Genomic DNA, 72,089 nt, shown 5'->3' on the forward strand with positions numbered 1-72,089 from the left:
TCTGCACAGTTGCTCGTTTTATCCCATGCTCCAGCTCCAGCACTTTGCCCAGGTTGCTGCCTATTCCACTCAAGAGGGCAAAAGCACGTACAAAATTAACTTATGGAAAATGGGAAATGTGATGTTTCCAAAAGGATTTCTTTGCAATGGAGAGTCCCGGAGAGGGATGAAAAGGAGAATAGTGGTAGTATAAATATTACAAAGCATTTTGCCTGAATTCTTGCAAATAAGACAAGTCAAAATTAAATGGGTCCCTTTGAACTTCCTCCCTCTTGCCTGTATTGGATTGGCTTTTACTTCATCTTGCCAATGTCTTTGGGAGCTTCTCAATTGTTTTGGTTTAACTGTGCAAATCTTTGAGGTTCATTGCAAGGAGTACGTACCAAGAGCATTTTTCTGCGTCTGTCTTAAAGTCACTTTGATGACACTGATAGTTGGTGGAAAGGGAACAGATGGAAGACCCACATTCCTCCATCCCTTGGACAGTAGCTCAGTTCAGCCAGGAGAGCCAGCCTGTGGTCAGCCTTATGTGGCAAAACCAAGCACCTGGCATAGGGGCATAAGGAGCAGAGGCAGAGCAAGGCAGGTGGTGCCTTGCACAGTTTAGTTTCCCATTCTAACTCCTAGTTTCATTTGCTGGTAAATTTGTTAAAATTGAACTGTTCTAAGTGCATTCTCCAAGCAAGTTGCCACATCAGCTTGATGTCTTTTTCCCTTTTTTTTTTTCTTTTCTAAAATATTCAGAGAGCGAATCTATGAATAAAAATATCATGTTAGCCGTCATAAAAACTTCTTTGCAGTCATGCTGTTGGGAAGATATAGCCTCCTGGGTTTTGAGCCAAAGACTGAAGTCTGCAGATAGAAGGTCTGTATTTCAGATCTGTACTCTCCTCTGGAAAATCTGCCAGCATAAATCTAATACAATAATCTTTGAAAACCTGCAGTTTGTACATGTTTCTCACCAGATGCAGAGATCCAAGGCAAGCAGCAGCACCGAGAGTAGGGTGTGACAAGGACCATGGGCTGTGAAGTCCAAGGAGGTAGTAGACCAAAGATAGGTCTGGAATAAGAAGGGTCTTATGAGCTTTGCATTTCCTTGTTTCAGTTATTTACCTTGAATAATTCAAAAAGGCCAATCTGTATAAACAGATAGTCTTTCTTCAGTACTAATCACTTTTTGGGGATGTAGTAAACAATACTGGTTACCTAGCAAGACATTTTAAAGGGGTTAAATTTAACCAACAACAGCATTTTTGTGGCTGCAATAGTAAAAGTTTTGTCCATAATGAAGTTCATGAAATCGTGAGTTACTGACTTCAGTGGGATTTGGATAAGACCTGATGACGTTCTGCTTCCATTCTTACTGTTAATAATGATGCTTCGTTGTCAAGAGTGGGGACAGAAGGGAGCCATGAGGAAAGTGTTTACTTTTGAATGATTTGTCTTCAAATGGTTTCCACCCTACAGGGTACCAGGCCATAGAGCCTTAGAAAAATGGCTTAGCACTGCAATTAAATGGGTGCAACTTTTTCCCCTGTTCAATACTCATCAGTCTCATCAATCTAAAGAAAATAAATGCTCTAAAGAAAACTTATGCCGCTCCATGGATTGAGCAATGGATTAGTCAATGTGAGAGGGTTTAGCATCTCTCACAAACACTTCATTCTAGTAGCTGTTGATCATCTGCCTGGGAAAGGGTTGCAAGGCTCCCAGATGCATCTCCTGCACACATCTTGCTCTGCTCTAAACAGTGTAGGAAAGGGTCTCTAAGACGTGCATTTAGGCTGTGGACTTAATATGCAAGCAGAAGGAATGCCCAAATCTAAGGATAAAGTTTGGCATGAACTTTGTTAAAATATCGCTTTTTTTTTTTTTTTTTGTATGTGAGGTCCAAGCCCAGGGTACGGTTGCAATTGCTTAAGATCTCTAAGCAATTGCAAGGAATGCTTTTGTTGGTTTGGTTTTATTTCTTTAACGCATGCTTTGCGAATTGCCACAGCCTTCAGATTTTTAGGGAAAAAAAGTCATTAAGAGGTAACTGTTCCACACTTGTAGGATGGTTCACTGGCAGCATTTGCTCTAATTGATCCATTCAGGAGAGTTATGTTGGTAGTGTGAATATAATCGACCCACAGCAGATTATTATTTCTGTCACAGAGCTTCTCTGCAGATGTGATAGAAAGTAACTTTGGCAGGGGCTTACGGGCTTCGGAGAATCTCATCAGCCTTGAGCAGTACACATACTTGTTTGCTACTGAGATAAACAAGAAATACGACATTCATAAATACCAGACCCTTGGGCTCAGAACACCTAATGAATGTGCAATGTGTTTCTTATATTTAAGTAGATGCGAGGGAATGCTACATACTAACTGAAAATAGAGTACCATTGATGAAACATCCTCTGTAAAAATGTGCATTTATGTTTATCCTTAATTAATACTTTGCAACCACATCTGTTCATATTAACTTAGGCAAATTATTGACCCAACTACAAGCTAAGTGAACAATCCTAGGTCTCTGACAGCTTGCTAGCAGCATTTGCATTTTATACCTGTGTTATGACAGGTCTGGCAAATTGTATCTTACTAGCCTATTAATATTCAACAAAATATGAATAATGTCCTCGTTGGAAGAGATTTATTTATTTTTGTCATCTATCATATAGAAACGAAAACCAAAATTAAGTGAGATTTATCTCAGGTTACCATGAAAACACTGCACCTATAAAGAACAAACTATAACTGAAATGTCCGGAGGAGATTAATTAAAAAATATCCCTTAGTGTTGGACTTAATAGTTTAATCAAGTTCTTTCTGAAATCATGGCATGCATGTAATCCTGCATTTATGGTGGTGGCAGGGAAATACCTTCAGTGTTCCACTATTTTATAGAAGCTGTGATTTGGCAACAGCTCCCCAAATCCTGATTGTATTCTCTTCCTACCCACTATCAGTACCTTGCCAGGAGTTTTTTGTATTTAAATTAAAAATGAAAATACAGCATGTGCAAACTCTGAAGTAAGCCAGTATATAAATCATTTAAACTGCAATGTATACCACTCCAGAAAGTGGTTTAGAGTGCATTTCTGAAAAGAAAATTGTTTTAAAAAAATGACACCTTCTTATCCATAGATTTGTGGCTTCCTATGTTTATTTCAAGAGGATTGCCTGGTTTTGGTGACAAATGCACTTTATTACTGTTGTAGCCAAGACAACTGCACAGCAAAGAGGCAATGAACTGTGCATTCGGTTCTTTGCTCTGTTATTATCAGAGTCTCTTTCCTGCCTCCAAGAAGTTGTGCTTGTGCAAAGCCATTGAAAACATTGACATTGAAAAAAATGCTTCTGAGAGCAGTTAAGGCTGAAAAACTTTTGCCTTTGCTGCAAAATTAATTTAAGATTTCCAGCTCTTAGCGCAAGCCTTGCACACACAAAACAATCTATGAGATAGAATTAGATGGTGCTTTTAAGTCCACAGAGTAGACTGGTCTTTATAGGTCACATCAGCCAGAGTCCAAGTTCATGCAACTCATCAGATTTTGCAAGGCAATAAGGCAATAATTCTGTAGTTACATCTGAATCCTACAAGTCTGTCAATGTCTTGCTGAAATCATATCCCCCTTTCTGTTCCACCTGACCAGAGAGCAGAAAAGTCTTCCCTCAAAAGGACACATAGAAAGACACAGTTTACAGCCCCAACAAGAATTTGGCATTCCAGTTCTGGGATCAAGGGCGCTGTCTGTATCATCGGATGACTTCAGGATCAGTCCCTGGCTCCTTGATAATCCACACTGTAGTGCTCATTCAGGCTGAACACCAACACATCCTGGCTAGCCATCCTGGCAGGGTGATTGGCTCTGAGCAGTACTTGAGCTCTGATACGTTGTATGGATGTCCAAATGTTGACAAGGTTGGATCTATATTAAATGTGGTCACCTCCTTGGCTCCCCAGCAGGTTCTGCACCCTCCCATGTTCATCCGTGTTCTCTGTGCACTTTCCATCACAAATCCCTTCTTGCTCATTTCAGAAACACCACAGGCTGTGAGTACTGAAGTTATGGAAACTCATGTCTTCAGGGAGGTAGCATGGACACACCTGAAATTTTGCCACTGGCAAAACCTTTATGCACCATGCTTTGACATGGGATGTGATCTATGACATGTCCCAGGAGAAAAGGGCGAGGAAAGGCAGGAAAGGGAAAAAGGAAGAGAAGTAGGATGAATGAAAGCCACAAAATGTTAAACATGAATACTTGTATGGCTGGAAGGATGAGACTGGAAGCTTTTGTATTTGCCTGCATATGAGATAAATATGATAATCCACAGCCAGACATCCTGAGTAATCCCTCCTCAGTCCTTCAGAGCTCCAGGGGACTGACCAAACCCATCCTGGGCCATGTGTGTGACAGACGTTTTGTGATGAAGATGTTTTGCTATGAGAAATGAGCTTTCAGCAAGAGTGCAGGGTGTGATGAAGACCCTGGTTAGTGCCAGTCTTGTCCAGAGACAGCCCTGACCCCTCTTGATCTGTGAAGGCCAACCAGGCTGTGACCTTCAGGGCATCTTCATTTCAAAGCACCCTAGAAGAGCAGATGGGTACCTCCTTGGCTGGCACCCCAGCACACAAACAGCTCACTCAGCTATGTCCAGGATAAGCAGGGATGCAGCCACAGCATGGAAAGACTAGAAGGTATGTTGGGATGTCAGCCCTGGGGCACCATAACCTCCAGTATTATTTTTGGAGGGCTCAATTTCTCTTGGATTTTTTGATTTAACTCTCCAGCCAGACTGATAATTAAATGTATCTGGTCTCCAGAATATTGTACTGGCTCATGGGAGGACTGTTTTATCTCTGTTGAGTTTGAGACTTCTGCAGGAGGCTCTACTGAGGTGGAAAGCCTTCATTTAAGTCTGCAGAATGGTTTGTGGCCGCATCACCTACACATTGTATGTTTTCTGCTTTTCTTTTGTCTCCTTCAGGAGAGTGTGTTTAAGACTGGAGCAGCCCCATGTGAAAATGACTCAGTTCCTGAGTCCATTTCATTTGGAAACCACTGAGAAGCAATAAACACAGAATTCCACATCGGCATTAATGCAAAACCACTTTTTAGAGCAGACGTTGACGTTACCAGGCGCCAACTGATGGCTATTATGAGCCACTGACAAGTGTTATTTGTGAAGAAAATTCAGCATATTAACTGTGTGTAGGGAGTAAGAAACAGGGTTGCCTTGTTTTTATCAGATTATTTAGCATAAAAACATCATTTTTGCTTCTCAGATGTTGACTTATTCCTCTTGCTGCTTCTTTACTTGAACAGATTAAGTCAAATTTGTCTAGGGTGCAATTTTGACTCGAATTAAGATAAAAGCCACCTTTAATCAAGTACCTCATGCTCTGTAGCTTCCCAGCCATTCTTTATCTCTTTGCCTACACATTGCCTACTTCATTGTCATTTTAATTTTGTATCAGCCGTTGCCAAGATCGGTTGTTACTGTCCTCCCTAACCAGCAGTTACCTTAACAGAAACGATTTGGGATGGGCAGACTCTTTCAAAAGAAGAAAGCAAAGCTTTAGAAATATTTGTTAGTGTTTAAACTGGTCCCTAGAGCCTTTTTGGCTAGCACAGAGAGTTCTGTTTTTTAGACAAACTTGTTTTCCAGTGTGTTCTCTGTTTCCATGTGTGTTCAATGCCTTGGCTGATAAAGCGGCAGAAATCTGGAAATATTTCTCTATAGACAGACGTTTTCTCTCCTCGTAACCCTGGAGAGAAGGAGAGATTGCTCTGGGTGTCAGGGGGAAGCTCCCAGGAAAATACACATCGCTGGGGTTTGAGCTTTTGACTTTGCAGGGGACCTGAGCACTATGCTTCTCACAGGTAATCTTTCCTGCAAACAGAAATACCAGCAGGGTTTCCAAAGTAGGCTGTAGGACTTGGCACAAAAGCAATACCTCCAGTTTATTTGGGATGATTACTTTCTTTTTTTTTTTTTTTTTCTGAACAACACTAAAACTTTTGTTGGCATTTGCTTTCTGTATTCCCGCTACTGCACAAAGGCAATTGAAGTGGCAGCAGTAGGAGAACCAATGTTTGCAGAACTAGCACCATCTAAGCTACATCTTCGAAATGGAGTTGGTGACTTCAGGCTGCTCCTTATTTTAGAACATAGAGTGGGCTATGTTTCAGAGAGAAAGAATTTGATGTGACTCTCTGGAGAGACTTATTGTGTTTCTGCTTATGCAGTTGGTAAAAGAGGCCTCCAGAATCATTATCAACTTCAGAAAGTGCAGAGGAGTAGCTGAAAAGAATTGTTGTCGGTGGAGATCCCACTGCATCCCTGTTGGGTTGGCCGTCATTGTCAGTGGGATATGGTGGGAAAGAGTGTAGGTAACAACACAAGAAAACAGAAATTTATTGTCCTCAAACAGTTAATTAGATAAGTTGACCACACAGATTTGCTTTATAGTTTTTGAGATTTAGTTTCCTTCCTTTTCTCAAAATAAGTTTACAGATCAAGGCACAAAACAATCTCTCTGGGCTGTGATTTGGATTGCTATGGCTTGAGAGATATATTGCTGTGACCAGGACATGCACAAGACACTGGAACATGGTCCTTGTGTAGATACCTGTCAGTAGAAGCTGGTCTGTTCCTAGTAACACCCAAATATTTACAGTCCAGCCTTCAGAAGACCCATCAGAGGACCCATTCTTTCAGAGAAAGAATCACTCCAGGCACCGGGTAGTTCAAAAAAAAGAAAAAAAAGGAGCAGCTTTGAGCTATTAGATGTTGAAAGCAAATCTTACAAAATGGAACATTTCTGATTTTGATGTACAGCATTCAAACTCTATGAGCCCCGACATGTTACTTTAAGAGTCTGTTTTGTTCTTAACTGGTTTCCAGTGCATTTGGAACAGGCTCTGAAAGTGGGGGGAGCATCATATAGATAGAGAGCTACAAACAGTCTGAACTGGAGAGATACAGAAAAATCTATGCAGTTTGATTTTCAGTCTGTGGTCCCCTGGAGGGAGAATAAGGGCAGGGGGCTAAGAGGGTCTGTACTTACTTCTTAGGGATCCTCAAGGAGTAATTAGGAAAAAAAAATACTCAGGCTAACTTCACTATCCGGGCGTTCCTGCCTCTGTGGGAAATGTCTGAAGGTCTACAAATTGTAAAAAAAGAAGAGCTGAAAACTACTAAAATATTGCAACATTGGAACAGCTCAATGTTTCCAGAGTTTGCTATGAATTTGCCTCTTTCCAGAGGATGCTGAGTGAATAGTGTGTAACAAATAATTTATTTGGACCTGCTTGGTTGTTTTTTTTCCTCCTCTTCTTTTATTCTGTCTGTATATCGATGACAGTTTTCAACTGTGCCTCTGGGCTTGTTTGTAAAATGAGTGCCCTAATGCTCACCTATCACAGAGGGGTCCTGTGAGCATCAATGGGCGAACTCCACAGAGCCTGATGCTCCTGCCCAAGGCTGCAGGCTCTTTGAAAATTCAAGGAACTTTGGTGTTGAAGAGGCCAGGTGGGATTTGCTTCATAGAGCTGTGCAAACAGCCCCACTCTAGGTCTGAAAAGGCTTTTGAGAATGTTACACTGGGCTTTGTGAGTGTAGGTCCAGCTTGCACAGGTTTAAGGCTCTATGCAAATATTTAGACCAGGTTTAGTTGCTAGGCTTTGTTCATTCACTCTGCGAAGTCCTCTTGAAGGACTAAAGGTGTACACGGTGAATTATTAATTCATAATAAACGTACCTAATTTTAAGTATACTCTGCACATAAAGAGACCATAACAGCTGTAAAAAAAGCACAAAAAAAAAAAAAGACTGGTACTTTGAAGGATGGCTCATGCATGAGGACTCTATGTTATTATCAAGTCTTATAGAAAACATCCCGAGGCTTTCTTCTTTGTCTCATATAAACAGGACTTCTGGGCTAATAGTACTCTGCCAACCTATGGGGTAACGGTAATGGCCTGCAAATTACTTACATGACTTATCGATGCTTGCTTGAGTGTATGCTAATTTGAATAAGCAGAGCTCATCTTGATGGGAAACCCACGGCAGGAGGTTTACGTTTTAAATCCCAGTGGTGGGTTAAGGAGGACATTCCCAGAGGTCTTTGTTCTGGGAGAGTTCAGCACTGGATTGGGACCTTCTCCATTGTGTGCCTGAGTGTAACGGTGAAGAACACGCAGTCTCATAGCTAATGCTAGTTACCTTTTTAAGGCTTCCTTTTGGAAAAAAAACAACAGAGCAACAAATGTGTGATTCTCCACTTATAACTGATTTTGTGTAAAAGAAAATTCTATGGGATCAGTTCTCAAGAAACCACACCAAAAATTTCAGAGAAGCAGACGTTTTCTGAGTTTTTTAATAAAGTTTGGGTCTGACTAAGCTGGGTGTATCATGACAACAATCTCTCCAAGAGTATTTTTTATTCTAATCATAGACGAATCAAGAGATATAATTAAAAAGAAAAAAAAGCATGAAAGTTCACGGTATTCTTGTTTCTGCTTTTATTCCACCAGTTGGATACAGGTCTATGTGGCTTCTTGGCTCTAATCTGAGCTATCGACCATTACCAGGCAAAGACGGCACCCAGCTGATGGATTTATTAACGGAAACAACAGAGGTCTGCATTTGAGCTTGAATGTGTCAAGTTTAATTTCTCTTGACAATCAGTCAACTTTGCACTTAAACAATTTGAAGCAATATGCCCACAGTTCCCGACTGCTGGTGAGACAGCTCTAGTCAATATGTCTATCTCTTTGAGGAAAAATGTTGCAGTTTGTTCTCTGTGAAAGAAGTCCTCGTACTGTTTCCACTGACAAAAAAAAAAAAGTCCTGCATAAAGTAACATGATTTATCCGGGAGAGGTATGATGAGGGTGTTATTTTTAATGGTAACTCAGCTAAAATAAAATGTGCAATGACTCTAGGAGGTTATCATTTGAGAATCAGAATCTCATGAAGACAGAAAAAGGGCAGCATGAAAAATTGATCATAGGGATACCTTTCTCACACAGAAGACATTTTTCAAAGGGGAACACCTTTCACGCTTTCAAAGGGAGCCCTGCCACTTGAAAAGGCATTCATCACAGACTGGAAGCACGAGTGCTGTGAAACTTGCAGCCTAAAACTGAAAACTGCAGAAACACGTTCCCGGTTTTGTTGCAAACTTGAAATTTTGGATATATTCACTGAAAGCTCTGTGTAAATTTGTACTAATCTTTGAGTGAATCTGGGCAGATTCATGAGTGTCACTGAAGCCTAGGTAGTTGCAGTAAGAGAATGTTTTTGTTTTCCATATCTTGAAACATCCCTCCAGCATACGAATCTTCAGAGAAATCCTGGCCTTAGCCCTCATGTTTGGAAAGGGTCTATGTGAGGTGCGAGAACTACTTCCTTTTGTCTTTCATGGGATGCTAGGAAGTACCAAAGTAGCTTAATTATTGAATGAAAGCAATGCCCATTAGAATCAGAAGCAAAAGGCAATTAAGAACCTTAGCAAAACAGGCCACATACCTACATGTTATTTATATATTTAAAAGACTACTTTTAGTTTGATACAGCAAAAAAAGATAAGATAAAACATGGACTATACCTCTGCTCTCCCAACTCAAGCTGGCCAAGTCTTTTGGTTCAAGCTTGAATTTTTAATCTTTAAAATCCTGTTACATTTTCCCCTCTGAGCACACTAGCAGTTGTGCCAGTCTGGGCCATAAAACTTCACAGATTTTGTAGCACTGCTGCTTGATCTGCTGTTAGGTCTCCTGGAGATGCTCCCAGATGCAGGACGTAGCTGTGTGATATTTTGAAGGCTGTTATCAATAATGTTCTTGAGCTTGCTGTGAACACAGTTTGTTTCTCGCGCTTGTACACTCTTTCTCATTTCCCTGTGCATTTGGTTTGGACTGGTATAACAACATTTGCTGATTCTGGTGATTTGTTTGTGTCAGACTGAAGGTGCTGGAACTTGGGTGTATTTCATGAATATCTGAGACTCTTTTGCATCACAGATAGATCAACACTATCTCAGCAAAATGTCCAGGGATTCATATCTCTATGCAGAGGACAAGCACTTTCTTGAGCCAAGCTCACATTCTACCCGCTAATGGAATTAACGTTTTTGCTTTGCACACCACTGACAGCGTAACTGTTGCAGCACACGACAGTGACCTATAACTTGTCCATTCATCAAAACCTGAACTGAACAGTTGAACGGTGTTTTCTATGCCTGGATAAATGGCTTGACCCAAACACCACTGGAATCAGTGACAACATTGTGTTAACTTTGCTGGGATTTATGTTGAACCTGCAGAGGTTAAGGATTTTTGGAGGACAGGTATTTTTGTATGGGCTTTTGAAATCTATCCTTTTAGACAAATATCCTACATAGAATGTGTGCTGAAGGTTTGACAGTACAAATCATCGCAACTCATCAGGGTACATGGAGATTCATAAACATCTGTATGGTTTGCTCAGCAGAACTAGACATTTTATAGTCTCTAGACTCTTAAAGTCCCTTCTGGAGGTAGATTACGCTCTTGTAGTTCATGCATGACTTCACAGACCGGGGATCCATGTTCAGCCTACTCTGCTTATGGCCCACTGATGATTTTACTGTTAAAAGTCATAGGTCACTTGCTATCATGCAGAGAAGATATATTATCCAGAATGTATGCATTTTATAGAATAAGAAAAACAGGCCAATTGTTGGGCAGTTTCTAACACCCGTACTGGGTACTTAAACATCCTGTGAAGCTAATGGTATCCCATTTAGCCCATGTCAGTCTGCATCCTGCTGAGAATACAAATAGTTTGCAGTAATGCCTGTGCCTCATGCTCATTGCCGTGTCAGGAAGTGAATGCATATAGACTCTAATTTGTTGACAATGAACAACATGGTTTTGACATAAATTTCCTTTTGTATAGCACTCCAAAGTCAATGAATATTTACACAAGGCCAAATTCACTCCAAGGACAAGTGTTCTGTAGATCCTGTGTCTTGCCTGCAAGACTCATGTGCCAGGTACCCAAGGGTGTGTTCCATGGCAAGTAGACCTATATTTAGGAACTAATTATGGCCCCAAACAGAGGTTTGTCTGAGTAAATCTAGATATCTACAATGCAGACATATGGATGGGCTAGTCAATATGTCCATTGACTACACCATGACTAAATCAATTGAGATTTAGTCAGTATATATCACTGGGATCTATGGTGCAATTCATCTCAGGCTGAAGCAGACATCTAAAATAGATCATATGAGTCCCATCCCAGAAGTGCCAATTTCTTTCCATTGAGTATAAAGGGGGCCCAATGTGAAACAATCTGATGTAACCATTTTTCAGCTGTCCAAATTTAAGTGAGTTCAATTTCTTCTTGTACTGATCATGTGTGAACCCTGATGAAGCTCCTCAAATCATAGAGTTTCTGGTTGGAAGAAGGAGAGGTACCGTTTTAGTAACTTATGAACCCAAGTTTTGTCCAAGTGATAGGGTCAGCTCTGCCACCCACAGCGATAGTATCTGCTCAGTGACTCGCAGTGCCTGGCTGAGCTCAGGCCAACCACCCAAGTCTGACCGCTAAAACAGTTATTGAAGCTGCCCACTTAAACAAAAAACTATGGGTCAGGCGGTATTGTCCAGCTGAAAAATCAGAGTGAAAAAATTGATTGGCTAAACAGTGCGGGTGCCCTATCCTGTCTCTTCTTAACATTTGCAGTATTTAAAAACTATGCTTTTTTTCTCCTTAGACGTCAGTGCTTGGTTGCAACCCAGAGCAGAACAGCTCTGTAGATTGTGCTGTTGCGCTGATGTTTCCCCCAATATGTCTGAAGACAGAATTAACTGATATAAGCAATTATGAGACTACAAGATTCATAATCGACCTCCATTGGAGTGACTACATAAGATAAATGGATATAATGTCACTAAACTGCTCTCTGATTATCTTTTAAAATCACAAACACTCTTGCAGGTAACACTTGGGATGTTGTGTAGGAACATAAATACAAAATTCATTGATGGCATATTGATTTTATACAGTGATTCAAAGCATTTATCTTAGCTCTACTTATTACTTATCTTAACTCCAAGGATGGCAGCAGAATCATATTCTCACTAATGGAAAACATTTTTCAGGTTTCTCTGAAGAGAGGTACAAATTGTTTGCTAACAGTATTTTGCATAATCACCCCTTTAAATAATTACCAGCATCATCCTCCTGCTGATGTTCTATAATAAACCTAATGATTTTTGAAGACATTGTACAACCTTCTCTAACTGGCCCAGACGTGTCAAGGTTTTCTGGTCTAGCAGTCAGCCAGGTGAAGGAATCATACTTATATACTCTTCCTGTAGGGGAAATGGGAAATAAACTCCTCAATAAGGTTGAAAGTGTGCTTAAACAAACAGCAGTATAAAGTGCAAAGCGCGTTGTGATTTTATTTTGCCATTCCTTTCAAAATGAAAGAAAATTCAGGGAATATGTTACAGTGGAAAACTTACTGTGCTTTAATTATGGTAGCATTTAGCCCTAATGGAAGTCTGCAAGTTATCTCCTGTGACAAATTGAATGCTTACAGTAGACAAGGATGGTGGCATGCAAAAATGTTCATAGATGTGCGGATCTCTTTTGCTGATTCACATTTATGTGGACCAGGTGGGTTCCTTTGGTGTCCCGTAGGTCCACAGTGTTGGAAGAGTCAAACATTTGCCCTTGAAACAGTGAGACTGTCTCTCAGAAGGTCAGTGACAACAGTCTGGAAAGAGTCAGTCTTTCCAGAGGGTTGAGATTTGTTTCATGTTTCAATCGACCCAGAAGAAACCTCCCAGAAAAGGGAGGTTTCCACCATAACAACTTGAGAAGTTCCCAGCCCGTTGGGGATGGGTAGCTTGCTCCTGCTCCTGCTCTGGAGCACACCTCCTTCAGCTATGACTGCTAAGCTATGCGATGGATCAAACAACAGATCTGGGTAAAAAATATCCCCCTTCCTCCCCCACTTTTTTTTTTTTTTTTTTTTTTTTGTAATTTTTAGCCTGACTCAGAAGGTCCCATCAGTATTTGTGACACCACCACTAAGAAAGTGGTGTTTTAAAGCAGGGTAATAGAAGCCAGCACTGCAGTACCATCACTTGTGGCTTCAATAGCATCAAATCACGGCTTCAGTCTTGACACCTCATGATGGCAGCGGTCCATCCCTTTCTCGGTCTGCTTGCTTGGTGGTTCATTTTACTGGTACTTGCCCTTTAAATTAAACAAAGACAACATGTTTTAATTATCCTTCTCAGTTTAGTGGAAGTGAGGTCATTATTTAACTGCTTAATATTTTCTGTGTTAGCATCATTATTTTTTACACTAAATGTACCTATCTTCTGTTGTGCTTTCAAATCCCTGAGAAGATCACAGGTCCTCTGCAGGATGAAACGCTAAATATACTGGTGTTAAAACTCACAGATACAGATGAGCAAGGATTAACGCTTAATTTCAAGGGCTTCCAAATGTCAAAGACAACATGGGAGTTGTGCAAGGAAGTGATCTGAAAATTTCCACGAAGTTTGCCTGCCAACAAACACTGATTTTCACTTATTCCAGCATTTCACTTAAAATTCTTGTTCTTGGAAATTAACACGTAAAAAAGTTACGCATTACTTTAGTTTCTGGGGGGATTTGTTACACCACTGAATGCAATTATCATTCCCAACCTGTTGTGAAACAAAGCACTTAATGTTAAAAGCATCAGGGATGCTGGGTGTTCGGGCCTCCCTTTTAAAAGCACATCAGTCTTTACGCACTGGAGTTAATGCAGTCTGTTTTCCCCTAGGTTATATCTTGTGGTTGGCTGTCTAGTGTCTAATGAAGTGTGTGTCCATGTTGCATCTTTTAGTACTTTACAAGCCTTCGTTAGCAGCCAATTTTCATGAAACCTCTCTGAGACTTCTGCTCTTGTGTTGAATTTGGTTTTACTATAGCAGGACTGTCACACAGTCTCTGTCTCTCTTGCACACACAGAGATACCAAAACTAACTGCTTAAATTCCGTATCCTTAGAAGAAGTGTTTAAGAACTCTTAGCTGCAAATAGTTAAGTTAATTCTGAGTTTGCCTACTGGGCTTGCTTGTGTGCAAATCACTGTTGCAATGGTCGACTTCTGCATTCACTGGTTGTTGCACAAGTTCACGTCTCGACTTTCCAGTGATGTTTTTGCAGAAGAAAGTTGCCTTGGGATTATTTGTATCGAGAAAGTGTGAAGGCTATGAATGCTATCGAAAAGAATTTTCTGGTTTGGAGGGTTTTCTTTTGTTGAATGAATGCTAGGGGGTAACACTTTGTAGTTTGTAACTTAGCCTGGTGATTGCAGTGAAATTACAGCTCATGGCAGAAACAGATGATGGTTGTGTCTGCGATGCAGAGTCAGAACGTTTGAGTGAGGTTTTAATGAGGCAGAATATTGTTACCCAGCCCTAGATCCAATAGCTTGTCATCTAGATGTGAGCAGAATAATTACCAGTGCTAAGGATTAATTAGAAAGGTAACTTGCTTTTAAAAGGAACTGCTGTCTGAAGCTCAGCCTTTGGGCTATCAAACCTCTGAGTGGGATGCAGGGGAAGGCAATGAGATGGCAGTCATTGTGTGGCTTGGAGCGCTGGGATGGAGCAGAATGCTTTGTAATGTCACCCTCCATTTGCTAAAAAATCACATTGGACAGAAGTAAGAGGAATACCCACTTGTAAGCACTGCTTTGGGACCTATCACTCCCAACCTTTTTAACTATAGAAAATATGAAGGGCTCAATAATATCTGGCTCCACAGATGTGCCCAGACTAAATTGCAGGGACAAAGGCAGCAAACTGGATCCGAAATGAATCAGAGAGGAAAAGCATTTAGAGCAACAATGACTCCAGGAGCTTCAGAGGTGAAGAGGCTTTTGGGGAGATAGGGAGAAAAAGAAAATCCTTTGTCCCTTTCAGGGACAATGTCTTCACAATTTCTTTTGCCCTTTGGGCTTGTGAAGGAGCAGTTTGGCTGACTGGCAGAAGAGACAGAGCCTTAGAAGTTTGCTGCCTCCATGCACTTTAAGAGAAGGATTGACATCACTTTTTGCCCTCTCACCGAGGCACTTGTGAGAGACTCATAGCCAAATGCCTTGAGATGAAGTTAGGACCAAGTACGCTTTTTTTGAGACTGAGAATGCATCTTCCTTCATTTCTGGATAGGACTGACTGTAGGGAGGGGACCCTCATTCAGGGAGAGGGCAGGCTCCCTTCCCTACGGCACCTTGGGCAAGCAGCAAAGAGGTAATATTGGAGTATGCTCATGTTCTCACAAAGTGGCCGGTTACTGCATTTAGACCATTCAGTTTGTAAAGTATTTCCATGTACTCATGAAAGCAGCCAAGTGCTTGCGGTTTGAAGACTGGAGGATGTGTAACCATCTCTCCCCACTCCAGTATGGATGCAAGTAGGCGCAAAGCCAACTATTTGTCTTGCTGATCTTCAATGGATGGTTCAGTGTTGTAGGACAACTGCCCTCCTGCCTTCATTGCATCAAGGCCTCAGTGCTTTGAAGACGACATTACCCTGAGAGTGTCCCAGCTCAGGTTTTTGGCATGGTTTCCCTGACCTTGATCAACCAAGAATCCTGCTTCATTCATAGAGCACTAAAAAAGACCTGCTGCAGGCCTTTTCTTCCTGTTCTGATCATTCTTTCCCTTTGGAAATCTCATCAAATGACACATTTTTCCTCTGACTGCCAGTATGTCAGTGAAAAGCATAGAGGCTAAATTGAGGAGATGAAGGAGGGAAAGCTTTGGGGTGTTTAGGCACTTTTTTTCTAAAAGTTGTCAAATTTCTCAAGCCCACATTCACAATAGAAGTGGGGAAAGACCAAAAAAATGTAATAGCATTGTTATATACTATGCATTTTATGTATTGATATAATTTTACTTTATTAGCAGGTTAAGCGTATGGCTTTTTAGTAATTCCCTAGGACACAATTATCTTCTGAGCTCACCACAGTTATGTTATTTCCTTCTCTCTATATCTGGGAAGACTTTTGATGTAGCTCATTCAGAGAGGAAGGGGGTGGTGCAACCTGCGCTCTCTGCTCTGGGGGCTTTCCTGCACCCTTCCTCCTGGGGCCGAGGGGTCTCTTCTGCTGTCTGTCTGCTTACTACTTTTACAGCCCTTTTTCTACTCTTCCAGGGCACATACTGTGAATGAAATTGAGTGCTGGACCATCCTACTTGAGACTGCTCAATGTGTTTCGGTTCTGTTACTCCATCAAGTATTTTGCAGTTAAGGCTGAGGAGTAAAGCTGAAATCCTACTCCTTCTCTTTACTCTTGTTGCAATGCAAAGCACATTTTAAAGAACATTTTTGTGCTCTGCCTTAAGAATACAGCACTGACCAGAGGCAAATGGTCCCTGTAGCTCTATTAATGTTAAATGAGGCTTTTCATAAATCATGACTGAGTTTCCTGTGTTATATTATGCCAGAAATTATTATCTTAGTGCTCAGTGAAATTAAAGTAGCAAGCAAGGATTGATATTTAAGTTGCATATCTACCTAAAAATATATTACAAACTCTATTAAAAAGTTGAAGATAATTTAAACACATTAATTTATATTAATGCCATTAAGCAGAAATACAGTATATTTTTAATGCTGAAAAATATTTATCTGGCAGCTTAGTTAAATATTTAGAACAAACAGAAACAGTTGAGGTCTAATTTTCAAATGCTACTAGGTCATATTTGGAGAAGGGTAAATATACCTGCATCTGTCTGATTTTCCAAACAAAAAAGGTTGCTAGCTACAGGGGATCGCTAGAAGATTTATATGACTCTTTTTGTCTTTTGTCTACCTAAAACAAACAAAATTTGTGCTGCAGCTATAATGATGGAAGTAATAAGGGAAGCCGTAATCAAGCAGAATTTAACACTCTGAAATCATCTAGAAATGAATTACTTCAAATGAATGTTTGAACTGTGTAATAATTCTGTGGGGAGATTGGAAAATGAGGACTCATCACATGCTGCAGCTAGACAAAGGGAGAGCTAAGGGTTATGCTTTTCCATGAGTTCAGCCCTCGCTGATGAAAATGATCCTCCCACTAGTTGCTGTGACTTGCATGCCTCGTTCTGCAAGGCTCAATCCCTATTTAAATCTTTCCACTTGAGACCTCACCGTGTTCACACCACTTACTTTGGGGATGATCATCTGCACAGGGTTTTCCTCTTACTTCAAACGTTGGGTTTACAAGAATTGGTGCAACTGTCCTACGCGGTCTAGCACTTGTCCTCCCTGTGCCCACCCTCTGTGTAGACCCCAGTTGCTCTGCAAAGTGAAGGCAGCACGCAGGTTAGTGCTGGGAGTATTCACAGTTTTTATTTGCCTGACCCAGTTGAAAATGTCTCCTAGGGGCAAGGATGGGTGGTATCTGTGTGTCTGAATGATCCATAACCATTTGATTGAAGGGGAGAAAGCAGTGCCTTGATTCTCTTTAGCACTTTACAGTCACTTGCACACTCGTCGGTCAGTATGGGTGTACTTCACATCCATTCAGAGTGCTGAAAATCACAGCAGGAGGTACTGGAGAATCCCAGCTTGGGGCGCTTTAGTGTCTTCAGACTGCAAATAGGGCAGGAGGGTGTCACTGTCTTGGCCAAACCTCCTTGGGTCACTCTGGTTTGTGCCAGTCTGGTGCAAGACAAGCCTTAGCACTTAGGTGTGAGATGAATAGAGATGTTCTGCAAAACTTGGGTCTCTCTGTCCCCCCTGCCATAACTCCCACTGTAGGAATTCATTTTACCAAAGGAGAGCAATGCAACCTCAGAAGGAAGTGGCAGTCAAAAAAGTGAAGCCAATACTGTGGGGCTGGTGATGTCCTCAGCTAGTTCAACTGACGCATGGTTGAAGCTTATCTATTCTCCTTTCTTTGTGTTGCCCTTTTCTGAGAGCACTGAAGAGCCTTCCCTGATGGAAAATTCCTCAGGAAAACATGACTCATTTTGGCTGCCCTTTCTTCATGGTAACTACAAACATGGCTAAGGGAAAGACGGAAATCGGCAATATCCAATTCCTTCCACGTCCACATGGATCCACAAGACACAACCTGCAGCAGCAGTAAGGCTGCTCTTATTTATGGCCAATCCTGAGGGGACATCTGTTGTCTTCTGAGACATCTTTGCTCATCTAAGCCATCCACACGAGGCTGGCAAGTATTTTGTAAGGCATAAGAAGGGCCTCATTGTTCCGGACGGCAGCCTCTGCATATGAGCAAGTTCTAATAAAGCATATGATAATATTTTTTCAGGAGTGCTGGCCCCAAAAGGGAGGATCATCCTTATGCCGGAGTCTGCAGACTGTGACAATGCACCTGCTCCCGCGGCAGCATCCCTGGCCGTGCAGTGATGGTGCATTTCTCTGTTTCAAAGCAGTAGATTACTGTTTGAAAAAGTTCAGTGGCCTTACAAAGACACGTTTCAACTGGGTGAAATCTCTTTGGCCCTCTGTTATTTTTGTACTCGCCAGCTTTCCCTGAGGGTGAGCTTTTCCTTCCCTCCTTCAGAGGCTTAACAAAAGTCATTAAAATTGCCACAAAGCTGTCTGGTGTGAACAATTCCTGTGTGTGAAAGAAACCAGACAAGAGGATGTTGGAAGAAATGTTTAGTTTTGAAAAACTCTTTCCATTCTGCTGATCTCCTTGTCCTCTTCAATCATGTGAATTAGAAGCAAGCATTTAACTAGTAAGACATTTGTGTAAAATTACTTTTTTCTTGCCCTTGTTTTATATTACATGAATCTATCAATTTTCCCTGCATAAACAAACAAGATTAATAATTTCTTGGTGTTTGAGAATATATCTGCCTGTTATCATCAGGCCCACTCAAATGATTAAAAGGAATAATAAGAACAGTATTTCATGTTGAATAAAATGCCTTTTATTTGGGCATTAACGCACTGTGGTCCTTACTTACAAACACCCTAAGCAACTAGATTCTCATGAGGTAAATTAGCCTTTGAGGGCTAATCAGAAACCCAACAAAAGCACATTTGAAAGGGCTCATATTTCAGGAGCTGGATGAAGAATGGATGTTAAGAGGTAGCTTTGAAGGCAAACTGCTCAGAGCGGAAAATTGTTTGTTGTCACCAGAAGTGAGTGTGAATCCATTTTCCTGTCTTGTGAAAAATGTTGAAGCTTCAAGGAGTTCTTTGTGCCAAACCCATATGCATTGGAGACCTATCAAAATGTTTGTGTCTACTTATTTATTTTTCCTTATTAACAGAGGACACTTGGGAGAGTCTATAGCTTAGTAGTTGAGCTCCCCTCCTGCACGTCCTGCGGATGCTCTGGTTGTGAGTAGGGAAGGAGCTCTTTCAAGCTCCTCTCCATGTCTGATACCACTCTGAGTAAACAACCTTGCATGAGCAGGTATTGGAATACAGTGGTTTGTGTCTTCTTTCTCTACTCAGCTACTGACTGGGGACTTTGGTTTCTCAGCCTCTCCAACAAAAATGAGGGTCTTGGGCACAATAAAAATACAAAAAAAAAGAGAGCAAAGACGCTTGATTCATCATTTGTTATCAAGGAATATCTTGCTGAGCATTTTCCAATCAATTAGCTCTGCTTTTATCTGTGTTCAGCTCAGCACCTAACTTTTCTGCTCTGTGCCAGAAGGGATGGCACTGCTGTGATACAGAGGATAAAAGTATTGCTTTGCTTCTTTTGACACAGTGAGGAGAGAATCAGCACTTTGTAAGCTTGGGATGAGTCTTGAGCGCTCACTTGGTGACTCAAGAGAGCAACAGCACAGGGAGGCAGAGGACAGACCCTTCAAGTCTTCTGGAGGCAGACCCAGTGAGCTTAGCCTGTATCAGCACCCATCCTGTTCATGTGAAATACTCAGCTATACAAAAAAGGGTCACAAGGCAAAAGGATAACCAGCTTGTCCGCATCAGGAGGAAAGGGAGATGAGGTAGAGTCCCCCCTCCCCTGCCCACCCCATCCCCCACCCCACCCACAAGCTCCACAGCTTGTGTGTTTGTGTGTCTATTCAGAAGGCAAACCCTCTTGGCGGCAAAGCCAGATCAGCTATGAGAGAAGCTAAAAGCAAGTTGATACACAGCTAAGCACTGAAATACCCTAAAGAGGATGACAGTGACCATGAGGGAAGTATACCATTAAACGGGCAAATTTCTACTGTTGCGAGAGCATTCAGCAGGGGTCCACCTTGTTTGGGACCATCACCCCAGCCAGGCAGGCACAGGAACATGGTGGTGTTTTTCTTTTTCCACTTCTCTTCCTCCTTCCACTCCACCCTCCAAGTTCAGCACTTTAATGCTTCTGGAAGCCTGAACTGAAGAAATTACCAGTGGGTGCTGCTGACCTGATAGAAACCAGCAGTGTTCCAGTGGTACTCTATATCCCACTCTCATACATTCAGACCTCAAAACGTCTTTGTCCTCCATCATATTCCTACTGGACTTGGTCTAAGTCACAAAGCTTGTCTCTCTCTCTTTCTCTTTATTTTTTAATTATTTTGTCTCTGTCTTTTGGCCTATGAATATGGGAAAGATTTTATGCTGGGTTCATCCTCAGTACAACCTTCATCAATAAATACTACAGAAATCAAAAATTTACCAAAGAAAACTTATTCTGTCAGCACAAACATTCACTCAAGTCAGACCTGCTTGGACGGGTGGATGAGGGGAGCGTTATTTGACTGACTTCAGAAGGGTTGCTCCGGCAAGTGTCACGGCTGCTTGAATTTAAAATGTCAGAGACTTGCTCCAGTTATAGCTCCTGCTGGGCACCAAAGCCTGTTGAAAAACCCTAAAAGACAGCTGGAAAGGGAATATTGTAGCAAATGTCAGCGTGTTTTAATTGACTGGTCTGACCAAGGAAATCCACAAAATACCGAGAGGCCAAGTCTTTGCCCTCAGATAGTTGGCTTCAGGAGAACTTGCAGGTGCCTTCAAAGTGTACGTCCTGCATCCCTGTTGTCTAAGAGGATAAGAGTCTAATGCAGCTGGTGAAGTTCAGCTTTGAGTTTGAGAGGTGTAGATCTGTGTTCAGCTCCACAGGTCAGGGGTTCAAACCTTGCTAACGACTCTTAAAGAAGCAAATCTCACACATCTATGGCAGAAATCAGCCCCAGAAGTTTAATGCTGGTGAGTTCTCAGCAATCCATTGAAAAGCAATACTATGAAGAAGGGAAACTTTCTGCCTTTGAAAATTCAGTCTCCACACCCTGCTGTATCTGAAAACGTGCTTTAGCAGTGGTGAAAATGTCACGTTATCACCAGCACTGAGCTCATTTGACCCAATTCAGCAGTGGGTAGAGATTCTCAGTGTTCAGTGCATTTGAGGACTTTGGCTGAGCTAAACTTAAGCCAACCCATCAGGTAGAGCTGCTCCTATATTCCTTAATCATCTATCTCTTCACACTTGTTCATGACTTTCTCCCAAGGAAAGTAGAGAGTGCGGTGAGGTGTCCTACTCTGCAGAGAGAAGGCAGGAGAGCTAATACATGCCTCAGATATGAAGGTGTGCTATTGGGGAGCTAAGGCCACAGGCACTGGCAGGATGGCACAGGTTAAAACATCTTGACTCCCCTTCAATCAAAGAACGATGAAAGCTTCTGAAAAAAAAATAAAAATCCCTCAGATATCAACTTCTGAGCTGATGCTACAATGCTTTTTACATATAACTAAATAAAAATAAGGTCAGTGTGCAGTGATTACTTATTTCTCTCATTTCTCTCATGCTGAGTTTTTGCTCACTTCCACGTATGGGTAAAAAACATGCATTTGAGCTTTATTTCTAGTAATAGTTTTGTGAAGAACTTTCTAACATTTTACAGGGCACGAATGGCTGCTAGAGGGTGGGCTAAGAAATAGCAGCGTTGATGCACCTTCCCCGCATCTGGGGCATGTGCAGCACGTTGTGGTGTTCATTGGCAAAGACAGACAATATGGGAGAGGGCAGCAGCAGCCAAGGAAAGCTGGTATCAGGCAGAAGGGGCTTAAGTAATTTAGAGAGAAGATACAAATACCTATTCCTTTCGGAAATGAGAAAAAACTACTCCACTGCAAATCCTCTGGCATGATGCAGAAAGAAGTAAGGGATATGCCTTGTGGTACAGCCCTTTAAAGAGTGAAAAAGTTGCTCTTGCTCCCCTGAGGTTTACTGCAAATAAAGTTCCAGTTTTGGCTTGTGAAGAAGCCAGCTCTGCTGCTCCTTTGCAGCCCTGCTCCCACGTGTGTACACACACCGCGCACAGAGAGGAAAGCTCACCCTCCCGAGTGGTGCATCTGCTCGTGACAACACTCGGGGCAGGAAGAGAGTTGCTCCATTTTCAAGTGGGGGTGGAGGCTTAAAACAGAAACATAACCTGAGGGGGTTGGTAAATTTTTTGTGTTGTGAGAAGCATCAGGAACCAAAAAGAAATGAAAGAAAAATCCACTTCTGTCCCCAGAGATCCAGCAGTTTAAACAGACAAGTGAACAAAAGGTGGGAGAGGAAAGGGATGCCTGGAGAGGTGAAGCAGTGACCCAAGGTCACAGAGCCCAGGCAGGGCTAGCAGAGGAGCCAAAGCTTTCCTAGTTGCAGCCTATCCTTTGTCTATTTTGTGGATGATCTTGACTTAAGTCGTCTTTTTCAAAGCCAAGTTAGCAACTATAATCGCACTCCAGTCATCTTTATTGCATTCTTATAGTTTACTCAGACAGCCTCATAGGCACCGCACTTTATGGACCCCCAAAAATGGCAGGTATCTGCTGTGAGGAGCTCAGCTTAGACCGCGCTTAGCACTGTAAAGTAATGGCAGACAATAAACTAAAGAAGACAGGTGGGAGGGCTGTAACATTGAATGTGCTGATATATCAAAGAAAAGGTAATGAAATCCTACACGGCCAGATCATCCTTCATCTGTAAAACAGGACAGTTCACAGCAAGGGAGGATTACATTTAAATGCAGCTCTTCCTTACTAACAGTTTTTGGCCATCTTCCCTTCTCTCTTGCCTCTGCTGTGATGACCACTAGACTTCCCCTTTGATCTCAAGCTTAGTGGGTGAACAAGAAGGAGGTTTTTATAAGCTTTAAGGATAAAGCAAATATAGGTCAAAACCTAACTGTTTACATGGCATCAACTTTCAAAAAAAACGGTGAGGCTGGACCTGGAAGTAAAAGTGTTCTGGCCAATGAGAATGCACGTATGGAAAAAAAACATTGCTAAATGTGAAGGAATAGTGAACACAAAGAAATTAATGTGCTCTGCTTGAGGAGACTGGAGAATCGCTGTCCTGCAATAACAAAAGCCAGGAGTGTGAAATTGCATTCGTAGTAGCAATTCTATAAATTTATGCTACAACTGTTGGAGAATACAGTGCTGTCATTGAGAAATGAGGCAGGGAAAAGGGTAGAGGCAACTAAACAGCACTAGCATGATTGTAATTGCACCAAATGTTTTGGAATCAGTGTGAAGGCAAGGAGCAACTAAAGTCATGGACATGAGCAGAAAGTGGACTGCAAAACAACACAGGTTTATCAAAGGGAGAGCATGCCGTGCTGCCTGATACCTTCCTTTGATAAAGAGATTATATCCATGGAATTTCCCTTGTATAAAAAAAAATCAAAAAAAACATTTGAGATACTGCCACATGAAAAACTGCCAGTAAAATCAGAAAACATAAGAACCAAGAACATGAGTGCAAGAACTGTTCAGTGAACAAGGAAATTACTGAAAAGGCTGCTTTAATAGTTGCTCAGAGAAGTTACTGGAAATTTTTCTCAAGAATCCTTGCAAGATCACGCAATAGACAAAAAAGGAGAAATGGTACAGAAAGAGAAATACCTTCCTTCACAACATGGCTATGAAAAGGCAAATACCATGATAGGCTGCACTGGGAGAAGCACAGCCGGTAGAGGTAGGTAAGTAGTGACACTACTGTGTAAGGCACTGGTCAGGCATCAGGAATTGTAACATTTTTCTATATAAAATGTAAATGTAAAATTCTGGCCACCTACATTCAAGTGAGATTAATCACAAACTGACAGGATCAGGAAAGTAGAGTGTATAGGAGCAAGAGAGGGTCTTTTATGAAAAGAGACTAGAAGAGTACAACTCTTACAGCCTAGCAAAAGAAGCATGAGCAAATGTATGACTACTGTCAGCAAATACGCGAGGATCAACAAATACACAGGATGGATGGATGCTCAGCACCAAAGAAGACAAGATTAATGCAGGTGAAAGAACAGACATGCACAGACTAGGTAGGGATAATCTTGAGCTAGAAACTTCTAACCATCAGAGGAGTGAGGCTCTGGAACAGTCTGTGGATGGGGTCAGGGTATAAGACTAAACTATTTTGAAGATGGCACACAATTTAGCTGCCTGCAACAGCAGGGGCTAGATGCAATGATCTGGGGGATTCCTTCTCGCCCTGAACTTCTCTACATTAAGGAGGAATGGGCAACGTCATGGGTGCACGTAGGGAGCTAATCTCCACATGAAGTGTTGTTCACTGCCCTCTGTTGAGGTTTTTTGTGGCTGTTTTGACAGTGTTTGGACACTGGCTGACTGAGTCTTGGATGTGATACCTTTTGGTGTAATCTGCACACCTTTCTCCGGCAGCACTGAAAGCATGTCATCCAGCAGGGAGTACACCCCCGAGCATCCTGCTCTTCAAGGATATGCCCAAAACATGTCATTGAGGCATAAAGGCAGGTGTGCAGCTGTAAGAGATGCTCTGTTTTATGCATCTGTTGTGGGGAAGAGGTGGCGTGCAAAGTAGAGAAAGTAAATTGTGGGTCAAGCGCTGCATTTATGATTACTAAGAGACTTCACACTCCATCAATTCTAAGACAGCCTCTGGCCTTTAATCCAACAGCCGAGGCTTACAAACAACTTGCTGCCATAACTCACTAAATCTTCATGACTCTCTGGGTCAGAAATGCAGCCCTGGTGATTAGAATTCAATAGATCTCCACCTCTTTACACCAGGACTGTGTCTGGTCACATAGTCATCCTGGTGTCTTTTGGCTTAGACTATGTATTAATTTGGATACAGTATTTATCTTTGTAGTTCAACAGAGTAAAGGTATCAGTTATCTGAATAATGTAACATGAAAGGGCAATACAATTTCATTTAGAGATCTACAGGGATAATTTAGCGTTCCAAATAGCCTCTTGACAAATACCTGCAAATTAAAGGTTACTTTCTTCCTCAATTTAATAACAGAGCTCTCCTGGATGCATCTGTCTTAGTAAAAAAAAAAAGAAACAAAAAAAAAAATTCAAAATCTAATTTAGCAGGTCCCCACATAGTAGTGGAGTATATATAAGCAAATAATATCTGTATTATTTCAGCCTTTAGCAAACCTATAAATATCACTTACAGAAGTAGACACTGAGACTGCTCCTCCTGTGAGCTGGAATCAGTGGGCTACCATTCAAATCCTCCCCAGCAGCTGGGCTTCAGATTTCCCTCTCCACAAAGAGCTTCTAAAGATGGTCAAAGCCAGGTTCATGATTTTGAATTATATTAGTTGTATACAGCGTCTCAGAGCATATTTACAGACATGTTTCAAGATTTTCCTGGCTAAAAAGATTATCATCTGATGGAAATAGGACTGTCCCTTTTGTGACATGTAGAGAAGAGCTGCCAGATCTGTCTGAACCCCATCCAGAAGCAGGAGCTTGGCTTTTGCTACTCCTGCCCATTTCATTATTCAATGCCCAGTTCTCAGCTAGGCTACGGCAAAGACATGTTCCCCAGAGCTCTCCCTCTCAATTTGCTGCACAAGTATCTGGGGACACAGTGTGACTTCCTGAACTTGGCAATGGATCCAAACACTGTGAAAGATCCAAACACTTTGAAGGATCCAAACACTTTGAAGGCCACCACCATATCTGAACTTTTAATGGCCAGGGTTGCATGCTCAGCTGGGCAAAAACATCCTGAAGCCCAGACTAGCTGGATGAAACGTAGACTCCTGACAAGCACTGTGTAAAGACTCTAGTGCTACCTTTGTCTTTAATTGGGATCTTTGGATGGTGGCATAGTTGGAAAAAGAACCACAGAGCTTTTATTTTGTAGGGCTATGACATTAACGGTACAGAGACCGAATAGGCCGAGCCTTATTTCCAATGATTCTTTTAAATGGCACTGTCAATAGTGGCACAACCTACCTCTGGAAGGATGTGACTGTGTCTTGGTGCTTATCTGGAGACAGCACTTAGAGAGCAATAGCACTTGAGAAACAGAAGACTGCAGCTGTAGGAGATGAACAGTCATTTCTTATCATGCCATTGAACAATTATAAATTTTGTCCTTGTTTTGACCTGCTGACCTGAGAGTTTGTACAAACAACAGTCATTTGTACGAAAGCCTTGGGAGACTTAGAGAGGGCTTTTGAAACATGTATCTGAACTTATTTCAGTTAAAATGTAAAAATGTAAAGTTTAAAGAAAAAAGACAGAGTGCCTTTACCATTGACAGTCATTACCCTAGAAAGGTAAGATAAAGTCTGAAATTAAGAGTTCTGTTATTGACATCTAGGCTTCTACACAATAAATTTTTGCCAGCATAGTTATTGCTGGTCAATGTGATGAGGCTGATTTCATATTGAACCCGGTGTCCAGGCAAAAGGCCCTAGTTAACCTGCAGCTACGCTGCCATTCTGGTGATACAGTTTATTTCAAGATGACTGAACTGTTGGAGGATATGAACTGAGACCCAGACTCTTAAAGGATGCCACTCAACTTTTCCTCACCATCTTACTGACAACGATATCAATTTTTCCCCTTTCTGTGTTCAAGCAAAAAATCTTCAGTAGCAGCAACACAGAGCTCAGACAACGTGCATCTCCTGGTCAGTTACCAGGGCTTAGCATTGTCGCCCTTCCCAACATCCCGTATGTCTGAAAATTACTTGCTTCAGTGGCCTTCTTTAGTGTGCTGAGTGGAGGTATTTGATTTGTGCTGGTCTTTTGCATCCTTTTTGGCCCAGCTGCTGGGGACTGTAAGCAAAGCAAAGACAACAAATAATTATTTTGTATCTTGAGCTTAGAGCACCTTTATAGTAACCCAACCCACTGCTAGAGTCTGAATAGAAGGTCACAGAGATCTCCATCTCAACTAGGAGATGCTTGTTCCTTTCATCAGATAGGCAATGTTTTTAAAAATAAATTCCTAAATTAATAACGTGCTAATTTATTACCATAACACATCTCTCTGCATTCAGGAAAATGAAGATGGAAACATAGAGCTGCCTCCTTCCTGTGGCATTTCCTTTCCTCCCTGGGATGTAAACTCCTCTGGGTCACTATCAAACAACATTTCTGCAGTCTTTTGGATCTCTGCTCAAAGCTGGGTTTCAGACCAGATCCTAGGAAACACCGAATATTTTACATTCCTGTTGAAAAGGACACATACAATGACAGTCTTAACACCTACTCAGGTCAGGTACTCCTTTGATTCTGCTACAGAAGAGGGAAGCCGCGAGCTGCACTTCCCACAGAGTTATTCAGTGTTTATCTCCAAAGGGGTATGACATTTGAAGCTTAGTAACAAGCACCTATCCTCCTAAGCAGACAAAGCTGAATGCAAATTTCATGGCAATGCAAATGCAGAATTTCCATTTCATGCTTGGAAGAAGGGGATGGCTGTGTATGACCTGATCCAATTTCAGAGTCTTCCTGAACTGATAGATCTGATCTGGTCCAAACCAGCTGCTGCTGCCCTTGAGTGCTTGCAGCCCTTGCTGTCTTCTTGCTGTTTCTGTATTTCTTTCCTGAAATCCGATCCTCTGCCCTTCCCTGTCCCCCAGCACTGACTCTATTTCAGCCCTTTGTGAAATTCCTCCTTCCCTCCCGTGGGGGTCTATTTAGGACCCCACATTACTAGTCTGAATTCCGTTTTTTGTCCATGCCAGCCCACTCCAGCTTCTCCAGATTCTCATGTCTCCTATCTACAGCATTAACATCTTCACTGCCCTTCCTACATCAAAGCATTAAAATCACTTCCCATAGTGGGCAGTCCTGCTGGCTGGTAGTGATTACTTGGATAGCAGGTTGTAGGAAAGATAACAGCCTTTTAAGCTGATTGATAATTTTTTTTTTTTGTGGTGCCACTTCACGGTGTTGAGCACAAAACTCTGTGTGTGGCGCCAAGCAAGAACTTGGGAGCCACTGGCACCTTCATGCCCTCATGCAGCTGTTATGTGCCCCCACCAGGGCTGATCTCTGCAGGGGTAGGGGAACATGGTACTTTTGACTCTTTGGGTTTTTTTTCCACAGATAAAATCTTGCCTTCCCTTTCCCTTTCCCTTTCCCTTTCCCTTTCCCTTTCCCTTTCCCTTTCCCTTTAGCCAGCAGGTATTCACACACAGTATCTCTTGGCTGGAGCAGCTCCCCGATGGCATGGGGAGTGTGCCAAGGGCACATAGGAAGTCTGCGGGAGAGCAGGACATCAACCCTCCACCAAAATGTCAATTCATCATTGTCAGAGACTGAAAAAAATGACATTTTTTTTTTCATTCTTTTAACTCAAAGCACAGGCAAAACGCCAGGCCCCATGACAACTGCTGAGGGGAATGGAAGAAACTCTTTGCTGACTTCGCACAAGTGTTGATGTCCTTGCAGCAGAGATAAGGCTCCAGGCTTTAACACAGGGATACAAGTGACTCCCTTGAATCTGCAACTGCAAAGGCTTGGAGCTCCTTTGTCCTCTAAGAGGGACAGGGCGATGCTGCCCTTCATAGAGCTGCTATATGGAGCAGTGAAGAGTTTAACGTCAATGATGTGCCCCAAAATTAGGGACCAAAGCTTGCCCAGCCCCTGCTTACAAATCATGAAACAAAACATGGCCACTCTGATCTGTTTGTCCACATTTTCAGGAAAAGTGGTGGTGCAGAAACCTCCTCCAAGGCTTCACCCTGTTCTCCAAGCTGTGGGCTGGTGATAAGGGACAGCAGCGAAAGGATCTCTCCTGCCCAGCGTAGCTCATGCAGAGCAGCGTGAAACCCTCCCCACCTGACCCACAGCACACTCTTCCAAAGCTCTTCTTTCACTTCAGCCAGGGAAATGCCACAGCCTTTGATCACATTTCTCCTGCGAGCAGCCATGCATACAGCCTGGGTCCTCTCGCTGCAGTGCATTTATTCCCACTAAGTGTGCGATGCGTGCAGGAGGTATGTCTGGCTAACTATTCCTCTCTTAATAAATTATTGATAAAGATTTTCCTTGACAGATTGCAAAGCCAGGGAGCCTGGGGCAATTCTGCTCCTCCCCTAAAATGTTCTAACACTTGTATTTATCTGAAGAACATATGCATGTTTTTCCTGATGACTGTGCAGCTTTTTGAATTGTTGTCTACTTCAGGAGCACAAGTGTTTGGCTTCCTGAAGACAGGAAAACCACTTTTCCCCCTCTGTACTCAACTTTTCATTTTGCTTTTGGGTTTAATAGGGAAATACTCTACTGGAGATGTGACCGGACTGCTTACGGACAAATCATGAAGTATTAACTCTAGGCTGACAGCTGGCTGTGGTATAAATGCTCAATAAAGAAGTGAGTTAACACACCAACGCTATTTTACAGTTGTAGCTGACTTGTGCTCACATCACTCTGTGATCTTGTTGGCAAGGGATGAAGGCAGTACTGTCTCCAATAGGCTCCTTAAGGAAAGCCCTGTTGGACAATGAGAATGAGCTGAAAGCAATGGGATGACTGCAAAATTTTTAAACTCCTTGGTTCTGGTGCTGTTTTCCTCCTATTTATATGCGTTGATCCTGTATGTGCTCAGTTGTCCCCTCTGCAGGACTGTATACAACATTCTAGCAAACCACAGAAACGATCCATTGGCTGTGGCAAAAGTCTGGGAGTCAGGATTATCAGGTTTTATTCAGGAAACCATCCCCACACCGCTGTATGATACAGGAAACTCATTTAGCACTTTCTTGACTCAGCTAATCCATTTAAAACAGCAAACAGTGCCCAACGCTTTTTAAGTTTTAAAAGCATTATGTATAATTAACAGATGTGCACAGAATATGTGGTGATTCCCAAAGGAGAGGCCAATGCCAGAAAGACCGACATGGTTAGTGGTTTTGTTACTCCTGGTTCCCACGGGGACCACAGAGTTTTTCACTGGGGTGGAGCAGTATTTCACGGGTTGTGTTTCTGTACAGCTGCGCATCCGCACAGACGAAGAGCTTGGGATCGTTGGGGTTTTTCTAAATGCAGAAGGGTCTCAGGACAGTAGGAACACATAGTTTTAGTAGACTTTTCCCAAATACAGGCTCAAATTGACCGCCTGGGAGCTAGCATGGCAATGTGGGCTTCTTGGCAGAGTGCCTGCCCCAAGTCATCCTTGTATATCTTAGACCATTAAAAACATGAGGCAGAGCCATATCTCTGCTGGAAATAGAGTTTCCCAGGAACACTCTGACTACAGTTAGTTGCCTTGGAGGTCTGTTAGCAGCCAAAACCTGACTTATCTCTAGAAGCAGACAGAGTAGCCTTCAAACAGCATTTTTAGAATATATTTTACTGTTAGTAATGCCATACACAGCACGTACCGTCCCAGCTGCAATCAGGGTTGAGCTGGGTTCAGGGGACTCTTCGAGTGCTTGAGTCAGACAGGCAGGGTCGGGGCAGGCAGCTCTGCTGGAGCCATGCCCGAGCACAGGGCATGTCGTGTTTGCAGGGCTCTATTGGTTACTGGAAGCCCATGTGCAGTTTTTAGGAAGAAGGGTAACCATAAAATTTCACATTCTTTCCAGTTTTCCCCAAATCATCTTTCTAAAATTCTGCATCCCTTTACTGTGCCAAAAATATTCTTAAATATTCCCTTTTAAGTCAGCAAAATCTCCTGCCATTTCCATATTTAACTTCAGTGTTATTTTTATCTGCTCTGTTTTGCGCTTCTAGAGACAGGTAGAATTTTTTTGTTCCCTTTGAAAGCTGCAGATGCTGCACAGTCGGTCTGGTTTTGTGCTGGCTCTAACCACTGGTTTCATGGAGAAAACTCCTTCAAATTCCCCAAGGAAGGGGGTGTACAAGGAGGAGGAATGGTAAAAAGCAGGTAGAGGCTGGAAGATGGTTGACACTTGTCAGCTCTGTTTCTGTGAGTGGTTACATATGTTCTCATTTGAAGCATTCAGAGCTGTGGATGACAGTCCTTTGCACCTCTAGGGTTTTCTTTTTTAAATCTGACGTAACTTTTATCTCCATAAGTCATCAGATATCATATCCCAATGGCCATTGTTTCCTTGCATCCAAGAAAAATACAAGCTAGTTTTCCTTCAGTACCCCTGTCCCACTGGGCCAATCCTTCTTTCAGAATATGAAGTATCATAAAATTTATGTAAGACTGTTGTTTTCCCTGTATTTTTCACTATTACCAATATAAGCTTTCAAGTAAAATCCACATATACTAAAAAACCTTTTTTCTACTTCTTCCAGACCTGGTGGTCTGTCTCAATTCTTGATCTGCGGATAAAACTTAAAGGTATGATCTATTAACCCCATTTTGTTTTTACATATCTCCTTTGCTGCCTGAGACCTGCATTTTAAACTTTAATCCAGAGTCAACTGGTAGGAAAAGCATTTACTGCTGGCTAGAATGGATATTTCTAATCCATCTCCATCAAAGGCGGGCTCATTTCACCCTCCTTAATCCTAAATTACAATCATTTTCTGCACACCTGGGAAAGGCGGTTTATATTGAAAATAAACTGGAGTGCCCCAGGGCAACATCTGTGGTGGCAATTACCTTCCCAGGTGATCCCTCCATTCAGCTTCTAAAGGTTACAGTTTTCAGTGCCAGGGTCTTCTGAGGTCTTCAGTGTGGATTATGAGTTTTCAGGGGTCTTGTATTCTCGGTGGGATCTATTTATATAACTTTTTTGGTTTTTTATTACCAGTGAATGCTTTTTGAGTGACCATTGCAAAGGACACTGACAGAATTGGGACCTCAGATGCCCCCTGAACTGTTAAAGGTATTGCAAAGCACTGTCTCTAACTGTCTCTAACTATGAATACCGTTCCTGGGTCATGATCTATAGAACAAGGGGTTTATCTCTGCAGCTAATATTGTAAAATAATCTGAATGAAATCCCTCTGTCTGAGCATCTCAAGATAAGATCTCTTCTCGTTTATTTGGCAGGGTTTGCAGAAAAGTTTCTCCAACTTCTGGACCCCAGGAAGTTCATACAGCCCCAACTGCACCTCACTGATTTGTACCCCTGGTGAAAGATTTGCAAAGGCATCAGGGATGTGCCAACCAGCTGTGTCAAGGACTTCTGGAGCCCCACAAGCCATAACTGGGGGACCACTCGGTCTGAGCCTCATGGGCATGTGCTGAACAAACTGCATACAAGCAAACACTGAATGACAGTCTTGGTCCCCAAGAATTTGCAACCTGAAACACAGGTACTTCATTCCAGGGACATTTTCAAAACTGGAAGAGTGATTTCGCTGTCAGTTTTGTGCCTCAATATCTTAAATTATGGCATGTCAAACAGTGGGATAGAATATAGTACAGAAAAAACAAGGGCCAGCAGTGACAGCACTGTGAGAAGATGCCAGCTGTGGCCTGGCAGCCTTAAAGCTGCTCAGGCTACAGTCCAGCTGACCTATCTTGCATTTCCACAGGACATACTAACTCAGATGCTAACACACCTACACCACTTCTAGTTCTGGTACTACCTTGACCATCAGTGGCTCAGGGCCTGTGGGGCCACTTGGTGGGCGGCATTTTAGGAAGTTTTGAGAATGAAGTTCTTGGAGCTCATGCTCCTGTCTGGTAGATATGGGGTGTTATTTTACAAGGATGACACAAAGGATTTCTAGAAACTTCTTAATTCAAACAAAACCAATGCAACTGTGTGTTTTATTTCTACACTCAGCTCTGGAATAACCAGCTGCCCTGCATCAAAAAATTTCAGTTTGTGTGACATAGATAAAGATGTCACAGGGAAAGAGATTTGTCCTAAAAAGCCATAATATGAAAAGAAATTTTCTTACATAATGTATACACTAGAAGAGCATAAACAAGGCATCAGGCTTCATCAGGCTTTCTCATTTTCAAAGGGATCCTGCTCTGGATTCTGTCATACTGCAAAGCTGTGTCTAATACCTGCATAAAAAAAACACCAAAGGTTCTATTCTAACCACCCCTAATAAATCATGCAGTTTTGATGGTGTAACAGTACACCAGAACCTCTTGTTACCAGAGTTATGACATTCATAGAATCATAAAATGGTTTGGGTTGTTTGGGTTGAAAGGAGCCTTTGAAGATCATCTATTCCAACCCCACTGCCATGGGCAGGGATATCTTTCACTACATCAGCTTCCTTAAAGCCTCATCCAATCTGTCTTTAAAGTCTTCCGATCATGGGGCAATTACAGCTTCTCTGGGCGACCTGTTCTAGTGTCTCCCCACCGTCATCGTATGACAATACAGGAGTTTGTCTGCCTACAACTCTCAAGAATACAACTGGGTGCGGACATCTATCATATAGACTTGAGCTTATCCATCCAGTCTACTCCCACCACTGCTTCCTGTGCCTGCAACCTCGCGGAGGCAGTGCAGCCTAGAGCTTAAGGAGGGCTTGGCTGGGAACCTTCCCAGGGACCATATACCTTTCAAAGGTATCTGGATGACTATGTTATTCCTGAAGGGCGACCAAGGCAGTTGGTAAGTTTGGACATGAATAAGGGAGAAAGGAGTGCCTGGTTCTGCTCTGGGTCATCAAGTCCACCTTTCACCATTAGTGACATTGTAAATCCTGTTCATAATCTGGCCAAAGTCTGTCTTGAAATCATCTAGATTGCCTCTCCTCCATTACTTTTTACTAGTGGGACATTTAAAATCCTCACTCTTCTAATGGAAACTGCCATACAACTGTCAGCCCAAATGAGCAGACAGCTAAGTCCCTGTTCCAGAACGTCTTTTAATAGTCCCCCCTCTATGGTTTATACTCAGCCCTTCATCTCACATTATACAGAATCATCATCTCTCTTCCCTTGTTAAGCCAAGCAAGTTAAACATAAGATAAATGGCTTTAGGCTGAGAGGAGATCAGACATTGTCTCAGAATTGCACAGCAAATCTCAAGCGCCTCTTCCAAACCTTGCTTGTTGTTCTAGATCATGGGGGACTGGAGCTGGGCAGTGAAGTATTAAAGACAGGGATTTGCTGATTCCTGTGGAAAAATACCTGTCCCGCTGTACCATCTCATCTGAAAAGTCCCTGGCTCACAGTGACTATTTTCATGCTGAATTCCATCCTCCCCCAGCCATGCTATTTTCCAGTCATGTGGGACTATTCCATATCCAACAAGCTTTTCATAGTTCCTGCTATTGTGGCTCGATTTTATGTGTTGGTTTTTCCAACATTCTGTGTTGGATATTTTTCAGTCCCTTGAGTTGACTGAGATCTCTGGACTTGGCTTTTACCTGGGATATGATTGTACTCTTCTACATGTGCTCCATTCTCCTGATCGCCTGGGTTTTACAGGCAATCCTGCATCTTCCTCCTTATTAAAACAAGAAACACAATGCTCATTTCATGTTTTGTCTAGGGCTTTATTCGCCATTCCATAATGGCTGCCTCTTTTCTTCTTCTTTCTGTTAATAGCTAGACACCTTTCACTACCTCTCGTTCACTTCTTTTGCTAGAAATAACTCAGTTTGACTCTTGGCATTTCTCATCCTGTTGACAGCATTAACAGATTGAATATTTTGCTAATGCTTTTGAGATGATGGTCCCAATTTGCCTTCCTTATTCAAGCTGGATTATAGGAGTCATTTGCTAAAGGCGAATAAACAAGAACCCTTTACTTGTAAACAGAACTTAATTGGTAATGGAATAATTTCGACGTAACATCACAGTGCCCTTCTCGCGTGGGATCAACCATCACTTTCATGCTCATTGATCCCATTTAATTTCCATGGCATGCAGACTGCAGCTCCCATCAGACCTCCGGAGCCCATCATGGAAAGGTCACTATATATTTGACACACGCATTTAATTTCACATCCCTCACAAGGGACTGTCCCTTGAGTCCCCGTTTCCCTGTCTCCCACCTTAAGTGATGTGCAAGCTCTGCTGGACAGGCTCAACTCGTTCATTTGATGTGTGGACAGCATCCAGCCCAGAAGTGCACCTCCCCACAGGGCTCTTAGTCCTTTGCACCATGGCCCTAGTGAGGAAAAAATGGTGGTGCTTTGCTCCAGTTTAATCAAGCCTCTCAATTTTGTGAGCATTAAAACCACCTAAAGTATTTTCATGTAAGTCTAGCTGACAGCTTTTTTTGGTGAATAATGAAAAGAAGTAGGGTGAAATTAAATACCGCTAAAATGTTTTGTCAGTTTTCCCCCTATGTTCCAACTCTGCTTTGCACTGACAGACAAATAAGATGCATATGAAAATAAATCACCAATGAATAACGCATTTCTTCAGGAGAGCATGTAAAGTCAGGAAGATTGTCTTTCCCATTTATGAGTTTAAAGCATGAATAATTTAGGAACATACTGGCACACTAAATATTTATTTGTGGTACTGCTCTGAGCAGAAAAGATTAAAAAAGGTGCAGAAAACAAACTTTACTTTGACCATAAATCTATAAATAGGAGATTTACGAATTGACTTGAGTGTTTTAGGAACATGCACCTCAGTTGCAATAGGATTTATGCTGCTAAATCCCTGAGTTTCTTCTGGAAACATCCTCTAACATCCTGTGTGGTTCCTAGACAGTTACATTGGTTTGTCTTGATGTGCCTTCTACTTCTGGCACTTTTTGAACACAGTATGTGCTAATACTCTGGAATCGGCACTTGAAAAGCAGACACATCAGCTGCATTGGTTTTAATTATAAATACACTTCATGCAATTAAAAATTAAATCCCCCATCCTTGACTAGCTTTTTTGAAATTAGACTAACAATCTGAGCTCTTGTTTTGCTCCGTGCAAAGCAAATCATGATCAGACCTCTGTGGAATCAGGCTCTGGAGGAAAGATGGGGGCGGAAAAAGCGGATAGTGGAGTCTATTTGTTGTAAATAGAGAGGAAGGAACGTGGCGACGTGCTTGCCACCGTGCTGTTTCCAAAGATGAAAAGCAAAGAACAGCCAAGACCCCTCAGGCAACTTAGAACCTATGTTTTCTCTCTCTGTTCTCAGATGTCACTGTTTGAAATGGTACTTAGCTCCTCAATCTCCGAGTTGCTTTTCTGTATCAGTTTACAGCAGCGGATGAAGGGACGGGACAGAGCGGACAACATGTTCAGACACAGACCCGCTTTCAAGTACTTGGCTTTTTGGTTCATACACCATGATTTTAAGATAGAGTCGACTGTATGTAATTTTAGCTAGAGACCAATAGCACAGGTAAAACTGTAAAGAGAGATCATATTTTAAATACAGAAGCGCAAGATGCCAGAGCTATGACTGAGCATCCGAGTGTTTGCTTTCTGAGTCATATTAGGAGCATCTTTTCAAGAAGCTTTCCCCGTATTGTTCATTTTGCAGCTGCCTTTTTTTAACAAGCCGATCATATTGTTTTCCTCTGCAAAGTGGTTAAGATGAATGCATTTTCAAGCTAGTGAGTGAGCTGCCTGCGTCCTGCAACACCGCATTTAAAACCAGTTTCTGCCAAATCTCCCAGGCAGGAAAAGTACTCGTGGGCCTAAAAGGCTGCTTGTAGCACAGTCTGAGAAACACAGGCTTCAAAACCAGCCTAAATTCCTGGGAGAGGTGCAAAAAGTTTAAACTGTCAATGACATGGCTTTCTGAAAGGAGAGTCCTAGTTAAAAGTTAGGGCATGCATATAGAAACTGTTGGATGGCATTCTCTGTCCTGTGTTATGGCAGGTGGTTGGAGTCAGACTAGGTAATAACAATGGTCCTTTGTGGCTGTATAAGCCATAAGTGGCATGAGGATAACAACGCATATTCATGTTAAATCCATAAAACCTGTTTGAAACCATCACTAGGATTACAAGATCAGGCACAGAGAGGCTAGGGAAAGCCAGAATTAAGGGAAGACTGCTAATTTATGGACAGCCACTATGATTGCCTTTTAATTTCATAATTAATTATGCACATTGTTCTGTGATGTGAGGGTCCAGGAAGAAAAGGAGCTCTCTTCCAACCTCTCCTGATGGCAAGCCAGAGTGAGAAGATCTGTGTCGTGGGCTGCTGGGAACACCTGCCTTTGGGTTTGGGAAGCTTGGGAGCAGGGACCTGGGCACAGGGCTCCCCTCTCACGCTGCCCAGAGCAGTGGGGTGTGAGTTTGAAACCCCGCACCATTGGGGGGGGATTGGACTTCCTGAATGAGTACTCCAGCTGGCATGACTCTGAGCTTCACCCTCGCAGACACCTTATGGTGACATTCAACCCCACAATGCCACACTCCATCAGTGGACTAGACCTCAACCCTCAGGTCCCAGCTGGAAAACTGAGGCAAGAACTTTTTCCTGCTGCACAGGAATGTTGCGAGGGCAGAGAAGTCCATTACAGACAGATTGCAACGTGCTCAGATAACAACAGTTAAATAAGTGGAAAATGTCTCACACAAGCCTGTCAGCTCCTCCACTGATCTTCTCCAGAGCAGAAGCTGGTAATTATAGCCCTGTACATTAAATTAGATGGTGAGTTTGTCCAACAAAGTGTAAGTTAATTAATTTTTACTTGTTCTCTATAAGATTTGGACTGAACTCATTTGTGTTCAAAGGACTATGCCTTAACCCATTGCCTTAAGTGTTTTCTAGTCTCACTGTCTTGGTTTAGCTACAACTCAAATCACATTACTCTGAAGTTTGTACCATTCAGTGGCCAAATGTGTAAAAGCTGATATTTTTTTCCCCCCACGTTTCCTGATGCTAGGTGACCGCATATCTGAAATTAGAATCACGGCCTTTGTTTACTATTCTGAGTATAAATTTTTCCTGCTTGAATTCCCTTTTTATTCTTGATGTGGTTCCAGGCTCTTTAATTATTTGACACAATGAGTATTTTCATCTTCACTTCATAACTCTGTATATTTTAATTTCTTCTCCCCTTCTAAAAAAACCCGTCATCATTCGTTGTGTCATTTGGAATAAGCAGTCTTCTGTGAGCTTGAAAGCGTGTTCATCTTTCATCTGTAGGTGATGAGCAACTGCCATGAGCTAATCAGTGGCACACGCTCATGCCAGCAGTATTCACAGTGGGACTGTTTTCCATGCTCTCCCTCTGAAGCTTCTTTACTTCTTGCCCAGTCAGCTCTCCAGTTTGATGAGCTAAAGACACTTTCCTTGGCATATCACTGCATTAGCTGGGTGTTGTTTATGGATTTTCTCGACAAAGGATACCGCGGTACATATCGGTATGGGAAGGTGGTCACGGTCCATGTACTTTCACACACACCAGTGCTGTGGGCAGCCAGGCTTGTGGTAGCTTCTGAAGGGGTGGGATTATGCAGGGTGGCAAATACCATTGTGGGGAAGAAGTGTTGTCCACCTCCATCATGAGCTGCACATTGGCCTCCCTGGCACTCTCCTTCCATTTCCAGCTGTGACCTTTCTCTGTCCCCTTCACATGGCAGCAAGAGCCTGGCCCGAGCCTGGCATCTCTGTGAGGGTGGGGTAGCAAATCCATCCCAGGAGTGCCAAGAATCCATGTTCCCCCTCTGCCAGCTCAACCTCTCGCTGTCTTCTGCCATAGGGCAGAATGATTCACAGAATCATTTAGGTTGGAAAAGACCCTTAAGATCATCGAGTCCAACTATAATAGACGTTGCTGCAACGTCCAGTCCCAAGCTGCTGGTGTTTTTACTTATGTATCTGTGTTTTCCAAGCCCCACACCTCACATAACAGCTCAGAAATGACGCTTTTGAGAGATGGTCTTCATGACAGCTCATTGTTGGCCCAAAAATTTTGGTTTCTGTTGAGTGTTCCCTTTCTGTTGGGTGTTTCCTTATACTTTCATACCTCTGAAAGCTGTATACTTTGAATATTTTTCTCCAGTTCTTTGCATGTTCTGGAACCTGGACTGGTTGGCTATTTTGTTGAACTCTGGATCTGGGTCTAGAATACGTGCTCAGCGACAAAGAAAGATGCATCTAAAACCTGGGGTACGTATTACCTAAGTATACATTTATAAGTCAGGTTCTACAATACATTGCTGGTGTATACGCTGCTGTATCCGCTGCACTGGTGAAAAATAATTTCCTTTGAGAAGGACTTACCTTTCTTCATTTTGGATGTATTGATCTTTCTTAAGGGCAACCTGGATTTTGCGGAATATCTGACTGCAGATGTATAGAAAATTAATATATGCTGTCCAATAAAGAATATTCATCAGTGAATTTAAACAACAGGAAATCAACTCCTGAGCCACAGTTTGCAATTACTTAAATGAATATATAGAGTTACTCCTGCCTGTATATGTCAAATGTATTTTTGCCTTGGTTTACACTGTCAAAAACTGTATTGCCAATGGTTTATCTACATCAGAGTGATAACTCTTTTCTGGTGGAGGAAGAGAAGCTTTTTATGGCTTTCTGGGAATAAAAGATGACGAGAATGCTCCAAACTTTTTAGCGAAAGATGAGCCAATGACAAAGATGTAAGAGAAACCCACAGCCCACAAGTACCTTTCATCAAATACTGCCCAATCAATACAATGCTAAACAAAATCTAGACTGCTGGGGTAAAAATAACACGTTCAAGATCACTTTGGAAATTGAACTAAAAATAAAGATTAGATTTTGCCCTGCATTTAGATTGTTTAATCCTTCTTCTTTTTGTATTTTTTTTAATTGCAGGGTGGTTTGTTTAGATGGGGTCCTCTGTGGGACAGACATGTTCAAAAAAACAGTGTTAGTAGCAGGGGACCACAGAGGAAAGAAGAGAAAATGCTTTTCATGCAATCTGCTTGTATCTTTGCAGAGGCAGTTCCCAGCCCTACAGCCCTCCCCAGCATACCTGCAGCAGAGCCTTGCTCAGGGCAACAGGATTGTACTTTTGGAAGGAGACGGAGGCTTGAGCTTTGCAGATGGGACATCTGTTTGGTTTTGTGGAAGTTATAAACTTTTTGGCAGTGCTCAAAAAGCTAAAATACGCCTGGTAGTTTAGTCACCAGCTAAAATAGTTGCTGGGGGAGGTTGGTGGGAGCAACAGGATGGATGAAATTGGCTCAGTAGCCCCTCTGTCATGGACATGGGGGTTATCTTCTGCTGGATTAGCTCATCAGAATGAATTAGAGCAGCAAAAGTGCACTGTCTCTGGCACTTTGCAGTCACCTCCACTTGGTTGTATCCCAAGCCTTGGGATGGCTTGGCAGTGGCTGTTGATGAAAATGGTTTTACAACGTGTATCTTTGAAAAGCGTAACAGAGAGCTGTCCGAGCAGGGAAGATCTGATCTGCAGAAAAGATGCAATTTTCAAATTTCTGTTTTCAAATAAGTTAGAAAGGATGCACCTTACACTACACATATATATGGTGGGGTCTCACCTGGAATACTGCGTCCAGCTCTGGAACCCTCAGCACAAGAACACACGGACCTGTTGGAGCTGGTCCAGCAGGGGACTACTAAGTGGATCAGAGGGCTGGAACATCTCTCCTATAAAGAAAGGCTGAAAGAGTTGGGGTTGTTCAGCCTGAAAAAAAGAAGGCTCCAGGGTGACCTTATTGAAGCCTTTCAATACTTAAGGAGGGATTATAAGAAAGACGGAGAGAGGCTTTTTACAAGGGCCTGTAGCGTTAGGACAAGGAGTAGTGTTTTTAAACTGAAAGAGAGTAGATTCAGATTAGATGAAAGGAAGAAATTGTTTACCATGAGAGGGATGAGATGTTAGAACACATTGCCAGAGAAGTTCTGAATGCTCCATCATTGGAAATGTTCAAGACCAGGATGGATAGGAGTTTGAGGAACCTGATCTAGTGAAAGATGTCCCTGCCCGTGGCAGGGGGGTTGGAATCAGATGATCTTTAAAGGTCCCTTCCCACCCAAACCATTCTTTGATTCTATGATTCTATATATGGAATAACTTAATAACAAAAAGCTGACAAATAATAGGGAAAATAAGGGGGGAGCTGCTCTGAGCATGCATATGAGGCAAGCATTCTGCTGTATTGAGGCTCCCACCTCACTGTGGAAATTCAGAGAAAAAAAAAATGAATTTCTGTCCACGATGTTACCATTAGAAGTAGATTTTAACAGTAAAGCACAGCAAACTACTTAAAGAACGATCTATCGCAGGGTGAGCTGGGAGAGGAGAGAGATATTTGATCTGCCTTTGAGTAGTAGAAGTCAGACTTTTCCATGATTTTATGATACGACTTTCTCCATTAAAAAATTGATACAGAACTAGAAAAGTAGTGACCTTAGTGGGATAACCAAAAATTTTTTAACATCAAAGGAGATTTTACAGAAACATGAAAGTCAATCTGCTGCTGTTATAGGCATCTGTGTCGTACAACAAAATTTGTATTGTAAACATAAGGATTTTATATTTTGGCATAATTGCATTCCTTCTTACTATTGACTAGCCTCAAGGCATTTTTTTATTAATTTTTGCTTACTTTGCTTTAAAAAAATGCAAAATGTGAAGTTTTTATACCTCTTAGACATAATTTTTATTGCTTGTTACATGTTCATGGGAAACAGGAGCTGTATATAAAAAGGAATATTAAAAGTATCTGTTCCAACATAGGACCATATTCAGCCCTACTGTAAACTCACAGCATTTTGGAGAATTTGTTACACTTACAGCAAGGTTAAATTCAGTCCACATTGCCAATTTACTTGCCCAAATCTGGAGTGGTCTGCTAAAACTTTCCAGTATATGCAAATACACTAGGGAATTAAGTAGATGTAGAGATAATCTGCCAGAGAGCACACATACTAATACAATGTTTCAGCTACTAAAACATCTTCTACCTGGTACAGTCTGTACTCTATTCTTTTTCATTTGACGAACTTGCTGATATAAGAACGTGATGTTTTAAACTTGGTCTTAAATATTCTTTTAAACATATTCTTATGTAGTTCTTACTGGTGTCTATTCGTTTATTAGAGTCTCTTAGTGCATTACTATGCATACACACTTCTGTATTAGCTAAATCTGATTCTCTTTCACTCCTGTAAATATAGAGATCCTGTTAGTTGCAATGGATTGGCATACTTTAAAGAGAGTAGAATTTGATTCTTTGTACGTGTCTCACTAGCTTTCTGTGGGTAAATGCTAAAGAAAGTTAGCTCTTCTCCAAAAGATTCATCTCCTTCCTACCCACATCCACTAATTGACTCTTCTCTATAAATTGTTGTAGAGTTTAAGGTAGTTTTACTACCTACTGAGGTTTCTGATTCACTGTTTTATTTGAAGTGGCACTTTCTATTTCAAGACACTCTGATTCAAGCACTTCTGAGCTTGTTGTATGAAAAAGGTTATTTTGATCATCATTGCCTTCATGGAAGTCACAATGCCAAGATGCTGCTGCACAGGTTGGGTTTGTGCTGCTGCTCTCGTTGCCTGGGTCATGTTCAAACACTGTGATTTGACAAATGTCTCAGCAGTTCATGGCTTCCAAATGGTCTCATGTTCCCTGTAGTTTCTGGAAAAAAAGACGTCTTTGTTTATATGTGGAGATAGAGACAGGACCTCAGTGGCTTCTGGCTTCCATTAGAATGGAGATGAAGGTACTTGTCTGGAAATACAATGTGTGGGCAGCGGAAGATAATGGGTGAGTTGGAGGGAGAAATGAAATCTCTCTGGTGAAAAGTAAATTGCTAAGCAGAGAATAGACCCTCAAGAACATGGAAAGACAGGTGAAGAGGTTTATATCTGATGGAGTACTGAAGAGAAAGTGATTGAAAAGTGGACACAGTTAAGAGAAACAAAGTGGTGGGGAAAAGTATATTGTCACAATTGTGTGGGGAATATTATTAGAGAAGAATTACATTTGCCAAGACCAGAGCAAAGGGTGTTAGAAGGACCATATGAGGAGAGGCAGATATCTGTCTCTCCCCTCTAATCAGCTCCTTGGTTCTATTTGCTTATTTTTTTGGTAATGTTACAACTAAATGCTTCTTGCAGCTAAACTCCTCCTTCTCTGGTGATAAATTAGAATAGAATGGTTGTGACGTGATTATGAAGTGTGACATTACTGAGGAGAACAAAGAAGAGGTGAATTGTTATTAGGAATGGCGTTAGGGTGGTGAGTGAGGTTTCTCAGCAGTAGTGATGTTAAAGGCACTGTGTGAATTGCATGCTGCAGTCTTAGTGTGTCTGCAGAGTGAAAGGAAGACGTATGACTTACAATCTCCTGCAAGGAAATTGAGCGGTAAGGTCTGTCCTAAACTCCCAGGAGGAACCACTGAGAGAAGTCATTTGATTTCTCTAAGTCATAGCATTGGAAAGGACCTCTAAAGGTCGGCCAGTACATCCACTGCCCAAGGCAGGACGAACTTTATCTGTGTTGTTCCTGTCAAACTCGTTCTTGAAGATGTCCAGTGCTAAAGATTCATATGCTCCTCAGACAGCCCATTCTCATGCACCCTGACCTGCTTATAAAATGTCCAGAATTTTTTTTTTCATAGTTTACACTCCATTGGTTATTAGTAAAACATTTTGGCCTCCTCTTTTGAGAGTCATTTCATGGACTCCACATGCACATGGCAGCACAACATAGCTGCCATAGTGAGATCGCAGCTTGTCAGGACCACAAGGCAGATCCCTAATTCCTGCTGTAATACATTGCTACAGATGGTCTGCTGGGTTAGTGGCCAGGGCTTAGCAGATGTACTTATGGCACAGAATCATGGTGGAGTCCAACATCTGTGTCTTGCATCATGCTGTAGCACACACTGTTATACTGGGAGTTCAGTGACAACATCTGCCCCCTAGCTCTGATATAAAGACCTGAGATTCAGAAGACTTTTTTTTTTTCCTGAGAAAGACAAAGATGGAGGCTCCTGCACCTGCTTTTTTAATGCAGAAAATAGTGAATCAAATGTGGTTTTGCTTGGGCTGCTGTTGGGTTCCCAGAACCTTCTGCACTCCTTAAATAGTCACAGAGCTGGTAATCTGGAAGATAACTCTGCAGTTTGAGTCATCTAAAGGTTGTTTCAAACTTTTGTTGTGCATCCTTGTGAGATTAGAGCTGATTCAGTCCTCATGCTTCTTTCTTTTTCATTATATGAGCACTACTGTAACATTGCTGAAATCTTTCATCATCTTGTTATTTATGCAGAAACAACACATTGAATTCAATAGATTCAATAGATCCAGATGCCCCCAAATGGCATTCCCAGCATAGAAAGAAGTTGGAGAATTAAACCCTTCAGATTTGTGCAGGTATAGGGAGAAATTACATGTCTGCTTCAGGAAAAAGGGAAAGCAAAATCAGTTTTCATGTAGGATGTGAGCTCCTTCTGTCAAGAACTCTGATTAACTGCTTCGCTCTAAAGCACCTCATGCAGTGTAGCACTGTTTTAGGTGTTGTGTAGCACTGTTTTAGGTGTTTTCTCCTGACTATCATATTAATAATATCTACTAAGAATAATAAAACTGTCTTTGTATCCTTCCACTTTAATCCAGGGCGGGCACACTAAAGACAGAGTACCAGCACCATACACATATTTAATAGACAACTACTGTTTCTAACCATTGAAAGGTCGCTCCAAAGCATGAAGAACTTAGCATACATTTCAAACACAACTTTGAAACAAACACAAAACATTTCAAACAAAGCAAACACAAGGCAAGTCCCCACATACTTGCCTTGAAAAACTGAGATCAGTGAAAATGCTGAAATAGCAAGAACTCCAGGATTGCGCTATGGGTGAATTTTGTGTCAAGAAATGTTATAGGGACCCAGGGTAACAGGCTAAGACATTTGTGCATGTGCTGTTACCATTGAGGCTTTCTTCTCTTTCTTGCACCCTCAATACACGTTGTTACCAACACTCAAGAGTTTGTGTCTGCTCTTCCTCTGTCTTCCCATGGTTACTTGGGCAAGTCGTAGCCTTTCTTTCTTCCTACCACAACTATCTTTAAAGTAGGCAACAACTCTTCATGGGTGAAAGAAATGTACCTTAGTAGGTGAAACATTTAGTGGGGAGATCTAGTTGTCTTTCTTGACTACGACCTATTTGGTGTCCACGCAGAAGTGCCGTCACCTTCCCATGCCTCATTTTCCCCGAGAATAAACAGACATATTAACACTCACCTTTCTTTTTGCAAATCGCTTTGTTGCCTGACAAGAAAGATGTACACAACAGCTCGTCGCTGTTGTTATAAGATTTCGTATGTAATTTAGGGAGGAGGAAATAAATGTACACCGCCAAAAACCCCCAAACCCTGTCTTTAGGAGCTGGATTGTTGTGAACTGGAGGATGTGCAGCAATTTGAATTTGGTCCCCGTACGCTCCTGGATGGAGCTGTGCGTCTTGTGCTGTCCTCCAGGCAGTCGACTTCTGTCTGCTGTCTGCAGCTGGGACCGAGTTCCTCTTTCGAATGGCTGCTGAGCACTACCAGGGTATTTCAGAAGTGTATTAAGACAGTTCATCCTGGAAAATGTGATTTCACAGTTAGTAAAACATTAGACATGGTGATAAAAAGGCTTAATATGTGGTGTTTGTTTTTCTGGCAACAGTGACTTTTTTTTTTTTTATTGCACTTCTGAAGCTGAGCAAAATGAAGTCTCTACAGGATTTTCTGAGTGATTTGTTTTTGATTTTCATCTGGAAGATTACTATTTCCTCATAGACCATAAAAAAAAAAGACCCACAAAACAACAGTTTCTCTGGGTTTTTGACAATAACGTGCGCAAGCCCTGGACACACCAGCCTCGGAGCTTGTCCCAGGAAAACAGGCTCTTCAAACAAAAAGGGGTGCTTTGCTCTTTGTATTGGCCTGTAAAACTGGCAAATAAAGAATGTAGTTTAATATCTGGTTTAAGGCAACATAAGTCTGCACTGCTTTCTGCCCCAGCAGCCTGCCGTGCCCCAAAGTCGTCCCTTCCGGCACAGCAGGGAGAGTCGGAGGGGCTCGATCCAGCGCGATGCTGATGCAGCCAAATAAACGAGGCTCCTTCCCGAGTGGCTTCCCAGGATTGCAGAGCCCCGGGGCGGGGGGAGGGATGGGACCAGCACTTCGACAGCAATATCAAATTATGGAACCACATTTTCAGGTTTGGAGGCAATTAAGCCAGGACTGCTGAAGCCCAGAGCATTAATATAAACGGTAGCTGGTGGTGATTTACATTAATCCAGGGGCTGTGAATTGTAGCAGTTCAGGGGCATTTATAAGCTCAGTTTGAATACCACTGTGAGGAGGGAGGCAGAGAACCTAAACTTCATCCACCCTTAAATTGACTGTGAAATGTGAGTCAGAGCCTTGATTTAATTCTTTGTTATGGCGGGGAGGTTCAAAGTGATGCGTTACATTTTACCTCCGAGCTCTTAGCGGTAAAGGCAACAGGTTGGGAACAGCAAAAGCCAAGCACAGGGCAGGGGGATTAGTGTGTGTGTCTTGTGTTCAAAATGAAACATTTTGCTCACCTGCAGAGTGTCCGTTATCTTCTACAACACTCCCTGTGTTTTCCAGCGTCTCGTTATTTTCCCTGAAAATGGGGGGCCAAAAGTAAGAAGAGTTTTAGGCACTGTCAGAAGCTGCCTGTGAGAACCATGTCTGTGTGGCAGCAGGACTGGGACAGCAGAAGGGTCTGACAGGAGCTATGTAACACTTCTGTTTTAATGTGTGACGCTTGGGATCAAATCAGTGTCAGGCGAAATGGGGTAGACACAAAGTGAGGAATAAACAGTCCGGAGAAGCAGAGCTGGGGCTCACAGGCTGCCTCTTTAAAAGCATTCCTGGTCTTCCTGCATTTTCACCTGGGCAGGCGGACACTCTTCATGCAACTCCAAGAGCTTCCCAAAAGTCAGGAGGGAGCAAATCTCTTCAGACCAACCAGGAACCAAAAATGGCAGAGAAAAAAAAAATTTCTTGGTCAAGGGCATGAAAGACAGAAGGCAGGTCTAAAGGAACAAGAACGGGTGTGGGACTGTAATCCATCACCAGGAAGATGCTGTGGCTCTTGGAAATGCTGTTGCCTGAGAGCAAACTGAAGTCTCACCTGTCCAGCAAACTCCAGCAATTAACAAGAGGCCCTGGAATGGCAAAGGATTCAACCTTTTAACCTTAAACACAATTTAACCTTTGTGTTTAATAGCTGCCAGTAGACCTGTCGTCCATTAATATGGCTTATGACTAATTTGGGTTTTAATCCATTTGTTCTTCTAGCTTGTATGATATATCACAGCAACAAGTTCCACAATTTAAATGTGGTATGGTGTTTATGCAAGAGTGTGGTATGGTGTTTGTACAGACTACTTATTCTTGTGACCTGCTTATCATACCGTGAGAAATAGTCAACAACTCAGTCTGTAAATGCAATAAGCTCTTCTTTTGCCTGTCCCTGTAGGGCAAAGAGAACTTCTTTAGGGTAGGAATTGTTGGACAGCTGCAATCTTTCACCTGTACTTTCTATTCTTTTGAGATTTTTCTTGTCCTTTATCTCCCTTTTATTTCTTTTGCAGCCAGGCACTGCCTTCAGATACAATAAATCACATTTCATTTATGTTTCTAGTGGGCTTCAACACATTTTGATACTCCAGACTCTCCTTTAGAGTTTTGCTTTTGTTCTCGTGTTGTTCACCAGCTGTCCCTGCCACAGAGGCTCACAAAGTGAATTCATGCTGATCATAGTTTTTTAACATGATCCTCTGCTCTGTGTAAGCACTTCCAGCTGGCTTAGTGCACAGCCCCTGAAAAGCCCCAAATCCAGGCATAGTTTCCAGTGGGCATGACAAAATGTGGATGATTTCATTAATTAGCTACTTGTACTTTATCAGCTTCAGATGACTTGCCAACATATAACTTTGCCAGTCCATTTATCTTTCCAATTACTACATATAGTGGTGTCTCTTAATCCCGCTCCCTGCAGAAGATATTTGTACCTTTGCAGAAGATGTCTTTCTCTGGCACCTCATTCTTTAAACCGATGCAAACTGGTAGATTCTTGAGTCTCATGAGAAACATACTTGCAATATAAATAAGATCAACATTTCTGTTCAAAGAGGCAAACGTAATACATAAAGGAAGCAAAGCAGTTGCTTTTGGTAACAGGTTGTATTTCTAAGGTGACAGAGCCTAATTCAACTCAGGCTGCTACAAGTGGATACGAACCTTCTTGGGCAGTAAGGACTATCCAAATGAAGGTATTAGTTATGAACCCAACTGACTGTACCTCTTCTCTGAGTGACGGAAAAATCACTCGTGTGTTGTTAGAAAGGTTGGCAAATTATTTAGAAAACGTACAATGCAAGAATAAGTGGCAGTATGCTGATTGAGGCTCAGGCCTATTGGTTTATGACAGTTATAAAAATTGAAATGTTATTTACTCTTCACATAATGCTTCCCAAACAAGCAGTACTGTAAATTATAATAAAATGTGTATGTCCTAATCGGATATATTTCTCATGTATATACTTCTTATGTAGCTTATACTTCTCATGTGGCTTATTTACACTCCTCTAACTACTAAAGAAAATGCAATAAGTTTGAGCTGAAATGAGCTGAGTTGTTATCTTGTATCCTAACTTGGAAAGGCCAAAGAGGCAGGGATGCAAGGCAAGTCAGACCTATGCTGGTTCTTGGATATGTACCCTCACAGTATGCATAGATGGCTAAAAAAGCAGATCTCTGACAGGGCTGTTGTGCGTAGCATCACGACAGTACAAGCTAAAGTTGCAGACGTGGGCGTATGCCCGTTTTAACTGGCCGATCTGTCCTACAGACCACGCTTCTGAATAAACCCTGTTGTAGCAATGAAGTGGGGAAACTGAACTAGGTTAACATTTTTATGAAGAAGTCTTAGCTCAGTTGAAGTAAATAGAAGTTTAGTCCCTTAGCTTATTTTTCAGCTGTTACTACGTCAGCTATGGGAACCTGAAGTTAGATGTTCACCCAAATAGTCAAGGTTCTGAAGTCCTGCAGCCTTTCCAGCCCTGGTATCAAATAGGGGTGAAAAATACCTCCCAACAGAAATTCAGTCTTTGTGACAATGGTGATGATGAAATGGAAAGTGCTTAGCACACTACCTTGGAAAAATTCTTCAAGTTATTGCAAGGAAAAATAGTGTAGTCTGTCCCACTGGTACATTACTTACTGTGTGATAGCTCTGATGTACCTGTCCTTCCAAAAGTTTAGCAACGGAAATATTTTGACATATGAATGCACTACTGGGGAGTCGTAAGTCACTCTGCGTCAGCTGCTTCATGATCATTACCCAGGTACAGGCACTTCTCTTAGGAGACCTGACAGTAAATGTGAGGGATTTTGGGCTAATGGACTTAATGAAAAAGGGACGTGTTAACTTATATTCACTGGAGACTAAAAGCACAAACACAGGTCAGATGCTGTAAAGTAACCGGTGTACACTGACTTGTTAGTCCATGGAAGGGATTCATATTTCTATATCAGTGTTTTTAAAACTGATTTCTGAAAATCACGGTCCCCTCTGTCTGAGAGCAGCAGTACTCTGCAGTATATAATAATGCACATCTCCATTTTATGAATACATGGGTTTTTTCCTTAATTACGAAAAGAAGTCTCATTTTGTACTTGGTTGCTGGCTGAAATTTCAGAAGAGGAATTGTTACTCTTTGCCTTGAAGTGTTTATCTGTTGTTATGTGTCTGGCTTTATGGCTACTGTGTCAAAGGTACTTGGTGACTCCTATTGACTCACTCTCTGGATGCCCAACTGCAAAAGCCTCACGGGTATCTCATCTGCATGGCTGGCACTTCAGGTTTCTTGACAAAAGAGTCCAGTGAAGCTTTTGGGGCTGATTGCCAAAGCTGTTAGAATATGGCATTCCCCGTACGTAAAGGACAAAATTTCAGACAGTTGGTAATACAAGCGTGAAATCTTCAGGGAAGATTGTGACTAAGTTAGAAACATAGAGCTGCCAGCTGCTTAGATGCCTATTTCTTGCCAGCATCAAGAGAACATCAGAGTGGATGCTTTACACCCAAGGTGGAGGACTGTGTGTCTACCTTGTGTCCCTCCTTCCTGGGTGGGGAATGGACCAGCAGTGGGGAAAAGAAGAAGGCAGCAGCACTGAGAGAGCTCGCACTGTCCAAACCCTGCTAGAAGGAGGTATCTCAAGGGAAATAGTTGCAGTAGATCAGGTTTGTCCTGGGAAAGGTAGGCAGTTAATTGAGTCTGATTTCCAAAGGAGAAGAGAAGGCTTTTAGTACCACTCAGTGCAAAGTGCTCATTTTTGCCATAAGGTAAGGGAGGCAGCCATGAATTGGAGCAGTCTTTTACCTCTTTCTTCCCTCTGTGTTACATCTGCACACTGCTTTCTCAAAACCCCTTTTCTATTGCTGGGCCTTTTGCTACCTTTCACCGTGCCCAACCTGATAACCCTTTGGTTTACTTCCTAACATAATATAAGCCTGAAATGTAAAAAGTTTTAAGCTCTCCGAAGTCAGAAGTCAGATGCCAGATCTGGCTGCTCTGCCTGTGCTTTTATGTGTTGCTCTTTCCTCAGCATCTCTAGGCTGAAGTGTTTTCATTAAGGGCATATGATCTGCTTCATTCAAATGTAGGCATCAAATTAATTAGTAGCATCTTCAAATGAGGTTAAGGACTTAAATCATGAAGGCTTGATCCAAAGACTACAGGGAAAATCTCCATCTTCTCTCCTTTTCTCTCTTTCTTTCTATCTATACAGCAAAAGGAACAAGGAAAACGTAAGGCTGAAGGCTGATAGGACAAGTTATATGTTGAGTCTTTTCCCTTTGGAGATAGGAATTCAAAGCATGGAAGGGGTTGAGATCCTCTGACCTACACAAAACCACCAGACACTCAAAAGCATTTCTTTTGCTGCTTGCAATAGGTGTCTTTTGAAAATACTGTCCCATTTAGAGTTTCTGAGCACCAAGATTTTCTGAACATTGAGCTCTGTGGAAATGAAGGCAAAACATCCCACAGCTTAGTGCTAACAAGGAGACAAACTGTCAAGCAGATCCCTTTGCCAGATGCTGCCTACTTTGCTTCTTTTAGCAGCTATCACCTGCTTTTCTACACTCAGTGATTAATGTAGGCCATCCCCAATCCTCAGGCAGAAGTTGTTGGAACTAGATTAATATTAAACACTTTTTGGCTTATTAACATAATAATTTTGGTTTTGCCTAATTAAGATCTTTAAGGGTTTATATATAGTTTTTTCCTCTCCATATGGCGGCCCTAAGAGCTCAGTAGTTATTGATCAGCCCTTCACCATGAATCCTAATGGAGCCACAAGAGCACGTGATACAGCCCTGATCAGCTTCTGCACTGCTAATGAATGCACTTCAAGCAAATGAGGTTAGCTTCAGCTTTATGTAGCTTGTACAGAAGCTTTGAAAATATAAGAAATAAGAGTCCTCCTGATAATTTTGACATTATTAGAGATAACAGTCTTATCATGACCTGGGGTAGCAGCCTAATTGTTTTTTTGAAAGCTGCCAGTGTAAACCTGTGGCTCTCTTCTGAATGAGCACAGCAGGTTTGTTGTGTTCTGCAGGAAGGAGAGATCAGCAAGAGATAAAGGACCATGATACCACCGCAGCCCCGGGGGATGGGGCAATGGAAATAACAGCAAATGATGATTAAAATATCTGTGTTAAAGCTCAGCCCTGGAAGAGTTTGTATCATCTATTCAGTTTCTTCTTTATAAAATAAAGCACTGTCTACTTCAAAAGGTTCTCATGAAGCTCAGAAAAGTAACACATTTCGTTCTGCTTCTGGGTGGAGGGGCAAGATTAGAAATAGTGGCTCAACATCTGTTAGCAGAAAAGGAAAGAGGAAAAGGGGAGCTTTGCAACTAGTCTTTCTAATTCCCTGCAGGAGGACTTCTGGACTGGTAGGTACTTAAAAGGAGCCTTTAATTAAGTTTCCTATTTGACTGTGATGACATTCAGCCCAACTGCTCTGCAGACAGAGCATGAGAGGAAAAAAAGCTAAGTTTGTCTCTAGGTGGTTAGGAGAAGGCTTCTTGGGATTGACTTCTCTGACAACTAAACCAACTTCCTCATGCCTCAGATCTGGATATTGAAGTCTGACAAACATTTCTGACAATGAGGCCTGAGTTTTGACCTCTAGTGTGGTGACAATTCATAATCCTCTTGAAACTGTGCAGGATCTCAATGCCTGCATTAAGAGCTTGCATTGTTCATGTACATTTTCTTCAACCATCAATGGCTCAAGTCTTTATATTTTACACTACTACATCTCCAGGGTGCTATGAGGCCAAAAAATCCTTAATGATTACCAGGTCTTTGGATACTGTGGTCATAAAGCCATATTAGTTGCCAAAAAAAGTGTCAGTAATTGATAGGGGTGATGCAGCACGAATCGGGCAATACTTTATTTTTAGGTAAGATGTTTTCATGCATTTTAGCAACGTTTCACACTTGTTCTCAGAACCCTGAAACTCTAATGAAGACCATTTTAGAAATTAAAAATGTATGGCATGAGGCTATTTGATGCTACCATTAAGGCACTTCAGTGCTGTATTCTTGGATCATCAGGGGAGGAGGGGGAGGGGTGCCCTTCAAACTAGCAGCAAGCTGCACGTTGCACAGCTGCATGGAGGGAGCCTGAGTGCGTTTTACTCAGGGAAAAATAGGTAATGGTGGCCAGCAAGAACTGCCTTATATAACAGAAGTGGCAAAGAGCCGCTGGGTGTGCAATCAAGAGGGAGAGAAGCTCCTGGACATGACATGTCAAAACACTTAGGCTGTTTTGCCTGTGGACCCCAGTCACTCAGAGCACCCAGTAGCAGTGAAGACATCCCACCACATACATGTTATTTGCTTTACATGTTTATCCCTTCTTTTAGGAGGTTATCATGTTTTGCCTTTCCAGTCACATCATTTTTCCTGTGTCCTGATATTACACAACATCTAATTGCTTGTGCAGGTATATTTTCTCTGATTTCTGTATCATGCATAAAGAAATGAGTTGGAAAAATTCAAGGGCTGGGTTAATAATACGCTGCTGTTGTGCAGGTGTGCTCAGCACTTCCTTTAAATTCCTTTTGACTAAAGAATTCAAAGCCAGGTGGTTGAAACTGGGCTACTAACTTTATATTTAAGCACCTAAACACAAATTATCTGACTCGTGAGAAAAAATGGTCAGCCACAGAAATTCCCCATCCTTCTCTGGAAACACCTGTGGAATTCTCATAAAAAAGAATACAATATTAATTCCCAAATCTTTCAGCTGGTTAACCCTGAGGACTTGACTAATGCTAAAGGACTGAGCTCTGTGGCTCCTCTTTTGGGTACATATGTTTATAATAGGTGAGCTAGGACGTGGGGCAAGAGGAGGTCAGGACCAAATTCATGCCCTGAATCAGTAACAAAGATGGAAGGAAAACACACTCATGATCTTTTCCAGTTTCTTGCTTTAACTCTTCTTGTGGTAAAGCCTGGTTTATTATCGATTGTTGGTAGTCATTATTGTCATTATTTTGCTCTCTCCACTTCTGCAAAAGCTACCACATTCATTCTTAGCTTGGTCATCTAAAGGAAGGGAGATCAGAGATCTCAGTGTAAGACAGGGCATCGTGGTTTAACTGCAGCCGGCAACCAAGCACCACGCAGCCACTCACTCACTCACTCCCTCCAGTTGGGATGGCGAAGAGAATCAGAAGAGTAAAAGTGAGAAAACTCATAGGTTGAGATAAAGACAGTTTAATAAGTACTGCAAAAGCCACGCACACAAACAAAGCAAAACAAGGAATTCATTCACTACTTCCCACCAGCAGGCAAGTGTTCAGCCATGTCCAGTAAAGTAGGGCTCCATCACGTGTAACAGTTACTTGAGAAGACAAATGCCATCATTCTGAATGTCTGCCCCTTTCCTTCTGCTTCCGCCGGCTTTATATGCTAAGCGTGACATCATACGGTATGGAATATCCCTTTGGTCATTTGGGGTCAGCTGTCCCAGCTGTGTCCCCTCCCAGCTCTTTGTGTCCCCCCAGCTTACTCGCTGGTGGGGTGGTATGAGGAACAGAAAAGCGTTGACTGCTTAGCAACAACCAAAACCACTAGTGTGTTATCAACATTATTCTCATCCTAAATCCAAAACATAGCACTATACTGGCTTCTAGTAAGAAAGCCAACTCTATCCCAGCCAAAACCAGGACACAGAGTAAATAACCTTTTTTTCTTGTCTGGGGGTTCTGGAGCACCTTCCAGAGGCATGTGCTCTGGAAAAAAAGGCAGTAATTGATTGTCAGTAATCTCAGCCTATATCCCACCTGATGGAAATGGACCAGCTTCTCTCAGGCTTTTGTAAATGTTCCTCACACCGCGCCCAGGGAAGTTAAGCTTTGGCAAGTACTTCTTACTGTCATTGCCACCTTCTGCTATCAGGGAAACTCACAAATTAGTATCTTAGGGTTTCACTGAAACTCTCCAAATGGTTGTCCATTTCCAAGAATAGCTTTAGCTGAAAGCAGATGAAGTTCATCATCTAAAAGAGGGACACTAGTAATCAAGAAAAATATCTCTGCTGTAGACTTCAGTAGGAAGATTCTGATTTCTGGAGGAAAAAAAATTCAGGTTTTAAGAGCTAACTTACATTCATGTTTAAATAAGGGATAATTCACTGTGGTATGATATGAAGACCATCTCTTCCCAACTCAGTGTTGCAATATGACGTTTCATCCAAAGATCCTTAAAGGCTCCCAATGATATCACTCGGTGTCCGTCTTTGCACCCACTGCTTGGGCTGGCTAAACTTCCCAAGAAACTCTTCTCACGTTTGAATTTGACTCTGAGATTTGAAGCTGAAACAGCTTCAGTGCATTCCCTCTGCACAGCAGGACACAGAAGCTGCATTTTCTATGAAACTCGTACTTCTTAGTCCAGGCATGAAGCAGTAAATCACGGGAAGGCAGCAGGAAGGGTTGTAATGTGACTGCAAAGTTGTCAGCACTGCTGCGACAAGCAGGTCATACTTAGTTAAGCAGCCTGGTCGTTTCCACTCTTCCTGAGCAAGAGGTCAAGAGAAGTTCAGTGTAATTAACAGTTAAGAGATACATGGGATGGAAAAGTATGAGGCAGTGTTTATTTAGGGAGCTATAAAACTGGTGAAAAAAAAAATATTTTCATACTAGAGAGGGAGCTATTAGAATCAGCTTTCATTAGGAATGTTTCTGTAATAAAGTGCTGCGACTCCATAAAAGAGTGTAAAACTGTCTGAATAAAACCCAAAGAAGAGATTTCTGCAGCCCAGGAGCCACAAGGGACAGGAGCACCAGGCATTGCTCATAGCTCTTGCACCTTGGGCTCGTGTGCGCCTGGGAAGCTGCATTCCTGCAAATGCCCAGTGCATAACGATCCACTATTGCCCAGTGGCTGAAACGGATATTTAGGGGTCCCAGTGGGGAGCTACCCTTCGTGCAGCGCCTGTGTGAGAAATGCTGGAGTGTCTTGATAATGCACGTAATGTAGCTCGGCACACTGTTCTGCATCAGTTCCTTCTGGCTGCAGCTGTAGCCCATGGTAATAATGTTAATAACTGTAATGCCATGACTGATAATGGTCCTGGGCAAGGGTTTCGCGAGGTGCAAAGTTTTTTCATACCCTGAGGCTGTTCGCTGCTACGGGGGGCTGTTCCTTCCCCCCCTCTCCTGGGAGCAGTCTGACGGGTGAGGAAGGAGAAGGGTCAGAGACACAAAACTCAGAGGAGCTAGGCTGGGCCAACACTGCAACCAAAATGGGTGTAGGGGGGATGCACAGAGCCCCCGGGCATGTGGGGGTGCTACCAGTGCTTCCCCCCTGGATCTGTCGAGAAAGGCAGCAAGAACGTTAGGAAGGACAGCACAGGACACTGACCCAAAAATTATCTAACTAGTACCATTCCAGCAGCAGTGCAGCTGTGCTTGGCTAGTTAGGAGCCATATGTTTATGTTTTAATTCAGGGCCAAAATAAACGTTTGAACGAAGGTGGGTTATTTTTGGAGGGATGCTTTTAAACACCTCTCATGTCCTTGGGCTCTCTCAAAATGTCTGTGTTTACTCTTGAGTACAGCTCTATTATTCTTGTTGGGAGTTGGCTTAGTGTTTAATTCCTGATAGATCTCATTTTAAAACTTTTTCTCTTCCCTCACATACATTATCAATCATCTCCTAAGGTAGCTTTCCTACTCTAAAGCACTAGAAAATAAAAATAAAAATTAAAAAAATGCTCAAATGAAATTACAATTGGAGTAATTCTATTTCAGACATAACAAAGGTTGAAAAATGGCCTGCCATCATTTAAAGTGGACATTAACTCTATCCATGGATCAAATGCTCTTTTTAGTTAAAGAATTTGTCTTGCTATTCCTTCTTTGCAAGCACTTAATACACTTTTTTTTTGTGCTGTTAAAATAATAAATAATAATAACCATCCCAATCAAATGTCGCCAAATGTAAGAAATATAAGTTTTATCTGGAAAAGGACTTTTAAAACTGTAGGTTTTGGCTCACCATCAAGGAACATTTTCTATTTCACACCATTATATGAGCTTTTGGATTTGTAAGGAAAGTACAGATTCCAAAATAAAACCCCTTCTTTCTAAAAGCTTAGATTTCACACACGGTGCTTTGTCATTATTGCTTAGTGGGATAAATTTCTACCTAAAATTTACACAGCATTTTATAAACCTCATAAGATGTGTTCTATATCCCGAAGTCCCCTGATCTTACGGAAAAAGACAAATCATGTAGTTCAGGGAAATAGGAACCTTGCCAACCGAAAACAGACCTGAAATCCACCGTGTCTACTACCCTACCTCTGACACTGACCTGTAGGAGGTGCTTCAGAGTGAAGCCAAAGAGCTTGGCAGAAGACAGATAGGCTGATTTTCTTCTCCATACTGACCTCTAATCACAAGAGATTGGCTTAAATCATGATGGGGGTGAGGTTTCTAAATCCTTGAGCATGAAGCACTCTCATGACAGAGGAGGTAGATGGCAAGGAAGGGTTGAAGTTTCGAAGATCATGGGAGTCCTGTGTAGGGGAATAGACCCCCATGTAGGTAAGCTGCTGGGGAGGCAGATTGGGTCCAGATTGGGTCCAAGACTTTCCACTGACTACACGTGGACACTAGAGGAGAACCATAAATGAATTGGTTCAGGTGGCACTGGGACCCTTTTGTAGGAGTGCAGATCAGACCTTCTGAGGTCCACCTCAGCACCTGTCCTCCATACTAGGGAATAATTTCCACCCAGACACCAAACTGAATCCAAGTCATATACTGAATTTGGTGTTAATAATGAAAGCATTTGCACCACAGTCTGTGGTCAGCCAACTGTACCGATCAGGTTCAGATCACCACCTATTTGTTTCAAAGCTATTTTGAATCCATATATTTCAGGAATACTGAAATGGCAGACAAGTCACAGATTCAAAAAAATTAGGATAAATCCAGAAATTTCATTAGTATCTCTTATTTGAAGAAATTGATACGATGAATTAATGAGGAGGGAGTCTATTTATGTTCAAAGCATGTGAAATCATTCTCTGAACTGTGTTTGAAGGATATTTCAAACATTCTTTATTTCCTTCTCTCTCTCTTTTTTAGTAACTGAGCAACCTCTAGACCTGAAGATACTGGGAACAGCAGTATGCACGGGTTTAACAGCGGCTCCCTGGGAACCATTCATGTTCGCTCCTACCCTTGGAAAATATGATGTTGCCAAACCTAGTTCAGTAGGGTCTGAGGTCGTGGCCACCTGTTTACTACAAGTACATGACTGCATGGTGGCAGGTACGACTACACAACAGCATCTCACCCTCCCCTCCGTGCCTGTTCTCACCGCACAATAAGTGTCGAGTTATTTGAGGTGAGATAACCCTCACACATATGAGCATCCTGCAGACAGGGAGATGGAAAGAAAGCACCGTGTATGGATGTGACCAGAGCGCGGTGCTGGTGGGCTTGGTTTAGCCTGGGCACCCATTGATGCTGGGTACAGGAGGGAAACAAAACACAGGATGATTTTTCCAAGGGTTATAAATTTCTGGTGGGGGTTGATCCACAGTCCCCAGGGTAAGAGCTGCTAGTGCAAGAAAGATGTTAAAAGGCTGAACAGAGTCCTGCAGTGGGGCCCTAAGGTGGTCAGGGCCAGAAGCATGAGGAGTAAGCCTCTAAGAGGCCAAGCACCAGAGCAGGGGCTCAGAGAGGTTGCAGACTCTCCATCCCTGGAGATATTCAAAGCCTACCTGGACGAGACCCTAAGCAACCCCATATAACTTTGAAGGTGTCTCCCTTTGTGCAGGGGATTGGATCCGATGAACTTGCAGAGATCCCTTCCAAATCTGAATTTTCTATGGACTTCTCTTCTAGACCCTAACAGACAAATCAAGGAAACCTTGGATTATAAACTGCCAAGAGACATAGAAAGGGTCACAGGGGATTTGGAGCTACACAGAATAGTCTGAACCACCTGAACCCCTTTGGGATGCAAATTTTTTATGCTTCCAAGAGGACACTGCCAAGGAGCAACAGCTGTTTGAAAAAATCTGTCCCTTAGCTCAATGCACTACTTGTCACTAGTGACAACTTAAGTTCATACATCTCAGAGCAGTAATTTGTGAAGGACCTAAGGCCCATTGTTGCTTAGGACTTTGTTTTGCTAGGTGCTCAGCATTTCATCCAGATCTCAGAATCATTTGAGCCTGAGCCTTAGTCAGGCTGTGAGATTATTGACATGCTTGAAATTATGCATATGCTTATGGGCTTTGTCAAATGGGAGTGACAGTGCTCAGCAACAGCCAGAACTGATCCCTTGCATAAGATTACCTTTGTGGAGGGATTTAGAATCATTGAATGGTTCGGGTTGGAAGGGACCTTAAAGATCACCCAGTTCCAACCCCCTGCCATGGGCAGGGACACCTCCCACTAGACCAGGCTGCTCAAAGCCCCATCCAGCCTGGCCTTGAACACCTCCAGGGATGGGGCATTGGCAACTTCCCTGGGCAACCTGTTCCAGTGTCTCACCACCCTCACAGTAAAGAATTTTTTCCTGATACCCAATCTAAATCTACCGTCTTTCAATTTGAGGCCGTTACCCCTCATCCTATCATTAGAACACTCCCTAACAAAGAGTGCCTCCCCATCTTTCCTGTAGGCCCCCTTTAGGTACTGGAAGGCTTTTCTTAATCTTAAAAACAAAGGTCTCTCGGAGACAGAGATATTTAGATTTTTTTACATTGTGGAAGTTTTTACAGAGGTTTGTCATGGGGAATCATAGTGTCCTGTTTCTTTTTTTGTGTGTGTGTCTTGTATCTTCTTAAAAAGAAACAGAGAATAGCATTTGAGAGAATTCACATCAAATTCACCTCCCTTTGAGGTGCCACATGAATTGTTGTCAGGTAGAGGTGCTAAGGATTTGACTCAAGTGTGTAAAAGGAAATGTTGAGTGAACTTTTTTTTGAGAGAAAAATGTTTTCCGTTATTTGTTTCTTCGGCTGGGTTTTATCGTGAACAACAATGACAAGAGCAAAAGCTTTCCGTAGCTGAGTTCATATTTCCATTTCTATTGGAAAGAGTAGAGGAAGAAGGAGCAGAAAAGTTTTAAACCAGAACTATGTGGAGAAAGGACTTTCCATACTGAGGGAGATGTCAATGCCTTAATATTTGTTTGCACCTCAAAATGAAACAAGCCGATGTTTTGTAATTGCAGAAGTTCTGCAAAAAGCTGATTCAAAAAACTCTGGAAAGGATTTTTTCCCACAGTTTCTATGAAAATAAACTTGCTGTTTGGAAGTGGCAGTATTGCAAAATATCGATTCACAAGGAAGTACTCCATTCTGAAAGTCCCCATCAGAAAATGTAAATTATTCTTGTATTCCCTAGGAAGAAGAACTCTCCTACTTAATTGATTTCTCTGACAGACTTCCCCTTCCTCCTTATCCTCACTGTGTCATTGAAGAAATAAAGTTAATCAAAAGTTAGTGGCTAGCTCCACTTATTACAGATCACACACAGCAAATCACTGCAACAAAACCAATGTGCAGAGGTGCTGGGGGACATGTCCCTCTTGTATGCTTCTGTGCTCCTCATAGCTGCCGTCTCTTGAGTGCATAGACAACTTCCAGCCCAACAGTCCCAATAATAGCTTCATGGATGATGGGCATTTTAAACTCGAGCTCCTGTTTACCTTTTATTTTGCTTCCAGTGGTCATTGGGAGTCTTGCAGTGGGTGCCAGAGGGAGTAACTCCAGGTCCTGGAAGCAAAATAATCTATGAATTATTCTTTTTGCGAATGTGCTGAATTTTCATGTCAGGCTGGAGATTATTCTTGTTATTTGCCAGCAGGATGCTCAGATTGGGAAGCAGGGCAGCTGTACAGCATGGATCGCAACAAGTGAAGGTTAAAATGTGGTCATCTGTTAACCTGGTTTTAACTCCAGCTCTTAGTTTGACCACATCACTGCTGACCAGGAACTTTCCTGGACCAGAATTTTATTACAGTGGCTCATTATCTCTTTCATTTCTAAATATATAAAAGGACATTTTCCCTCCAGTTAGGATACTGTTATGTGATCCTGCAAATAGGAAATCGCTTATGTGGCTCTGCTTATAGACGGAATAATCAATATTTATGTAGTTCTGAGAAGAATGTGCAGTTACTCCTCCATGGCATAAAGGACTCTATATTGGTCATTGTAAAGCACACTGAATTTGCACTTTCTCTAGGAATCATAACTGTTGTGAAACATCTGAATCACTGTTGCAGTGGGTGTATCACTGGTGACAACTTAAATCTGATAGAGTGATTGATCCACAAACAGTTTATTAAAAATTAATTTGATGCCGCCTTGTGTGATGTTGGCTCCAGTGCTGCTTTCTCTGAAGTCCTGCTTCCTTTGAAGTTTTGTCACTGTCTTCTTCAATATCAAGATCAGATACTTCTTCTGCGTAAGTGTTGCCATTCAGGGCAGTGCTGTGTATGACCTGTTTCCTTGATCAAGATTTTCTGTTGACCTCTGCAATCAATTTGTATCTGTTACACTGCTGAACATCTGCAGCTCAGCCATGCAGCCTGGAAAACTTTTGTGGTTTGAGGTTATTTTTTGTCATTTTGAGAGTGTGGCATTTATTGGCTTTTTTTAACATCCTGAAATGATTAGAGATATTGGAGTTGATAAGCTGAATGCAATTAGAAATGATTTTATGCTTCATATCCTTTAATCTTATGCTGTGCCATCATGACCTCCCAATAAAATTCCCAAGTATCCCGATGGCAGCTGACAAAACATACATCACTTTTATTTATCAGTAGACCTGTCCAAATCGAATAAGAATTAGAATTCTGTTTTCCTTTTCTCCTAGTCACAGAGAGCAAATTCACATTTATCAGACCCCACCAAGTCAACAACATTGCATTGCTGTTTTACAATTTCATCAGTTTATGACAGAACATCTATATTAGCATGATTGTGTCCTTCTTCCAACTTTCCTTGCTCTGAAACTATTCCTCCTTTGGAGACTTCTGATTATTATTGTTGTTGTTGTTGTTGTTATTATTATTATTATTATTATTATTATTATTATTATTATTTAGGTTGCTCTTCTGAGGCATAACAAAGCATATTAAGTGTGTGTATATGTGTGTGTGTGTAATAATTTTTGAAACACTGGCCAGTTTCAGTCAAATTGGTGAGAAGTGACACAGTATGAAATCCCTAAAGGTTTTGTGGAAATGGGCACCAAGATGAAGTCTGTAATTGCCCCATATGAGTTAAAGATGGCAGCCTGAAGTTCCACGGTATGGAGTATCAGAGATCCCAAACTGAAGAGGTTCCAAACTGAGAGGAAAGGGAGGAGAGAGGAGACCTTTTCTCTACTCCAGCCATAGGAAGTTCCGAGTCAGGGTTTGTACTTTTTTTCAGACCAAGCCAGGCACACACAAGACAAGGTGGGAAATGAAACTCCAGTGCTCACAGAATTGTGTTGCTGCACAGTTAATGCACAGAGTAATGCATAGAGCAGGACCACCGCCTCATTTTCCTTGTCCTTGTTCTATCACCTGCTCTGGTGAGGGGAGCTCATAGTACAAGTAGGTGTGATGTATACAGGAGATAGAGCTAAAGGTGATGTTAGGAACAAAGAGACATTTCTGCAGATTGTCTGAGTCTAGGAACTTACATTCTCTAACTTTTATTGATGTATTTTTTAAAAGAATTTAGGTATCTCACTCCACTGATTTAAGGCCTTTGAGGATGTGACTGTTGGAAAATTTTATACCATGTCCTTCATCCAAGGTCACATGTAAAGAGCCTGTGTAAGAGCTGGGACCAAATATCTTGAGAACTGATTAGCCACATGACTATGTGCCTTTTTGTTTATTCCCTCTCCTGTGGTCAATGCAGAATCACACGCTCCCCTCGGTTATATTTGGCTTGTGGAAAAGTTGTCATCTAATATGCTGAGGATATTGCTTTGTCTCTCATATTTCAAACATCCCAAACTACAAGGCAAAAAAAAAAATAAATGTCTCCTCATTTATCATATCTGCTCTCACAGGATTTGTCACTGCAGAATTTGTTTTCAAAGTGAGTTAAGGAAAAAATCCCTCTTAATTGCCAAACTTTTCTGGTTCTTCTCTTATTAGTTGCAATTAAAAATATGAATTACTTAGACGTCTGTACTTTGTCAAAGATCATCATAAAACATCTTTTTAAAGCACTTCAATTTTTAGAGATACTTTTCCCTTTTAGGGATAATGTGATGACAACATAAGAGGAACTTGCCAAAAATGCTTTCTGGGGGCATAATAAATCGATGTAGTAAACATCAGCTCAAGTAATATTGAAGGCAAAAGGCTCTATGGAGATTTGCCATAAGTAGGTGTGTTCTCATCCTCGTGGATGCTTTGTTTCTACAGCTATCATATTTCACTGCCACCATGTTATAATCTGAGTCCTTTTGAGACAATAAAAACAGCAGTCACGCTCATTGCTTCCAAATAGTTCAAGAATTGTTCAATCCATTTTGCTATTTCCTTGGAAAATCAATTCCATGTCTCTATTTTAGCTCTGGTGAGCACAAAGACAACAGTTTGGAAAAGTCCTGGTGGTGCCAGGATATTCTGTGGCCAAGTGGAATTAGCACCTGTCAAAACCACAGCGTCTTTCCAGCCTTAAGCTTTATATGTGAACGCACCTAGCAAAGAAATGCAAGTATTTCTTCACCTTTGAGGAGAAAGGCATTATGAAAACAAAATGTGGTTACTTGTTTGAAAATTTAGGGTTAAAATATAAACTACAGAATGCACCTTCTTGGTGTGTTTTTTGATTTTGTCTTATTAATAGCAAGAAATAATTTCCTCTGGGTTATCATATAGTGACTCGTGCCAGCTCCTACGGCAACGGTACACAGGAAATTACACAACTAGCACTTGATACCTTTTTGTCACCTGAAGAACAAAGTTACAAATTACTTGGCTGGGATAGTCTTGGCAGAATTCCTTATAAATATGCAAACTCATACTTTTGTATGCCTTCCACAAGGCATTTAAATTGCTTGTCAAAGCTTTAAGGCAAATAAGGAAGCAAAAGGGCATTTTCAGAAACACTTTTTGCATTATTGGGAATGGCGAGACCTCTACAAATGTTAAGCGGGTTTCAAAGCTATACACAACATCTTAGATATGCTCTGGTTAGCATTAGGCTTGGGCAGTGTACGTCCCGTGCTTTCACCCTGAAAACCTTCTCTATCCAAGTACAGCTTTTTCTAAGATTTCCAGCAGAAGGAGGAGTGGTTTGTTTTGGTAGAACCAACTAAACTCTGTTATCAGCTTTCTTTTTAAGCAATCTGGCTTTACAAAGCAGGGACTAAAACCTGCATGTCAGACTAAATACCCCAACAAATAGCTGGCAGCCAGTGAACCTCTGCACCTCTGCTCCAGCCATGCTTTGGAGGAATGGACATAACTCAAAACGTGAAACTGTGATCCACAGTTAAATTCCAGCTACAAAAGGAGCAGTATTTTCTTTATGGATTTGGGGTTGAAAGAGTGAAACATTTATGCAGTGTAAGGTCGAGTTGCAACACGCCACAGCAGGAGTAGGAAAGGGTTGTAGAGGACCTTGAGTTTCACAGCAGACCATCTGTATTTCTGTCCAGGAGAGGACAGCACCTCACAATGCTACAGCACAGCCGGCTGTGTTGAGTGTTGTGTGGCAACACCACAGGCACAAGCAGAGATTTAACGGAGCAGAAAGTGGAGATGGGCAAGCAGAAGTATAACGAGGACCAGTTTTAGTTCCATCCTCACAGCTCTACCACCCTGGGCATCACCTCAGACACACAGCAAAGGCTGTAGGGCTTGGCAGACCTCTTGGCACTTTGGTTGTGATGGAGTCTGTTTCTGTGGGCATCTGTTTACATTGTGATTATAATACTTGTTTTGAAATGTTTAGTTTCATTTGGGTGGGCTATAAAAGCCTTCTGGTTTTCCTCTGCTCTTCCAATTTAGATCCATTTTTGAATGGGAAACGTGGCTTCAAAACGATAAATCAAGAGCTTCATTTCGAAAGCTATTAAAAAGAAATGCTCCATCATGTAAGATAAGAAAGAGTTTATTTGTGAAACTTGGAAACAAAACTTCAATATTTCTAAAATCCTTCCATTTTTTTTTTCACTAGAAAAAAACAAACAAAAATGCTCAGGAAATTAGATATGAATCTACAGGGAGTTTCACTCACATAAAGCTGCATTGCACTCCCACTGACATTCCTTTCTTCATTCAATTTGGTGGTTAAAAGGAAAAAATAAACAGCCCCCTCCCTGCTTAAGGAAAGAAGCAGAAGGGAGTGACAGCAATGTCACTTGCAGGCTGGTCCAGGGACTTAGGAGGTGCCAGCACTTCCAGTCTTTGTCCATTTCTCACGGGACATTGGCAATGGGATTTTAGCCAGTGAGTTGAGGGTGCCAGAGAGATGCTTGAAATGAAAGCAGCCTGATTTTCAGAAATACCCAATGCCGGCCACTTTTACTGACTGGAGTGAAACTTCACTAAACTGAAAGAAGGGACATTTTAGTGTAGGTGCTTGGCCCATTAGCACTCAGGTTACTTTATACATTGGATGTCAGGATGTCAGGAAAAGCGGGCAGACTCTCAGAAAAGAATATGACATTTTCAGACTTGTTAAAAAAATGCTACTTTACTGCATGTGTTCAGCTCCTGTTGGACTCAGGACTACCAAAGCAAATACTTGTGGAAATTTGACACCAAGACAGTTAGAATGTTCTTTTTAAACCCAGATTTAACAGTTATCTCTTGTTTTTCTTAATTTGTATTAGCTAATTGCTTTTCAAATCAAAATGAATAGAGGCAGAGCTCCTCTGAGACTCTGGGAGCGTGCTGGGAGCATGTTGTGTTACATCTGCTCACTTCACTTTGAATTGCATCAGATTTTGTGGTGTAACAGACTGTTAATGGGTGCTGTCACACATGGTTTGACACAATCATATCTCTACATTCTGAATTTGCAGTCTTGATCTTGCCCCCACTGGAGCCATGAGAAGAGTTTCAGTCCTCTGTAAGGGGTTTCTTTTAAATCTACATCAATGTATTTTGAAAGAGATTTCTGAGGCTAAGCTATGGCCTAGTTGCTATTGGATTTCATCAATTTTTTTCAGCACCATAGGCCTGTCACAAAGCTGTCGCAGTCGATGGTCCTTTCACAACTGCAGATTCCTGAGTACTAGTAAAAGAGCCAATTTGCATCACTGAATTCAAGGACGGTATCACTAATAAACAGCATAGCAATGTACAAGATCACAGTGTGCAGGAATAACCAAAAGAATCGGTAAGAGGCAAGAGGTTTTAGAAGAAATCTTAGTGAAGGAAAGAGCTAGAACAGTGAGTGTGAAATGAAGCTGAGAGGAAGAAACAGAAAAAGTTGGGTGCGTTGGGCTGGAGTGAAGATACAAGCAACACAAGGTAAAATTCAATCCAGTCCACAGGAAAAAAGGGAAAGCAAATGTTTCACAGCTGTTGCAGCTACTGCAACTGTTCCTTCAAGGTGCAGTCTCTTTGCAAAGTTGCCTCCCAGATCTCAGGTAAGGAGTGGTGGAAAAAGGAGGAAGATGGCAGGAGAGGATCACAGGACTCTTGGGTCCTCCAGAGAACGAAAAGTCTCTGCCTTTCAGATTGTTAATCATTTGATGTTACTGCTCCCCATTCTAGCAATGCCGTGAGAGGTCTTTGTTCTCCGAAGGTGTTCATGGGTAAAGCAGAATCCAGGCTGAAAACTGGACTCCTATATTACATGTAAAAAGTGAATGAACTACTTTAAGGAGGTGAAAGCTATCACTGGATCAGGCTGTTCTGGGGAACATTGACCTACACATGTAGATCTCCAGAGTAAGCTCTTTGGCTTCAGCAGAGAGACGTTCATTCATCCTGAGACCGCCGCTAGAAATTTGCAAAGCATAAAACTTGCATCTGATACTTATGCAGTGAACCAAATTCTTGCCTTCAACAACGTTGATTTCAGACTGGAGTTAGCCAGTGGCGTTGCTCTGAACAGCTAATGGAAATGAGAGGCAAATCTGATCTAGAATCTTATATGGAAACTGGCAATATAGAAAGAGACATTATTTTAGAAATATTTCACAGTCAATACCATGACTTCAAAGCTCAATGTCATCTCAAGTCACCTGGCATGGATACAGGACATTTATTAATAGAGGTGCTGAAGGACTGGCATCCAGTTGATGTCATCAGACAAATTACTTCTCCATTACCTATTGATTACTGTTCTGCCTGGCAAAGCATACGTGCTTACTTTTCCTACCAATTGGAAATAGAAAAATGTAATAGCCGACCACTTTAGGTAATTATCCAGTTCTTGAAATGTTTCATTTATGGCCAGACAGAAAGTGCGTCTGTTCCAGCACCCAGTAATCTTTCTTCTTAGCAAGATTCCCAGAGAACATATTGCTCTTGGGTTCCCTGGATCTTTTCCACTAAATAATAGGCTTAATTCATGCTCCTGTCCTTATTTTACACAGCCGGGGCACAGTTAATCAAAGGGTGACTTTATTTTGTCTGATCCACAAGATAAGAGAGAATCATTAGTAGGGTTTATGAAAAAGTTTGGTTCCATCAGGTTTATTTAAATAGAAATGCTTGTAAGAATGTGTCAGTTTTCACAAAATATGTCAGGGAAAAATAAAAGTGTGAGGTTTTTCCTCATTTTGCTTTGATAAGACAAAAATGCTTTGTTCTGACTATATTGTCCAGATTTGTTTTGCCTAGGTTGCTCTATCTATCACAGGCCAATATATATTTTTTACAGTGTTGCAAAGGCATCACATAAATTGGGATATTATTAGCATATCTCTGCAAAACATTTTGACACTAGTGAAATTAAATGCTTCTGTAGTCTCAAAATCAAGCAGTAGATTGTTGTGCATGGGAAGTCTTTTTGTTTCATTTCGTTTTCCCACTTTTCATGAAACCACCTAATATGACCACAGATGTTATGATGTGTTCTGGTGACAGAGTAGAATAATATTTCCTAGTCAAAGTTGAGAGTACTGTTAGAAGATCCAGATTGGTTCTTATTCTCAAAAAGCTGATAGTTTCATATGGAAAAAAATAGCACAACTCTTCTTCCCGTGAAACAAGCCTGGTGTTGTTACTTCTGCGTAAAGATGATGGGGAGAAGACTGTTTTAATTAAATCTGAGATAGGATAGACACAGCGCTGAGATATGAGTGCTAAAGGGAAGTTCATCAAGATGGGAATGTGATGGGTAAGTTTTCAGGGTGCAGCCCATTGAAGAAAGGATGGAAAATGATTCCCTCAGAATGTCGATGAAGGAAATATTGTTTCTCTACTAGCATCGACAAAAAAGGGATTTGTCTTGTCCAGAGTCTCGTGAGTCACTCCTAAAGATGCAAGAAAACACACTGAGCATCTGTCACTAGATTCAGACCTTCTGATCCATTTGTGAAGCCCGAAGAGGGTGAATTGGGATGGACAGTGGCATTGGGCTGGGGAGACAAAACTGAAATTCGTGGGAAACATGAAGACAGCCAGCGTCAGTGTCAGATTTCAGCGGTGACCCAGGAGATCACTATTAATATTTTAGTGCTTCCAAATATCTCCTTAAGAGGAAGGATGTGAAGAGGCGTTTCTGCTGGAGCTAAGGAACAGCTAGACAAGAAAACACAGAAACTACCCTGCGTCTCAGCAGCACTGCAAGCAGCCGTGGCTGTACTCTGCAGGTCTGTGCAAGGGCAGACAAGATGCTGATTTAAGACCTCTAAAAAGTACATGGAAAGGACTTTGATGAACCCTGCCCTGATTTACACCTTTCACAACTCCAAAATTTCATCCAACTTCCACAGGGAGTAAATCCGAAAAGGATTTGTCTCACTGGTTATTTAATTAGTCTGCAGCTGCTTAGCAGCTCTCTAGATCGGCACACAGTGGGTAGGGAACTTCAGGAGCCATTCTAACTTCTTGCAGAGATGAAATAATTTTAAAAAATTCTTTCTTTAACCTACATTCTCAAGGCCAATGTGGTGACCCACTGGAAAATAGTCAGTGAGCTGGATTTCATCAGTGTGGAAAAAAAAAAAAAGCAAGGGCCATAGGTTTTGTTTTCGACACCTCTTGTAACTACAGCTGGAGGAAGGTTGAAGTCTTGTACTACTCTGTATGACATCTCAATCAAATAAATAAATAGAACTATTTAAAAAAATGACTCAAATCCATTGTTACAACTTACTTCCCGGAGAAGAGCTCAGTATCTCTGATTGTCCTACAGCATTCCCGTGAATCCATGGCAAACTCCTGCTTTCCTTCTTCCCAAACCAGAGAGAAGAAACACCCCACCGGCACACCGTAAACATCTTTTTTATTGTGTAGTCTCTGCTTCGAAAACTTCAGATAGTTTCTTGACATCGCACAGCTGTCTGAACACTGTAATTGTTTGTTAACATTATGAATGGGAAAATAGGATCACCCATAAAAAGCTGAATGAACTCTGAATAAGAGTCAACGTTGAGGAACTATAATTTATTATCTGTTGACAATAGGGTTTTTGTACATGGGAAGTGGGTGCCTGGGTGGTTGCAGAGCTACAGAAGGCTTGTGTTTGACAGTGTGATGCTTTCTCCATTTTTGAGTAGGATCAGGCAGTTTTTGCTCTACTGCCTCCAGCCCTTTTGACCAGAGTGACTTTTCCTCAGCAGGACTGGAGTCCTGGCCCTTTCTCATTTGCACAGTGAGCCCCTTTGCTCCTATTGCAGTCACGTACATTTATCAGTAATAAGCAATAATATATGTATTTATCTATATCCATACTTAAGAGTTACTCTTACCTCCCACTGCTGAGTGAGCTAGCACTCAGGCCACCTTTCAGAAGATAAATAAATGAAGACACATTAGCTTTTTATTACTTCTGCGATGTATGTAAGTGCTTTTGGTAAGTGACTACTTCAGTTTTAACAGCTGAAAGTTAAGCAACCTTAAAAGACAGTACAGTTTTGTGTTCTCTGGAGTAGAAAGGATAACTTTTCTGGCATGATGGAGGTTTTTGAATGTTATTACATGCCCTGTGAGCAAGTGGGGTTTTAAGATTACAGTTCCAGAACTGAAACCTATTGACTGATACATCAGGGACTTGAGACCGAAACATAAGCCATGAGTAGGTCTTTTATCAAGGATGAGGAATGTATGGCATATAATCAGCATCCCAAACGTGTAAGCATGTCTCTTGAAAGGAGGTTTGCTGCAAGTTTTAGTAGAACTGGTGGAGATTTGTTAGTGTTTCCAAAGAATTTCCCTCCATGAAAAACGGAGAGCAGACTAAAACTAAGTGAATCAGGCACTCATCTGTACCTCAAGTGGGCATCACCCTTTCCTGGTCTCCTGGTATGGGCATGCAGGCAGAAAGAAGAGACTGAAATCCTGCTTCTGCAGACTGTGGCAAAACGTCTACCAGCCTCAGCATCACCAATTTCACCCAGTTATTGCAGTTTTTAGAAAAAAAGAGACTTCACTAACTAGCTTTGTGCGGGGAGCTATGTATCAAAAAGGCCGTGGCATGAAGTATCTGAAAGTGGTTTGTTGTTATGTGCCTGTGCAAATTACAGAAAATAACAACTGAAATATGAACCCTAAGAGTGGGACTCACTTTACTTAATCTAACCATGTTAAAGTTAGATAAATTATGCAAAAGTCCTTCTACATTCCACAGACAAAGATATCTACAAAGTGTAATTAATTTTGTCCATTTCAGTATGGAAAAAGGCCACCACATTGGGGTGGCAGTGGATAGGAGGCATCACAATGCATCTTGGGGAAGAAGTGGATGTTGTTTATCTTGACTTTAGCAAGAGTTTTGGCACTGTTTCCCTTAACATTCTCATAGATAAACTGATGAAATATGAGCTAGATAAGTGGACAGTGAGGTAGATTGAAAGCCGACTGAACTGCCAGGCTCAAAGGATTGTGATCAGTGTCATGAAGTCTGGGCAGAGGCCGGTCACCCATGGTGTGCCCTAAGCATTGTGAGGACAAATATTTTAAAACAACTTGGTTAATGACCTGGATAGAGTACACTCTCAGTGATTTTGCAGATAATAAAAAACTAGAAGGAGTGGTAGATACGGCAGATGGCTGTGTTGTCATTCAGATGGAATTCAACAGACTGGAAAAATGGGCAAACAGGAATTTCGCAAGGTTAATCAAAGGCTATGCTCCAGGAGATTCCATCAGAGAAAGATTATTCTTCCTCAGGTGAGAAATTCTGGACGTGGGGGGAATAACACCACACATCAATGAAAGCTGGGGGCCAACACACTGGAAAGCAGTTTTCAAAAAGGGTCTTGGAGCATTCTGGTGGACGACAATTTTACGACGAGCCAGTGATGCGCCCTTGCAACAAAGAAGGCCAACAGTCGCCTGGGCTGCAGTAGGATGAAGGTTGTCAACCAGTTGAGGGAGATAGTCTTTCCCCCCTGCTCAGCACTACTAAGAAACATCTGAAGTTCTGGGTTCAGGTTTGGGCTCCCCGAGACAAAAGAGGCATGGACATACTGGAGTGAGTCCAGTGCAGGACCACAAAGGTGATTAAGAGACTGGAGTAGCTGATGTGAGGAAAAGCTGTGAGAGCTGGGGCTGTTCAGCCTGGAGAAGAAGAGACTGAGGGGGATTTTATCAGTGTTTATAAATGCCTGAATGGTGGGAATAAAGATGGAGCCTGGCTCTTCTCAGTGTTGCTCAGTGACAGGACAAGAGGCAATGGGCACAAATTGAAACACAGAAAATTCCATTTAAACACATGAAAACACTTTTTTCCATGAGGGCGGTCAAACAGTGGAGCAGGTTGCACAGAGGGGTTGGGGACTCTCCATCCTTGGAGATATTCAAAGCCTGAGAGGACTCAGCTCTGAGCAACCCAGTCTGCTCGGCCCTGCTCTGAGAAGGAGGGCTGGACTAGATGATCTCCACGGGTAACTTCCAGCCTCAGCCAGCTTGTGGCTGTGTGGGTGCCACTTTGGATTGCTAATGTGAGGTGAGAGGATGCACCTCACATCCAGAGGATACACACACCTTTGCCCAGCAGCACAATTACTCTGTGAAATTGAGCAAAGAGCATAAAGTTCCCAAAGAAGCCCCGATTGGCTTGGCCAGAAGCAGGAGCACGCTGGCCGTGTCACTGCCGTGTCATGCCCAAATGTTGCCCTACGTGCTAACTTCTTGCTCTGCAGTCAGGAGGGTGCACTGATGCAAGACTGCTGGCTAACGAGCAGAAATAGCCTCTCTTCATTTTTGCAGAAGGACCTGCAGCGTTTTGACTGACTTCATTACTGTTCAGAGCCCAAAGTAAAAATTTTGTAAAGGCTTCCAAATGGTTGATAGGCAGACAAAGCAACCTAGTCCATGACTTCCCAGTGCTTCGTCAGTGTAATGATGTCCACAGACTGGTGATTCCCAG

The sequence above is a fragment of the Larus michahellis genome, chromosome 2 (assembly GCF_964199755.1).
Source record: "Larus michahellis chromosome 2, bLarMic1.1, whole genome shotgun sequence".
Lineage (NCBI taxonomy): Eukaryota > Metazoa > Chordata > Aves > Charadriiformes > Laridae > Larus > Larus michahellis.